The sequence below is a fragment of the Papaver somniferum genome, chromosome 8 (genome assembly GCF_003573695.1).
Source record: "Papaver somniferum cultivar HN1 chromosome 8, ASM357369v1, whole genome shotgun sequence".
Lineage (NCBI taxonomy): Eukaryota > Viridiplantae > Streptophyta > Magnoliopsida > Ranunculales > Papaveraceae > Papaver > Papaver somniferum.
Window position 1 is genome coordinate 127,847,824 of NC_039365.1, and position 72,089 is coordinate 127,919,912.

Below are 72,089 nucleotides of genomic sequence, written 5' to 3' on the forward strand. Positions count from 1 at the left end.
GCTCTCTCCTTATCTCCAAATAGAATCCGTCCCCAAGTTGTAGAAGATTATTCTTTTTTATCAATCCTTGTTTCCAAAATTAGGTCTAGTCTTCAAAGTCCATTAGATGAAAATCCACCAAACCCATATGTGAGAAAAAACCATGTAGACAAACTATCCAGAAAATAGTCGCCGGAAGACTGGTGGAGATGCCTGAAGTTGGCTGGCAAACGCATCGGAAATCATCTCAGGTGACCAGTAAAGTCAAACTGATCACCGGTCAAGCGGGTCAAAACAGATTCAACTCAGTCAGTATCGAGTCAGATGGAGTCAGGTTCTAACTAGCCTGACTGGGCTTGGCATGAGATATTGCAGGCCTAAGCTTCTGTTGCGCCAGCATTGCTTCACTGCTTCACGACCAACACATAATTGCATTACGCTGCAGCTTACTCCTCCATTGCCACACACTAAAAATCAATTCATTCTTCCATTTATCTGTAACATCACAGCTATCTCATGCTCACCTTCAATCTCAGCATCTCAGCACCAAGAGTACATTTATTTGATTGGTGAACCTGCTCAAAAATATTAGCAACATCACTGCACCAACAATAGCAGCTACAAGACTTCAGTTGTACCTGCCATATCATTTTCTCACACCTGCTCATTTATAACCATTCCTGAGACATCTTCTCAATGCAAGCACACACACACAGACTTCAGTAACAACTCCAACTGCCTGCACCTGCAACATCATAACCACCAACATCACACTCTGGACATACCAAGACCATCACAACAATCCAGTCCACCAGTTCCATTGTCTCGGATCCCCTATCTCTCGACTTCATCTGAGAAACAGCTGCAACTCAGCTTCTTTACTGTCAAGATTGCCTCCTTAATCTGCTAGTTCATACTTTCTTCTCTACAAGCACACAATCCCTTTCCTGCAATTCAGTTAAGACGCAACCCAACTGCTCAGACATGCATTGCTCATTCACATGTAATGCCATAACCAAAGACTGTTATTTCCATTTCTCCATTACAAACTGCAATGCACCCTTGTAAACAACCAATTCCGGTTTCAATCTCACTTCACAAGCAAACCATCAACACAACACCTAACATACATCTAACAAATTAAGCATTCACTGTCGATCCCTTCTATCCATCACCAGCAAATCCATTTGTTGCCTGCAACAGAAACTTGTGTTAGAGCATTGCTTGGTCGACCTCGCATGTGTTGCTATCTCAAGCATGTTTGTCAATGTTAGTAATCAAAACTATAAGTCTTGATTTCTAGTCTATTATAGCTAAGTCTCGGACTAGGATAGAAAGTGTAGTTGAGCTCAAGGACTTCATGGCGATTCATAATACAAAAAGAATAACTACTCAAAGGAACTTGTGGAGATTCTCAACAAAAAGGTATGTGAAGACTTGAACTTATCTATCACTCAAAAGTATATCTACTTTATCTCCTAATCTTTGATACAAGAAGTCGTATGCTATATATATAGAATTGAATTATACACATTTGGTATTTTGAGCCGAGTATACCTCGCCTATCTATATCTCGAAATATATGTTGGTAAGCTTTACGCTTCGATTAAGTTTATCTTTACCTAGTGACGAAAGTCATGATATGTTTCAATCTTCTTGAAAATTGCTTTGACGAGAAATAATGTAACAACTATATAACGTCCTCTAAGAATGTTTCAATGATTGAAATGACAGTTTAGATTACATAAATAATGATGGACATAAACATTGTTGTGGAAATACATTTACGTATAAGTCCTATTTCTTGAACCAAAGTTTGCGAACTTTGTTGATCAAGAGAAATCGGAAGTATGGCAAGTGCCAAGTTCGCGAACTCAGTCCGCGAACTTCTGAAGTTCTCAAACCCGAGAATTTCTGCTGGAGTTAACAAATTACTTGCATGCGCCAAGTCCGCGAACCGGCGAAGTTCTCATACCCGAGAATTTCTGATGGAGTTTATGAACTCTATCCGATTGCTTAAGTCCGCGAACCTAGTCTGCGAACTTGAGAAGGTTATATATCTGAAGATGATTTCTGAACTTAAACTTATAAATACTAAGGAATACAGTTTGCAAATCGTTGCTATAAAGTTCATGAACCGATTCAAGTGAATCAAATCATCTTTGCTTCAATTGTGTCTTGTGTAGTACATAAGATTTCCTTGCAATTGAACAAATCTCTAACTAGTTCATTTGAAGCCATTTGAACTAGTTATGGTGAAGAAGAACATGGTTGATATGAAATGCTCATATGGTTAACCATTTGGTTGACTATTGTTAAACCAACAATGCACACGTTTGGGTACGGTTAACAAACCTAGAAGCGTGCAGTTCAAGTGTGTGTAACAAGCTAAGTTTTCGATATAACGGGTGAGAAATATTAACTTGAATCTAAATCAGGTTTTCATCTAATGGTGGATATTGTTTTCTTTGTGACCAAGGCAAAACCCTGATTTGAAAGACTATATAAAGGAGACATATAATATTGTGCAAAACTAATCCCCACACCTTACTTGTGATATTAGTTTGCATACTAGAGTCGATTCTCCTTTAACCCTCTGGTTTTCTTTTCTCAAACCGGGTTAAACGACTTAAAGACTTCATTGGGATTGTGAATCCAGACCAATACTACTTTTATCGTAGTTGTGTGATCTGATCTTGCATCTTCTTACGTACGAGTACAATCAGATTGATTGGCTTGAGATTTGATATCTCTGATAGGCAAGATATAAAAAGTAATCACAAACATCTTTGTCTCATTGTTTGTGATTCCACAACATCTTGTTTCGCTACCATACGATTAAGATTGTTGTGAGGTGATTGATTAATCTAGGTTGTTCTTCGGGAATATAAGACCGGATTATCAATTGGTTCCTGTTCACCTTGATTATTATCAAAAGACGGAACAAAACCTTTAGGGTTTATCTGTGGGAGACAGATTGATCCTTTGATAGACTTCTATTTGTGAGACAGATTTGTTTATTGTCAAAGCCTGCGATTTTGGGTCGTAGCAACTCTTAGTTGTGGGTGAGATCAGCTAAGGGAATCAAGTGCGCAGTATCCTGATGGGATCAGAGGCGTACGAGCATAACTGTACCTTGGATCAGTGGGAGATTGATCGGTGTTCAACTACAGTCAAGTCTGAAGTTATCTTGGAGTAGGATAGAGTTTGTAGCGGATTAATACAGTGTGTGTTCAATCTGGACTAGGTCCCGGGGTTTTTCTGCATTTGCGGTTTCCTCTTTAACAAAATTTCTGGTGTCTGTGTTATTTCAATTTCCGCATTATATTGTTTTATCTTTATAATTAAAATAATACAGGTTGTGCGTTAAGATCATCAATAAGAATAATCCAACCTTTGGTTGTTGATTGTCTTTGATTGATCCTTGGATATTGGTCTTTAGTACCATCCAAGTTATTCCTTGTATTTGATTAGAACTCGCAGTTCCTGCTTGAGTAAATCAAATCAAGAGAGATATAAACTCGTTGATATACTTTTAATTGATTGAGTCTTGTTGATTCTCTTAAAAGTGTATTCGAGTTAGTCCATACAGATTGCTAAGCGAAATATTGGGTGGTGTTGTTAGACCCCCGCTTTTTCAATTGTTATCAAAGCAGGCAAACACGTTCAAGACCTTACAAGTCTGTGTTTGTAGAGATCTGACTCTATGGACAGAGGTGCTATCTCTATTAACGTACCACCAGTCTTCGATGGCTCGAATTACTTATAGTGGAAAATTTCTATGCGAGCTTTTCTTCAAGCACGTGATTTTCAATTATGGGTATATGTTGTTAATGGCTATGATCCTCCCGTTGTGGCAGTTGGAGATGTAAACATTCCCAAGAACATTGGTGAATACACCCCTGTCGAGATACTTACTGCAAAGAAAAACTCCGACGGCTTGATTGATATCATACATGCCATTACCCCAAATCTTCGGCACCATGTGTGTAATTGCACTAAGTCGCAAGAAGCTTGGGAAATCTTAGAAATCGTTTTTGAAGGTAATACCACTGAGAAGGAATCTAGGCTTCAAACCCTTAATTCCGATTGAGAAAACCTTCGTATGGCAGATGAAGAAACATTTGATGAGTTTAATCACAAAGTGTCTGAAATTGTTAATGTATCTTTTGCATTGGGTAAGACTATTCCTGAAAAGGACATTGTGATGAAAATTCTCAGATCGCTGCCATCTAGATACGATTCTAAGAAGCATGCCATCGTTGAGGGAAATAACCTAGATAATCTCTCCAGAAATACGCTGGTTGGAAATCTTAAGATCTTTGATCACGAATATTCATCCAAATCTAAGGATGTTGCGTTCAAAGCACTAAAGGACAGTAAATTACTTGATAAAAGTTAAAAAGTGTATGTCTCTGAGGATGATTTTTCAGATGAAGATCTTGACAAATCAGTCTCCTTGATCACAAGACAGTTTAGGGATCTTCTATTGAAGAGAAGTAAACGGTTTTCGAGAGACAAACCTAGGTCATCAGATAAACCTCACCATCGCGTCCCTCCTAAAAACAGGGATGTTGACGAGGATATGCCACAGTGCTTTAAGTGTAAAGGTTTTGGTCATTTTGCAAACGAATTCCCAAATCGTAGAAAATACACTGGGAACAAAGGTCTTGCTGTAACACTTGATGAGATGTCTGAGATCTATGATTCTGATGAAGATAGGAAATCAAGTGTCGGTCTTCTATGTGAAAACATTGATTTTGATAATTGTAGCAATACATATATCAACCTTGATGGTTTCGGTGAAGAGGAGAATCCAATCAAGTTGGAAGAATCAATTTACCCATCCTTTGGAAACTCTGATTGTAATGTTTCAGGATTTACTATGTGTCTAGCTGCGTTCACACCATAGATTCCTGAATATTATCCAAGTTTGACGTGCTCATTTTGTTCTCAGAAAGGTCATGAACTTTCAAGATGTTACAAGTACAAACATGAAGTAAGGCACGCCAACAAACTTCAACAAAGAGCAAATCGATTGGCAAGGAAGATAAAACTTGCTCAGAAGACTGCTGAGGTATGTAGGATTTTATCTTCATCTAAGAAGCTGGTTTCTAAAGACAAAATAAGACCATTAGAGAAGAAAGCATGGTCAAATCGCTTTGATAGACAGAAGTCTGAGAATTCCTCTCAAGAGAAAAATGATGGACAAATTTTTGTTCACCACAACACAAATTGATTGTGTTGTTCCGTAAATCTTGTCTCATGTGCCTGATCAAAAGAGATAATATTATGTACCTCTCAGGCTTTAGGAAAAGTTTTGTTTTGGGTTGTTTTTACTGTCTATTAAATAAAATAAAGGGTTATTATCGACAATTCTACTCTTTATAGGGTTTCGAGTTGGGCCTCCATGAACCTGTTTAAAGGTTTCGAACCCTACATTCCTTTTTCCTCTCTGATATCCTTTATATCTTAAGACTGCTTAATGAGATTGTGAATTTCACTCACAAAAATCAATTGTTTATAATTGTTCTCTAAGCATCATGTCTTTGGATGGAAAAGATGTCAATATGATTGTTAAGACATCAATCAAGGAAAAAGAAAAATCTCTAGTAACTCCTTCATTGAAAAGAAATAGGAGGAATATAAGAAAGCCAAGGGTTGTCCCTTCTAACTCTCAGAAGTTTTCTGATGTTCTTGATGAGTTGAAGGATGTAAGAAAGGAGATTAGTGAAATAAAGGCTTGCGTTTTAAAATCTTTGGAAATTCAGAAAGCCCTTGGTTCGACATTATCAGCCAAGACGGTTCGTTGATATCAACTCCTTCCTTCACGAACCTTATGTTCCAATGGCAGTTGACGACAAAGAGTTCGGGAATGATAAAGAATTTCTCAAAGACATTGTTGCCTAGTATGTATTCTTTTTGGCTTAGTTGGAACTAGTGCTTGAATAGCGATGATTGTGACTACACATAGCTATTATTTTCATCTTCTTGTTCCTTTTTTAGGTTTTTGGGTTTAAAATTCTAAAAATATTTGGAGGATGATTTTTGCAGTTTTAATCTTTATGATTTTGTATATTGCAATATTTTATGGGATATGTATGTTTGCGTTCGTGAACTTGAAGGTCCCATATCTTGTCAAAAGTAAAGTCGTTCATGGATTGGTGTTCACTATTGATTAAAGTATGAATAGACTTTTGACGAATACAAAAGTTAAGCCTATATTGTCAATTCTTTGATGGAAGATAGGTTAAAATCTTTTGTTTTCAAGGATCATGTCTATTAATGTTGTTATGAATATAATGATGGAAGATAGAACGAATCCTTGTGTATTCCACAGTAAAGATCTTTATTGATCCATATCCTATGTATTACCATGAGGCTCCGTAATGTATCTTATGTTGAGCACGATACAACGAAGTTGATTATTTTATGATTGGCTTTGTTGGTTGTTCCGTGAGGTATGTTATGTCGAGCATTTTGAACTAAATTAATCATGTCATTTGGTTATTTAGTTATTGCTCCGTAATTTCTCTTATGTCGAGCAAAACAATTGACAATTAAATTGATTACTTTTGTGATTAGTTTGATTGTGTATTCCAATTAGATTAATTATGGGTACTCTTGTAATTAGTCTAGTTGAGTATTCATATATTCCATAAGCCTTTGTGTTGAGTATATGAACGACTATCCTAATCATTTTCTAATGGTTATGTTAGTCATATGTTCCGTAATTTTTCTTATGTTGAGCATAATCAATTAAGTTGATCACCTTGTGTGTTTAATTTGATTGAGTTTTTTGGATATAGAAAATCATTCTCGTGGTTTTTGGTGTCCAATAAAATCCTTCTTTTATTTTGAAATTAAGGTTGTTCTTGTTGTTCTTTCGGGAATGACATCAAATGAGGGAGAGTTCTTTTGAACTTGTGCTTAATGGTCATATCTTGAGGGGAGTGCGGCTTTGGAATATAAGAGGGGTTATCTTGTATCTTTAAACTCCTTTATGAATGCATTTAGCTTCGGCTTTATGATTGCATCTAAATTAGATGGTATGTATTTTTCTTTCTTTTGTCATGAAATGTCTCTTTCGGAAATTTCATTATGATCCCGTTCTTGTACCTTTGCCAATTTTATTGACAAAAGGGGGAGAATTAATTTGTAGGTCATACTACAAATACATATGGTCTTCAGATCATTATGTAAGGGGGAGTGGTTTCCATGTGACATGGAGTATTGACTAAGGGAGAGTGATACATATCACCATAGTATTATTGTTGAAGTTATGATACAATTGAACTTTGACGTTGTGTAATAATACTATGACACTGTATAACAATGATCGAGACTGATGATTTCTCATTGTTATAGCTACGGATCTTCAATAACGGTGATGCTAATCTTACAACCTTTGGGATCATTGGAGTACTTGGAAATGAATAAGATTTCGAGGAATGTTGAAGATTAGACTATGGAATAGGAGCCACTAAAGTTTCTTTATCTTTTTTGTATTCCATATGTATTGATAGTTTTGTCACTAAAATTGACAAAGGGTGAGATTGTTAGAGCATTGCTCGGTCGACCTCGCATGCGTTGCTTTCTCAAGCGTGTTTGTCAATGTTAGTGATCAAAAATATAAGTCTTGATTTCTAATCTATTATAGCTAAGTCTCGGACTAGGATAGAAAGTGTAGTTGAGATCAAGAACTTCATGGCGATTCATCATACAAGAAGAATAACTACTCAAAGGAACCGGTGGAGCTTCTCAACAAAAAGGTATGTGAAGACTTGAACTTATCTATCACTCAAAAGTATATCTACTCTATCTCCTACTCTTTGAGACAAGAAGTCGTATGCTATATATATAGACTTGAATTATACACATTTGGTATTTCCAGCCGAGTATACCTCGCCTATCTATGTCTCGAAATATATGTTGGTAAGCTTTACGCTTCTATCAAGTTTATCTTTACCTAGTGACGAAAGTCATGATATGTTTCATTCTTCTTGAAAATTGCTTTGACGAGAAATAGTGTAACAACTATATAACGTCCTCTAAGAATGTTTCAATGATTGAAATGAGAGTTTAGATTACATAACCAATGATGGACATAAACATTGTTGTGGAAACACATTTATGTATAAGTCCTATTTCTTGAACCAAAGTTTGCGAACTTTGTTGATCAAGAGAAATCGGAAGTATGGCAAGTGCCAAGTCCGCGAACTCAGTCCGCGAACTGCCGAAGTTCTCAAACCTGAGAAATTCTGCTGGAGTTAACAAATTACTTGCGTGAGCCAAGTCCGCGAACCCAATCCGCGAACCGGCGAAGTTCTCATACCCGAGAATTTCTGCTGGAGTTTGTGAACTCTATCCGATTGCTTAAGTCCGCGAACCTAGTCTGCGAACTTGAGAAGGTTATATATTTGAAGATGATTTCTGAACTTAAACTTATAAAGACTAAGGAATGCAGTTTGCAAACCGTGGCTATAAAGTTCATGAATCGATTCAAGTGAATCAAATCATCTTTGCTTCAATTGTGTCTTGTGTAGTACATAAGATTTCCTTGCAATTGAACAACTCTCTAACTGGTTCATTTGAAGCCATTTGAACTAGGTATGGTGAAGAAAAACATGGTTGATATGAGATGCTCATATGGCTGACCATTTGGTTGACTATTGTTAAACCAACAATGCACATGTTTGGGTACGGTTAACAAACCTACAAGCGTGCAGTTCAAGTGTGTATAACAAGCTAAGTTTTCGATCTATCGATTGAGAAATATTAGCTTGAATCTAAATCAGGTTTTCATCTAACGGTGGATATTGTTTTCTTTGTGACCAAGGAAAAATCCTGATTTGAAAGACTATATAAAGGAGACATCTAGTATTGTGCAAAACTAATCCACACACCTTACGTGTGATACTAGTTTGCATACTAGAGTCGATTCTCCTTTAACCCTCTGGTTTTCTTTTCTCAAACCGGGTTAAACGACTTAAAGACTTCATTGGGATTGTGAATCCAGACCGATACTACTTTTATCTTAGTTGTGTGATCTGATCTTGCATCTTCTATCGTACGAGTACAATCAGATTGATTGGCTTGAGATTTGATATCTCCGATAGGCAAGATATAAAAAGTAATCACAAACATCTTCGTCTCATCGTTTGTGATTCCACAACATCTTGTTTCGCTACCATAAGATTAAGATTGTTGCGAGGTGATTGATTAATCTAGGCTGTTCTTCGGGAATATAAGACATGCTTATCAATTGGTTCCTTCTCACCTTGATTATTATTAAAAGACGGAACAAAACCTTTAGGGTTTATCTGTGGAAGACAGATTGATCCTTTGATATACTTGCCCGTGTGAGACCGATTTGTTTATTGTCAAAGCCTGCGATTTTGGATCGTAGCAACTCTTAGTTGTGGATGAGATCAGCTAAGGGAATCAAGTGCGCAGTATCCTGATGGGATCAGAGGCGTAGGAGCATAACTGTACCTTGGATCAGTGGGAGATTGATCGGTGTTCAACTACAGTCAAGTCCGAAGTTATCTTGGAGTAGGATAGAGTTTGTAGCGGCTTAATACAGTGTGTGTTCAATCTGGACTAGGTCCCGGGGTTTTTCTGCATTTGCGGTTTCCTCGTTAACAAAATTTCTGGTGTCTGTGTTATTTCAATTTCCGCATTATATTGTTTTATCTTTATAATTAAAATAATACAGGTTGTGCTTTAAGATCATCAATAAGAATAATCCAACCTTTGGTTGTTGATTGTCTTTGATTGATCCTTGGATATTGGTCTTTGGTACCATCCAAGTTATTCCTTGTATTTGATTAGAACTCGCAGTTCCTGCTTGAGTAAATCAAATCAAGAGAGAGATATAAACTCGTTGATATACTTTTAATTGATTGAGTCTTGTTGATTCTCTTAAAAGTATATTCGAGTTAGTCCACACATATTTCTAAGCGAAATATTCGGTGGTGTTGTTAGACCCCCGCTTTTTCAACTTCATCTCTGCATCACTTCCACTTCCTTCTTATAGCAGATAGAACACCACCAGACTCTTATCTTGAGCTTCAGTTCAGCTGAGTCTAATATTCAATAGCCCCCGACACTTAGATATCAACCTCTGGCTCAGTTAAATCTACCATCTGAAGCAAACCAATCCACCATCGCAAACCCATGTCACCAGTTCACTGCTTAGCATCAATACCACCAGTAACAACTCTAGTTGCATCTGCACATACACCCATTGGCACCTGCAACACCAACCTCAGAATTCCACCAGTTCTGTTCATCTCAGGTGCAAAATCAGCATCATATCTTGCTTTTCTGAATCATACACAGAAACCCCTTTTGGGACTCCCCCCATAACCTCTTCATTCATCTCCATAGACCCATTAACAGCAGCATCAATTTGTCTTCTCACCCATCAACACAGCAATCATCTCCATTACCAAATCATCCAGTACCTTCTGTAATCGAATCAAAACCATGGCCAATTCTCAATCAACAGCAAACCCTTCATTTTTAGCTTCAGTCCACAGCAGCAACACTTTTTCCTTGAAGTAATCTTGAACCTGAGACATACCCATGTTTCTAATTCATTTCAAAACCCATGAATTTCTATTTTCTTCATCTTCATCTCAGAAAACCCTAACTCGATTTCAAATCTCAGATCCAGAAATAAACCCATCTTCCATTTGGTGTATATCTCCTCTCATCTATAATCTTCATCATATGTTCCTCACTCCATCAATTTCATTTCCTCAACTTCGTCTTCTTCATCAGTAGAATCACTCAACAATAGCTATTGGAGCCGTCATCTCTCTTATTTCTCAAATTCACTTCTTCACTTCAATTTCAATTCATCACTAAAGCTTTCGTGCTTTTCAGACAGATAATTTGCATCACTAAAGCCGACATGCTTTTCAGACAGAGATGAAGAAATAAAATCAAATAATGAGAAATAGTTCGCCTCCAACAGCATTTGCACCTTTTTGCCTTTTAAGCGACGTCTCCCCTTCTTTTGTTCCAAATGACTCCAAAGTACTTAAATACTCAAAAAAAAACATAAGATACATAATTTACAAGAAAACTTAGCAAAGAAAGCGTAAACAATAGATAAATGTTAAGGTGTTTTAGACACCTATCACATGATGAACCGTGGAGTCTAGAGATCAACTACACTTACTATCCTAGTCCGTGATTTAGCTATAAGTAGATTAGAAATCAAGACTCATAGTTTTGGCAACTAAACTTGACAAACAAGCTTGAGATAGCAACGCTTGCGAGTTCGACCGAGCAGTGCTTTAACACCCTTCTCCTTCATTTTGTGACCGAAGCAAGACTGGAACAATCATTTCTTGATTTAGGCCAGAATTTTACAGGTTGATCTCTCGAATCTAAAGTACTCCTGTGCAGTACATTTTTTAGGGTTTAGATTTGTTTTTCGACGGCACATCCAATTTACCATTTCCAGCAGAATCGGTTTTTACCCAAAAACAGTTTGGTCTCAACTATACGAAGTTGGTATTAGATTTTGTATAACAGCTTAAATCTGAGAGTATTCAAAATTGAACTAGGTTCCGAGGGTTTTCTGCATTTTTGGTTTCCTCGTTAAAAAAATCTTGTTGTGTCTTTTACTTTGATTTCCGCTTTATAATTGTTTACTATAATAAAATAGAATACACATATATGTTAACTCTGCATTACTTGATAGTGATCATATAGAGTTTGGTTAATACCGAACCTATTATCAAGTAACACACTTTGTTGTTGTATTGTCTTGATCTTGTATACATAGTCAATCATACAGGTTATCTTGTTATCGTATTGTCTCGATCTCGTATCCATAGACCCCTATTGTCGTATTTTCTCGACTCTGTCCATAGACGATCACATTCGGTAGGTTAAAACAAAAAGATTGTGGTTCATCTCCAATGATGTTTTTTGTGATCTTTTATGATTTAATGCAAATTTTATTTTCAGTAATTTTTGGATTTTATTAGAGCTAAAAATGGTTATTTAATATATTGAAATTAATTTAGGTAAGCAAAAGCTTATTAGGATAGTTTGACGTTGTGAATGTCTAAAACTAGACATTCACCTTGACAATGTCTAACAAAAGTTGATCCGTGTCATCTTCATATATTGATTTAAGAAGTTGGGGTTGGAAAAGAATATTAGGGAAAATGAATGTCTATCCTATGTGGACCTAGATATTTATCTTCACATACATTCCATTGGAGACGCTCTTATCGTCAACAAACATTGGTGAAAAAGAGGGGGTCTAACAACCACACCTAATATTTTCGTTCGGCAATCTGAGAGGACAAACTCCAATATACTTTCTAGAGAAACAACTAGACAGTCAGACTCAATCTACAGAAAAGTATATCAAAGAGCGATATCGCTATTTCCCGATTCAATCTGCAATCAAACAAATAAGAATTTGCTTCATATTACGGGTAACGCATGGGTCGGGCCTTAGCCTAATTTTCCCTTGAAATATACAAGTTAGTCCTGACCCATTCAAGAAGATGGGATAGGCCCAATTTTCCCTTGAAATATACAAGTTAGTCCTTACCCATTCAACTAGATGGGATTTTGGACTAAACCGTATTTTTCCCACACCCAATCCCGCCACTATAATAAATTCTTATTAGTTATTCAGTTGTTGAAAGGATTAGCACTGTAAGTAGGGCTGCATAGAAACCGAACCGAACCGTCAAAACGAGCCGAAACCGAAGAAGATGAGCCAAACCGTTCATCCAACGGTCGGTGACAGTTTGAGAATTCATAACCGTGGGATATTCAGTTCAGTTCACGGTTTGAATCATAAAACCGACTAAATCGGACCGATGAAACCGATTAAATATTGGTCGTTGATTAAAATTTTAATTTAATCTTGTCCTTCTATTAAATGAAACCCTATGGAAACCCTAAGTATAAGAAGAACTCACCTCTTTTTCTTCTGGTGTTATTCAACTCCCTATTCTCCACTTTCCTATTCTCCTCCCTACAATCTAAACCCCACATTAGGGTGAACCCCACCTGAACCTGAATGCTAATCTCGACATAGATGTGAGGCTTAGATTATAGGGAGGTGAATAGGAAGGTGGAGAATAGGGAGCCAAATAGCATTTCCGTATCTTCTTCCTCCTCCTCTCTTCTTCTGTTCCTCGTTTCTTCTTTTTCCTTTCTTCTGTTTTTGTCTCACACACCACCATCACGGCACAACCACTCATCATCATGCACCAGCTCCATCACCATTAATACCCTTATCACTTCTTTTTCTTCTACTCCATGATTCATCTTGAAACTCTGATTCTTCTTGATACAGATATATGGTTATCATTTTTGATTGACTGCATGGTTCATAGGGACAAGGTATAGTGAAGGAAGAGAAACATAAGTTTTTTTTTTGAAAAATTGAAAATTTATTTGATGATGGGTTTCCTTAGGTGTTTGCTATTATGATGCTAAGAAGGTTTAATTTGTGTGTGTTATCATGAATTTTGATTAGAGTAAGGATCTTCTCGAAAGTATTTTAGACTTTGATGAATCTCTGATTAAAGTTGAAATTGATGAAATAGTGAAGATTACTGGTAAAGAAGAAATTGATGTAATTCAAGTGGTGGTTAATGAAATTGATTTCATGATGATTAATGATGAATTGTTGTTTCTCTTATGGCTGATTTTAGGTATTTTAAAGATTTACCCTAGATTTTGTTTAGATTGCAGGAAGGAGTTCAAATTTTTTTAGTGTAAGTGGAATCGGTGAAAACCGTGTAACCATTTAAAATAATCGAACTGACTCGGATCGGTTTGAAACCTAACCGAACTATAAACAGTTCAGTTTCAGTTTAGAAACTGAAAACCTAGGTTGCGTAGACGCGGACGCGTAGACGCGGACGCGGACACTACAAAATTCTCAAAAAAATAGGACGCAGACACGTATATACATATTTTATTTATATATATAATCATGTATTTATACAGCAAAGTCAAGTATTTCGATCCTAAAAATTAGAATATGATGCTACATGTGTATAAATCTTAAAAGAAAAGAAGATATCGTTTGTTTATACACGCAGAAGGTCAAACAATCAGTCACTATTAAACACATGGCACAATCAAAATGCATTTTTAGAATAACACATACCCAACTAAGGGTACACGTGATGTCATTTCCAATTACAAAACCTTAATAAACACCTAAATTATTGATGTAAATGTTTGTTTTTCTACATTTGGTTAATAATAGTAAAAAAAAATGAAAAAATTTAAATGAAAATGAAAAAAAAAATGAAAAAAAAAATGCGTCGGACACGCGTCATCGGTGCGTCCAAACCAGACGCGCAAATTGGTGCGTCGGGCACGCGTCGTGTCAGCGTCCCACGCACGTCCCGTGTCCGATGCGAGTCGGACGCGGACACGGCTCAAAAAATCCCAGTTGAAAACTGATGCATCAACAGTTTTGCCTGAAAACCACACTGACCGACCGGTGTGCAGCCCTAGAAACACAACAAACCAAAATTTTCTAAAGTCTGGCCTAATTAAAAACAGAGCTTGAAATATAGAAATCTATGAGACCTACAGCGAATGACCGAATGTTCAAAGAGTAACAGAGTTCAATGGGAAGAATACAAATGGTAAAAAAGGCATCTATTTAAAAGCTTGGGAGTTAATGTGTAAATCTTTAGAAGATGGGGTGGAGACTGAAAGAAAACTTTAACCTAGCAATGATATCAAAGATGGGGTGGAGACTGAAAGAAAAACCAGAGTCATTAGGGGCTAAAATATTAAAAGCAAAATATTACCCAAAGTGTGATATTTTACATGTTAAACCAAAACCGAAAGATGGAGACATCTGGGTATGGAAAGGGATTCTTACGGGAGTTGAGCAGATTAAGAAACATTGTACATGGGAAATAGGAAATGAGAAATGAGAAACTTATTGATATTTGGGAGAACCAATGGATCCCAAATACCATTGCGCCTTTGCATAAACCAATTGTAGGTACCGCAAACTTCAAAAAGGTATGTCATCTTTTCACATTAAACAAAAATTGGGATGAAAACAAACTGAAAACTTGTTTTGACAATACCACAGTTAGTATAATTCTAGATATGCCTATCCCTGTTAATGATGTAGAAGACATTGCTCATTGGAACTTGGAAAGAAAAGAAAATTTCACAGTAAAATCTTTGTATAATTCAATAAATACTAATAGCAACAACATTGGAAATGGAAGCGACTGGGGCAAGATATGGAGATTAAAGGTAACTCCATCCATAAAGCTTTTCATGTGGAAAGCAGCTAATTCAGTATTACCAACAGGTATGAGAGTAGCTGCGATTCTCCCTAACATTAATACTAAATGCAGTCTTTGTAACGAGAATGAAGAATCCCTATCTCATCTCTTTCTTAAATGCAATTTTGCAATTCAGGTATGGATGCATCTAAATTTTGATATAAATTATGTAACAGATGGAAAAACTTGTTTCCATGAATGGTTAAATCATTGGTTTCATGAAAAAAACAAAGGGGAAAGCATATTGGAATGGCCAGAATTCTGTAGCCTTGTTATATGACACATATGAAAAGCGAGATGCAACATCACGTTCCAAAAAAAGAAACAAAATAGTGCCTACACGGGAAAAAAAAAATAGTTCAATTTATCAATAATGTTTTGAATGTTAATAGACCAGGTTTCAGTATAATGCAAACACTATTTTATGACCCTATGCATGATGAAACTCTGCAAATTATGGATAAAGAACCTGAAAAACATATTACATACCTAAGTATGAGAATGTCCATAGCCATAATTATGCATATGCCAATAAATACATCTGGAATTGATTTAACTTTGATGGATTTTACAGGGAAAACAATTGAGGCAAGAGGGTCTTTTGCGGATTGTACTACTAGAGAACAACTAGAAGAAAAGGGTATTGAAGCTGCCTTCTGGTGGGCAACTGAATGGAGTGGCTACAATATCACCTTCCAAAGTGATTCCAAACCAACTATAAAGGTGTTGATGGGAACATACGCAAAGGCTAGAGAACAACGTCATAACATCGGTGAAAACTTTGAAAATAGCATAAACACTTGTATTAATTTCAAAGCTACTGCTTTTATTTTAATTTCCAGATTTAGCATTTGAAAAGCAGCAAATATAGCAACTTTTTGTAATCTTAATGCCAGAACTATTGGACAGGTGAAGGTCTTATTGCTATATTGCATAACCTTTACATTGAAAACTGTCGTAATCTTGTAATAGCAAATGATTCTCATGTTCCTGAGAATCATATTTATCAATATATTCCATGAGGAGTCTATCCTCTTTTCTGAAAAAAGAATTAAAAAAATAACAGAGTTTTACTAAAAAAAATAAAGAAAAAGAAAAAAACTGTAGATTTAACTTCTGTTGACGGAGATCTCCATTCCGCACTAAGCCGATATTGCAAGTCTTTTTCAGAAGCCACGATGCACCTTAAACCACCGGAAATCGAATGAAGTCTTTTCATCATTTAACTCGAGGTTAACCGGAACAGAAGAGTTTTCGTTCATCTCTAGGAGCATTGTACCCTGAAATAAAGAACTCGGATAACAATTTTCCTACTTATTATTTGTTGTTACTAATCAACATACCGAATAAAATTAACATTTTAGATCAGCTTTAGAGTTCTTTAAAACTAAAGAACAATATCTGAAAACTGAGCAACTTGGTACTCAATGCTTGATGAGACATGACGGCGCCCTGCTTCGGAGAATAATGCTTTTCTACAATCTGAATAGTATGTAAAACTCATTGCATGAGATTATCCACTAACTATAGGGGTACCCAGATAAGAGAGTATTAGTTTTAGAAGGTTCAAGTTAACCTCACCTCGAGGGGGATGAGGACCATGGACTCGCGGCTCCCATCAGTAACATTGACGAGACATTCATACGTTTCCCATTTCTTAAACCACATTTCTGCTATGTCATACACGACACACTAGAATTCCAAAGATTGAAATCATGTTGCAGGTCAATAAATTATTATTAAAGAACTAAATTCAAAATTTCACCGCAACTTGCTGGAAACAAATGGATGAGTGAGATACCTTGATTTTATATTGGATGGGTGTGTTGTCGTTCCTGTTTTCCCAAACTGAAAACATACTATCCAAGTATTCCAAAGGAATCATCTCTTTATCTTTAGTTGATCCGTGTGAGTTAACCCCACTGTCAGGAACAGCATTACTGCAACCAGCAAACTTTTCTTCTCTGATATCCATTTCAGACATAGCCCCAGTACAACCAACTACACTGATTTTATCGAGCTCAGCAGCAACTCTAGGTTCAACATTGGATGCCCCATTGGGAATTTCAGTCTCCTGTTGGCTACCAGGAACTGTATGTAGTGGTCCTAGAAGCGGCTTGACATCATTTATCTCAAGGGCAACAGGGATAGAAGAGTCTCTCATCTCTACCACCATTGTACACTGAAATAGAATTCAGATAACAAAATTCCTGCTTATTCTTGGTCATTTACTAATCAACATTCCGATATATGATTAACATTTTAGATCAGCTTTAGAGTTCTGACAGCCACTTAGAAGGATTAAAACTAAAGAACATTACCTGAAAACTGCAGAACTCGTGCTTCAATTTATCCAGAATTTTATCATATAATTCTGGGCCAGAATGGAAAGCATCACAGACCTCCTGTGCAGAACGACCTATTTTCTTCTCCACAATCTGAATAGTATGTGAAACTCATGGCATAAGATTATCTACTACATAGAGGTGCCCAGAAAAGAGAGTAATAGAAGGTTCGAGTTAAGTTCACCTCGTGGGGGATGCAAACCAAGGCCCAACTGCTCCCATCATAAACATCGACGAGACACCGGTACGTTGTCCTATTCTCAAAATAAAGTTCTCCTAATGCACTCACGACACACTAGAACTCCACAGATTGAAATCGTGTTGCAAGTCAAAAAAATTTTTATCAAAGAACTAATTCAAACTTTCACTGCAACTTGCTGAAAACAAGTGGATGAGTCAGATACCTTGAATTTATATATGGTGGGTGTGTTATTCCTGTTAAACCAATCTGAACACCAACCATTCAAGTATCCCAAAGGAATCACTTCATCTTTAGTTGATCCGTGTGAGTTATCCCCACTCCCAGGAACAGCATTGTAGATTATTCAACGGTTGAAACTATTTTGCAGCTACAGACAGCTTTGAACTTATGGAGGTTAGAAATTATCAATATCCCTATATATACCTTTTAACACTACGAGGCTGATTTGCTTCTCCTTCTTCTTCTACTACTGATGTCTTGTGTTTAGCTTTGCGCAGTACATCAATGCCTTCAGGCGCCAGCATTAGAATACCACTCTGAACAGTAACATTACTAATGCGAACCTATATGCCAAAAAATATTACAAATTCTGAGGCTTGCTAACCAAAAAAAAAAAGTACCTCCCCAAAAAAATCCCTACATGAGTATAAACAAATAACAAAATAGAACAAACTTACCTTCATACAAGGAGCTAAATCTCCGATAGCTTGGATAGGTCTGATCTCCCAACCAACTACATGTTGAACACCATCCGTCATATACAGCATAAAACTCCGCTGTGGATGAGGACTTCTATTAACTATATTATCAACCTGCCAGAAAAAATTGTTACTCACGACACAATCTCGTACATCATTAAAAAAATAATAACTAAATTAAGAGTAAGTAAGGATACCCGAAGAATAAATGGACCGGGAAGATCATTTTCACACAAAGATGAAATGTTATTAGGAAGCACACCGTCAGAAGACGATTTAATATCAGAATCTAAAAACTTCTGGTAGATGTGATCCCCTCGATCAGCAACACTGAGGTTAACAAAACCAGGAATTGATATATTCAAGTCGAACATACATCTATTCAACCAATCTATTTTCAGTTTATTCAATCCATAATGACTCCGAAGAAAACTATCAATCTCAGTACTTTCCGTTGAGGAGGAGGAGGAGGAGGAGGAAAGAGAGAGGGGAATCATATCTGCAACCGAATCTGGAAAACATTGATCTTGATTTTCGGTTGAGACCTGGAGGATAGATTATATCTAACATACTGGCAATATGGGTTAGGGTTTGCGTTTGAAGAATTTAGGTTTCGTCGAACAGGGAGGGTTAGGGTTTGCGTTTGAAGAACTTTAGGTTTCGTCGAACTGGGAATTTGATGCGAGAGGGGCTTGGCATATATATATATATATATATTGATAGGTATCACCCGTGCCTGTGGACGGACGAAGCCTCCGGGGCTTTAGGCCAAGCGCTACGATCTCGCTTCCGTGTAGCTTAACTAGTTTCACTTCTGTTATAGGAGGAGGCTTTGAGTTTGGGATAAGGGAGTCGCCTAACACAACTGTTCAATACTTTTCAATGAGTTGGACAAAATTATCCTCCCATAGAGCATCCACGGTGGGCGAGTATAACCAAAAATTTGGGATGAGATCGTAATACAGTGGGACGGAGTAAAGATCAAATCCCAACCAAAGATCAACTCCAGACCAAATATGGTCGCGACCAAATCCCAAATTCTAATATAGTCGGGCGTAAATTTAAAGTACGCTTGTTGCTGGGCGTAAATTTAAAGTACGCTTGTTAACGGGCGGAGATTTAAATTACGCCCGATGAAAATTCAAATTAAATAAAAAAGAAAAAGAATGAGGCGGACTTTTAAAGTCCGCCTGATGAAAGTTACCAAAAATGGGGCGGACTTTTAAAGTCCGCCTGATGAAAGTCACAAAAAATGGGGCGGACTTTTAAAGTCCGCCTGATGAAATTTTACGAAAAAAAAATGGGGCGGACTTTTAAAGTCCGTCTGACGAAATTTTAATCATGTACCGTTGCGTCACAACACGGACTAAACCCAAAATTTGGTCTTTTTTTTGATCTTTGATCTTTGGTTTTGATCGCACCACTGCAGTTGCTCATAGGACCCGTTTCAAAACAAAGATTACTTCCTTCTTTACTTCTTCTTCCTTTCAATTGTGAAGGCTACTCATAAACCCTAAAATCCCAACTTCATGTATGATTCGTATATATCTCAAAAAGGGTTTGACAATAGGGATGGATGGTTATCTAGATCATATGAAGTTAGGAAACAATTTCCAAAGCCAAGCAAATCAAATGAAATGTTTCGTGAATCTCTGTCTTTAAATGTGTCGTAGTTTGCTGCAAGCAAAATATTTTAGGTACCTATGTAATAAAATCATGATTATCTCTGCTTCTGTGTATCTTTTCAAAAAAAAAAAAAATCAGTTTACAAAACCTTGGTTCGGTCATACCAGAAGAAGAGAAATGAAATATTCACTTTCACAAAACGGAATGCGAATACCAAATTTCTCTACCATGTAGGTTATCGTGGAATGGAACATTTCACTACCACTTGAGTGCAGGTGAAATAGAACATTTCACTTCCATTTTGGTGACAGTGAACATCTTAATACCGAACAACATAAATTAATTAGTCGAGAAATATAATGAGCTAGACTATAACTTAAACGAATTTTGTCAATTCGGTTTTTCAGGATCTTATTCAAGAGTGAAAGCACACTTGCTACATCTTCCATTGGGTAGTATTTATGGATGTAAATCAGTAGATGAAAGTACTCTACAACTACAAAGTCTGATTAAGGAAAATGATGATGCTAAAAGAAGAAAGACTAGTGCATTGGCTAGAGCAAGATCAGTTTCTTTACCACCACCTGAACCAAGTAAAAAGAGACGATTTGAAGACTTAAGCATTGGGAATTTACTAAACCAAAATGCAAGAGATGATATGGATCTGGCTTTGAAGAATATCCTACTGTTTTTTGGACTCCATGTGTGGTACATACACTTAATTTGGCTTTTAACGATATTTGTTCGCCGGAAAAAAACCAATCATTATGTATACGAGCAGTGTAGCTGGATTTTAGATATTGAAACTGATGCGAGGATAATAAGGAATTTCATTGTTAATCATTCGATGTCTCTAGCTATCTTCACCAAGTTTTCCTCATTAAACCTGCTGGGAATGGCGGACACCAGGTTTGCATCTACGATTCAAATGGTAGAACGTTTTCTAGAGGTTAAACTAGCTTTAGAATCGTGGGTTATGTCTAAGCATTGAAAAACTTATAAAGAATCTAAAGATATTGCGGTTTTGCGAAAAACATTAAGGATCAAAGAGTGCATATAATTAGTGATGCATGGTGGGATATTTTGAACATCCATTAGTGTGATGGGCTACAAATAGATCAAGCACTCCAATGTTACAAGCATTGGCAGCTAAACTTCTTTCACAACCATCTTCGTCCTCTTGTTGTGAAAGAAATTGGAGCACTTATTCTAATGTTTCCACAACTCTACGTAATAAGTTGACATCGGGAAGAGCTGAATGTTTAGTATATGTGCATTAAAATTTAAGACTTCTGTCAAGAGGAGAAAACGATTATAAGAATGAACCATCGAGGCATTGGGATGCACTGAGTGAAAATATCAACTTGGAAGGAGCTTCCTCTTTAGAAGATGCTCAGTTTTACTTGATGAACCTAGTTTACAGCCTTGTCTTTTTGACGAATAGATTGCAAATGGTCAATCCTAGGCCAATTTCAACTTCAACGTTATTAGTCTAATTTTTTTTATTAACAACACAACAATCTAACTACGTATAACAGATTGTTTCTTTTGAAATTTCGTTCATAACAACCTCAATAGTACAATATATGATGAATGAAATTATATTTTGGAAGTAACGTTGGATTTATGTACTCTAATATATTATTGAATCCCATATAATTGAATTTTTACAAAAAGTTATATATGTGATATCAGTACGTATCTGTATCGGCCATTTTCGGAGATGCGAATCCGATTCTTCGATACGTACTGGAATCGGATACTCGTACCAGTATCTGTGCAACCCAACTTCTGACTCATGAATGTTGGTGGTACTATCATTAAAATGCAATTGGCTGCATGGTCATTGGATAAGATTATGATTCCAAATGATTCTCTTAAGTTTGAGTGTCATCTTCCCAATCTTCAACCAAGTGGCTTTGATGAACGTTGGATTTCAATGAAAAAGTTTGCAAAACCTTATGATTCCACAAGTGTAGATGGGGAAAAACGAGCCGCTGGTTTTTTAGGGAAGTGAAAAGTCGAGCGTGTTGTCGAGACTTCTCAACCGAGCAAACTGCTTAACCTCACACAGATACACTGCAAAGGGAGTGCTTAGATTCGAGAGATCAATCTGTAGGACTCCGACCTAAACCAAGTCAATGGCCGTTCCAGAGTCAATTCGGTCGCAAAGAGATATGTAGGAGGGAAGCTGAGAATTGTGTGGGATCAGTGATGATCAAGGATTGTGGATGTGTTGAGGGTTTTTGCAATATTTGGTGAACTGGTGAGTTCAGATAAGTTCTGAGTGATTGATGAATTCTTGAGAGTAGTAACTCGACAAATTCGGTGTAGACAATTGCTGATAGCTAGTGATCATTCGTTGTCTGTTGTTTTCAATCATGGATTCAGAGACTTATTTATACTGTCAGAGTTGTGAACACCTTGATCCCTGTAAGTGTTACGGTCTTGAGTGAAAGAGTGGGAAAGTGCGAGATCGTGGTGAAACCAGTTCCAGATTGTGCGGAGACTTGGTTGATCATTCACCCATTACTTTGCTAACTCCCTCAACCGTTGGCATGACTTACTCACATTTCTCGTCGTGGATGAACCACATGTTGTAGGCCTCCAGACCAAAACCCTAGTTGTTATCCCCCAATTTGACGTGATTGATGTCTCACGAATCGTGGAGTCTGCATGACAAACGTGTATTGATTAGTCAGTTGTTGACTGATTAGACAGTGAGTCTAGGTTTTGTTGAATCGAGCATAAGTGGTGAATGCTCAGAGATTCATGCATAGGACATGTAGTTCTCTGAGATGGTCTCAATATTGTAGATTCGGTGATGAATTACTGACCAGTATTCGAGTGACTAAGCGAGTATTGCTCAATTCGACGAATTGCTGAATATTGGGAATTTGACGGGCAACTGAGCAAGTATTGCTCAATTCGACAAACTGATAATTTTGACGTGCAACTGAGCAAGTATTGCTCAATTTGACACAATACTTAATGTTGATAATTTGACGTGCAATTGAGCAAGTGTTTCCCAATTCGACAAATTGCTGATAAATTATTAAATATTGATAGTTGGATCAATATTTAAGCAACTGAGCAAGTACTGCTCGATTCGACGAAATATTTATTGGCGGTGTGACCCAATAAAATATTAAAATATTAGTAGGTTACCAAATATGATTAATTCAGATGTTGGTTGCTGAATTAATATACATCCATTAGTTCTTGAATCTTACTCAGAATGATGATTCGTAGAACATTTCAGATCATGGTTGATGAATCGCTGAAAATAGGTTGATAGAGGGACCAACCACATGGGATGTTGGGCGGCCATATGGTGCCCAGTGCTCGAGTGAGCATGCACCAGGGTTCTCAGTTTGAGAGTTGGTGAAAGAATGATGATTAAATGCTGATTTCATCATTTACTGAAATATTGTTGGGTTCAACATTAGGTGATAAAACCTAGGTATGAAAGATGGGGAACCGACCAAGAGGGCATGGGAACGGCTCTTGGTGGTCACGTGACCAGTTGTTGGCCGTTTGAGCAATCCCAGGTTGGTTGGAAAGAGTCTGGGCCCAATACGAGCAATTGAGAAAATTAGGTCAGAATTATGAAAACATGTGGGACCGGCTTTGTGCAAGTTTGGTTTTTCATGATTTGAGCAATATTTGAGAAAACATGAAGGAATCATGATTTTTTCTCAAACCAGGGAGTTTCATGAATTAAGGAAAATAATAATTATAAAAGACTAGGATTGCAGGCGTGGTCGGCCGGCTATGTTGCCCGGTCCCACACACCTTTCCCTATTTTATAATTATTTTTCATGAATCTTTGAAGTTATGGAGAATCCATGAGTTTTTGTTGAAACGGAGGAGTTTCATGAGATTGGGGAACAATAATTATAAAAATCTAGTGATCGTAAGGCGTGGGACCGGCCACGGCCTGGGCATGGTCGGTCGGCTAGGTTGCTCGGTCCCGCACACCTTTCCCTATTTTATAATATTATTTCATGAATCCTTGAAATTGTGGAGAATCCATGAGTTTTGCACAAATAAGGAGTTTTGCTAAATTGAAGGAGTTTTTCATGAGTTAATGAAAATAATAAAATAAGGAAAATTATAGAAGAGGCATGGGCCCGGCCCCTGGGCGCCTCCCTATTATTTTATTATTATTTCATGTTTTCTCCTGGTTTGTGTAGGATTCCTCATCTTTCCATGTTTTTTGGATGCTCGTTTGTGCATCCGGGTGCTCAGTCGTGCATCATTGTCGAGTACACTTGCACCATTTTTGTGGGGCGTACTCAGTGATGGTCCAGATGCCTGGTTATTGAGTATTTATTACTAATTCATGAAATTCAGTGGAGAGTAATTCATGAAATGGAGTAATAAAAATGAGTAGTTATTTATTATCAATTCATAGGATCAGCTGTGGATTCGACCATGAATTCAGAATAATAAAACAGACATTAGCATTCCATGGGATCGTGGATTTGACCATAAAATCGGAGTAATAAAATTATTTATCACCATTCCATGAGATCAGCCGTGGATTCAATCATGAAATCGGAGTAATGAGATAATACAGTTGTTTATTGCCATTCTATGAGATCAAGATGTGGATTCGATCATAGAATCAGAGCAACTGTTTATTTCCATTCCATGGGATCATGTCGTGGATTCGACCATGGAATAGGAGCAATGGTTATTGTCATTCCATGGGATCAGGCCGTGGATTCGACCATGGAATGGGAGCAATGGTTATTGTCATTCCATGGGAACTGTGTAATAATACTATGACACTGTATAACAATGATCGAGACCGATGCTTTCTCATTGTTATAACTACGGATCTTCAACAACGGTTATACTAAACTTACAACCTTTGGGATCATTGGAGTACTTGGAAGTGACGAAGATTTCGAGGAATGTTTAAGGTTAGACTATGGAATAGGAGCGTCCATGTGGGATGATGGGCGTCCATGTGGTGCACAGTGCTCGAGTGAGCATGCACCAGGGTTCTCAGTTTGAGAGTTGGTGAAAGAATGATGATTAAATGCCGATTTCATCATTTACTGAAATATTGCTGGGTTCAGCATTAGGTGATAAAACCTAGGTATGAAAGATGGGGAACCGACCAAGAGGGCATGGACCGGCTCTTGGTGGTCACGTGACCAGTTTTTGGCCGATTGAGCAATCCCAGGTTGGTTGGAAAGAGTCTGGTCCCAATACGAGCAATTGAGCAAATTAGGTCAGAATTATGAAAACATGTCGGACCGGCTTTGTGCAAGCCCTAAGAATGACTCTGGTCAGTCATGAAGGCATGTCCGTGTTGTTGTGGTGTCCGTGTCTCCATACTGAGAGTTTCACTATTTTTTGATGTGAGTTCGAGCAATATTGTGAATTTTCAGAAGAGTTTCATCTTGACTGAAATTCTTGATTTTTGTTGAAATGAGCATGTATGCTCGATTGATCAACATTTTGTAAATATTAAAATACGGGCATTTTAACATTTAATATTGACATGAGAGGCTAGCCGGTCGTGTGACCCTGTTGGCTTTTGGTTTTTCATGATTTGAGCAATATTTGAGAAAACATGAAGGAATCATGATTTTTGCTCAAACCAAGGAGTTTCATGAATTGAGGAAAATAATAATTATAAAAGACTAGGGATTGCAAGGTGTGGGACCCGCCACGGCTAGGGCGTGGCCGTCCGAATATGTTGCCCGGTCCCACGCACCTTTCTCTGTTTTATAATTATTTTTCATGAATCCTTGAAATTATGGAGAATCCATGAATTTTTGTTGAAACGGAGGAGTTTCATGAGATTGGGGAACAATAATTATAAAAAGCTAGTGATTGTGAGGTTTGGGACCGGCCACGGCCTGGGCATGGTCGGTCGGCTAGGTTGCTCAGTCCCGCACACCTTTCCCTATTTTATAATATTATTTCATGAATCCTTGAAATTATGGAGAATCCACGAGTTTTGCACAAATAAGGAATTTTGCTAAATTGAAGGAGTTTTTCATGAGTTCATGAAAATAATAAAATAAGGCAAATTATAGAAGAGGCATGGGCCCGGCCCCTGGGCGCCTCCCTATTATTTTATTATTATTTCATGTTTTCTCCTGGTTTGTGTAGGATTCCTCATCTTTCCATGTTTTTTGGATGCTCGTTTGTGCATCCGGGTGCTCAGTCGTGCATCATTGTCGAGTACACTTGCACCATTTTTGTGGGGCGTACTCAGTGATGGTCCAGATGCCTGGTTATTGAGTATTTATTACTAATTCATGAAATTCAGTGGAGAGTAATTCATGAAATGGAGTAATAAAAATGAGTAGTTATTTATTATCAATTCATAGGATCAGCTGTGGATTCGACCATGAATTCAGAATAATAAAACAGACATTAGCATTCCATGGGATCGTGGATTTGACCATAAAATCGGAGTAATAAAATTATCTATCACCATTCCATGAGATCAGCCGTGGATTCGATCATGAAATCAGAGTAATGAGATAATACAGTTGTTTATTGCCATTCTATGAGATCAAGATGTGGATTCGATCATAGAATCAGAGCAACTGTTTATTTCCATTCCATGGGATCATGTCGTGGATTCGACCATGGAATAGGAGCAATGGTTATTGTCATTCCATGGGATCAGGCCGTGGATTCGACCATGGAATGGGAGCAATGGTTATTGTCATTCCATGGGAACTGTGTAATAATACTATGACACTGTATAACAATGATCGAGACCGATGCTTTCTCATTGTTATAACTACGGATCTTCAACAACGGTTATACTAAACTTACAACCTTTGGGATCATTGGAGTACTTGGAAGTGACGAAGATTTCGAGGAATGTTTAAGGTTAGACTATGGAATAGGAGCGTCCATGTGGGATGATGGGCGTCCATGTGGTGCACAGTGCTCGAGTGAGCATGCACCAGGGTTCTCAGTTTGAGAGTTGGTGAAAGAATGATGATTAAATGCCGATTTCATGATTTACTGAAATATTGCTGGGTTCAGCATTAGGTGATAAAACCTAGGTATGAAAGATGGGGAACCGACCAAGAGGGCATGGACCGTCTCTTGGTGGTCACGTGACCAGTTTTTGGCCGATTGAGCAATCCCAGGTTGGTTGGAAAGAGTCTGGTCCCAATACGAGCAATTGAGCAAATTAGGTCAGAATTATGAAAACATGTCGGACCGGCTTTGTGCAAGCCCTAAGAATGACTCTGGTCAGTCATGAAGGCATGTCCGTGTTGTTGTGGTGTCCGTGTCTCCATACTGAGAGTTTCAGTATTTTTTGATGTGAGTTCGAGCAATATTGTGAATTTTCAGAAGAGTTTCATCTTGACTGAAATTCTTGATTTTTGTTGAAATGAGCATGTATGCTCGATTGATCAACATTTTGTAAATATTAAAATACGGGCATTTTAACATTTAATATTGACATGAGAGGCTAGCCGGTCGTGTGACCCTGTTGGCTTTTGGTTTTTCATGATTTGAGCAATATTTGAGAAAACATGAAGGAATCATGATTTTTGCTCAAACCAAGGAGTTTCATGAATTGAGGAAAATAATAATTATAAAAGACTAGGGATTGCAAGGTATGGGACCCGCCACGGCTAGGGCGTGGCCGTCCGAATATGTTGCCCGGTCCCACGCACCTTTCTCTGTTTTATAATTATTTTTCATGAATCCTTGAAATTATGGAGAATCCATGAATTTTTGTTGAAACGGAGGAGTTTCATGAGATTGGGGAACAATAATTATAAAAAGCTAGTGATTGTGAGGTTTGGGACCGGCCACGGCCTGGGCATGGTCGGTCGGCTAGGTTGCTCAGTCCCGCACACCTTTCCCTATTTTATAATATTATTTCATGAATCCTTGAAATTATGGAGAATCCACGAGTTTTGCACAAATAAGGAATTTTGCTAAATTGAAGGAGTTTTTCATGAGTTCATGAAAATAATAAAATGGGGCAAAATAATAGAAGAGGCATGGGACCGGCCGGCCGGTGGGCCCGGCCCCTGAGCGCCTCCCTATTATTTTATTATTAATTCATGTTTTCTCCTGTTTTGCGTATGATTCCTCATCTGTCCATGTTTTTGGATGCTCGTTTGTGCATCATGGTGCTCAGTCATGCATCATTGTCGAGTACACTTGCACCATTTTTGTGGGGCGTACTCAGTGATGGTCCAGATGTCTGGTTGTTTAGTATTTATTACTAATTCAAGAAATTCATTGGAGAATAATTCTTGAAACGGAGTAATAAAAATGAGTATTTATTTATTATCAATCATAGGATCGGCTGTGGATTCGACCATGAATTCAGAATAATAAAACAGACATTACCATCCCATGGGATCGTGGATTCGACCATAGAATCGGAGTAATAAAATTATCTATCACCATCCCATTATATCAGCCGTGGATTTGATCATAAAATCGGAGTAATGAGATAATACAGTTGTTTATTGCCATTCTATGAGATCAAGACGTGGATTCGATCATAGAATCAGAGCAATTGTTTATTGCTATTCCAAGGAATCAGGCCGTGGATTCGACCATGGAATATGAGCAATGATTATTGCCATTCCATGGGATCAGGCCGTGGATTCGACCATGGAATAGGATCAATGGTTATTGCAATTCCATGGGATCAGGCCGTGGATTCGACCATGGAATAGGAGCAATAATAGATCATTCTGGGAATTCATTGGTGAATGTCACGACAGAATTAATCTATTACAAAAAGAATGTTAGCCAGTTAAGGCGTCACATCCATTCTGAATGGTGCATAGTCAGGGAGTCACGGTTTTGTTTACGACCTGAAGGCGTTACTGCTCTCAATCTACGAAGAACCGCCTGAATCTATATACGGTCTCTCCACATAGTCAAGGAACAGTGAGTGTCAACGACGTCCTGAAGGCGTTCTTGCTCTCAATCTACGGAGAACCGTCCAAATCGTTTCTTCTATGTGGAGGGGAGTCTCTCTCCTGCAGTCATGGAACTGTTAATCTGTATAGAGGGCATGATGAAATGCCAGGGATCGAATCACTCAGCCAGTGGGGATTTTCGACAACATATTCATCAAGGCTTCGTAAAATATGAATCGTTGCATGCCTGAAAGTCGTGTCAAAAACATGCCTCATGATTTTACGGTTTTGCCCTTTGTTGAAAATCCACCATTAACATTAAGTCCCCTACTTAGTGGGGAACAGTCATGTTCCACAGTAATGCATTAAATGGTGAATTTCAGTCGATGAGATCGGTGGTTGAACTCAATCTACAAAGGTATGTTCAGAATCCTCGATTTGTTGCAATGGTGTCACATACGGGCAAGTATTTGAGTGAGGATCCTAATAGCGTGATATAGTAATGTTTTGTGATCACAGAGAGGTGAGACATTGCTGATTTGGTTAGTTAAAAGCCTAGTTTTGGTCGGTTTAGCGTTTGCGGGCCCGAGCCCAAAAAAGAAATCCTTGTTTTAGGAACATACGTTCGTTCGTTTGTTAGTTTAAGATAAACCTGAGACTAATGATAAATATTTTGTCTATGCGCTTTCACGGAAGCCAAAATTTTATTTTTTAAATATGTGAGATTTCCAAAAGGGAATAAACTCTTGTTTCAAAGACGGATGCTCGTGAGAGGGAGCAAAAATATATACATATATTTTCAAAGTTACGTGAGTTTCACATTAAAATGTATATTTTTATAAAATCAATGTTTTGATTTTGAACAACTGTTGAAAGTAGACAATTGTTCGTGGTGAAGTAATGTCTGTATGTGAGTTTTCACAATTGTAGAATGGACATTTGTCCAATTTTTGAAAAATCAGTGAATGTTCACACAGTGAAAATTTATGTGAAATTAAATTTTTTGATTTTCCGCAATTGCTAGAAGTAAGCAATTTTTGATAAAATATTATTTGTATGGATTTTGTAATCTGATAGTGTATGCACAAAACCAATGAGTGTTCACTAGGTGGGAGTCGCTCACACGGTGAAAATAATATGAATTGTTCACAGTTTTATGAAAATCAGGTTATGGTTTTGAATAATGAATTTTGTTCGTCTTTGCAGATTTGGAGGAGCGAACAAATTCTCGAGATTGTAATCACTACAGCTAGTGAAATTGTAAATAGGTAAGAGTTGGATGGTTACCATTTCTGTAGACGCTGTTGTGACACCTTTATTCCATGATTCATTGTTTTGTCGAATCCTGCGCTTTGTATGAACGATGTGCTGAAACATCCACTTTGCAAGAATGACTGACTCCCAGGATGATACTTCCAAAGATGGTGTTTCTATAGATGACATCTCTACGGATGAAACTTTAAGGAATGGTACTCCTAGGACCTCTGAGTGATGGTGAGAGATCCTTCATACTAAGTTGTACTTCTGGTTATTTCATTAGATTTATCACAGGATGATCGTATAGTGAAATCCCGGATCAATGTAGACTCCACGGAAATGGAAGAAAGTCTACGGGAGCGGAGTACCCAGAAGTAAGGACTACAGGAGGTTAGCAAATGACGTGCAGTCCCCAGCCGTTTCTTTGGTGAGTTGTTAGCGCTCCTTGTGTCATGACTTTGACCGTGAAATTAGGATGACGAGACCAAGGTTTGTTATTTCTTTTCAAACTTTTTCTCCATCGATTGACGGTCTTCAACTTGTTCCCAGGCGAACAATTCAGGAATCCAGCACTGATGAAGAAGTCGATATGAGTATCTCTTTCGTGCAGGTGATCGTGGCATCTCCTTGAATGAAATAATAATAATTGTTGTTGATGTATCCAGGAGGAAATAATTGTAGATAAGAAGCATGTTGATGAAGCGCACTCTTCTTTGGGACATGGGAATATGGAGAATTCCCGAAATCCCGAACCGAATGGAGATTCCGGCGTTGCCGAGCCTTCAAATAATTTAGAGACTCCCTTAATAAGTATATCTCCTGTAATTTCTTCATAGAAGTATGAAATTGCTGATTTCTGAATGAATAAATGATAATCCATGTGAGTATACGAGTAATCTTGCCGAAATACGTCACCAAAAATTTCAGACTTTAACCTTTTAGTAAAAATGCTGTAGAATCTTCGAACAAAGTAGGATTTTCGCGGTATGCATATGTATCTTCATGCCAATAAAATTTCCAAGCTTTGTGAAAGAAGATTTTTGAGTTTAGAGCATGTTTAGGGCCTGAAAAAGGCGAAACAGTGAACTTCCAGGAGACTTTCAAAACTTTTTCAGATTGTATATTGTACAATGTTTTGGTCACATTTCCTTGCTCGTTCATCCAATTGCTGTGAATTTTGGATATGTTGTAGATAACATCCATATGAAGAGAATGGTATATGACCCATCCCTAGATTCTTCACTAGTTTCTCCCAGCTCGTCACTTTTTACAGGACAGTGTAAAATTATCTCAGACGGGTTTGTCGTAAAACACTCCTTTTGCGTCTTTAGACCAATCGCTTGTGTCTTGAACGGTTGGTGAAGGATCTTGATGTCATTTATTCGATTTAGATCAGGACTCCTTGATTGATACATGAGCATGGTGCTTGCAGTGCCATCTTGTTTCTGTCAGTCGTAGAAACATCACTTCCGAAATCCTAGTCACGGGACCACCACTGAGGTTGCTATCAAGAGGGGGTGATGTAATGACCATGATTGCATGTCTCGGTGGCAGCATTCCTTTTATGATGAATGATCAGCACATGAAAGTCTGGTGTTACGAGTCTTGGACTGTGAAGCTGATCGCCATGATTAGTGGACCGTCAGTCCCTAGTATTTTGTTAAATCTCTCTTTTCGCTTTTCCCTTCTTCTGGAAAGACATAGATACAGGACCCAGGTAGAAAAATTTATGTAAAGATCTAGGTGGTCGAAGTTGGAGGTACCTTGATGAAGGACTTAGCGGAACGACCTGGTGGACACCGATCGATTGTAGAAGTTATGAATCCCGTCTAAGAATTGCTGCTTGCATGTTGTATGATCTGGAAACTGTAGGAACCTCATACGACGTAGTAAATTCGATGCTTGACCCCAATTTTTGAAGCTAAGAGACTGGGTTATCACATGAGAAAAGAATCACTCAATTTGGAGTTGCAGAGGTCAGCCAACGAAGCGTGCACATTTGTAATTTGTAATCCCGTACAAATTTTTTAGATTTCGTAGACCTGACGGTAAATGCCATATCTTTCAGATCGTATGTCCGATTGATGTTCCCTTTTGGTATGTTGTAGAAGAGACATAGACGAACATCTTTCGTTGAGGAAGTATTGTCCCATTTCCCAACCATTGGTACGTTTTTATAAACCCATGGCCTGAAGTATGTTGTATCTCATTTGTAGAAGTGATGAAAACATCTTGTAGAAGACTTTGGTTTATGCCCGTTTGTCGTATAAGCTTTGGGAATACGTTCATGTTACTATGTTTTCAGGTATAAACATATTGATATGAATCATCGGAGCTTGAAGAAGTACGATCGATAGAGTAACGCTTCAGAGAATGGATAGTTGATGAAGTCGGATGTTGCGTCTAAGGATGATGAGACCACAATTGAATTTTCTCCAGAAATTCTTGTTGATGCTAAGACCATTAACAGAGTTCCTCCACTCGTCCTTTTTTGATGTCGATACTATGGTTGGAGTTGCTCCAGAGATCGAAGATGATATTCTTTGCTCTTCCATCCAGTGAGCATGCACGAACTAATTGGTGAGTTGAGCATTCCTAAGATGAAGGTGTATTATGATTTCAACCCAAATTCTCATGATATGACTTTACTGTGAAGTGTCTTCGTCATGGAATCGATGTTGTTGCGCCGTAGATAGCAGCAACAGTCTTCATTCTGGATATGATTGGTGAAGAGAGGAAGTTCCCCAGTCGTGCAGGGGCTTGTGATGTTGATAGGTTCCGTTTGATTACGTTTCATCAAGTTGCAATGACTTGTTGTGTGGATAACATTTATTGAAATATATTGAATTGAAATTTCCAATAAGATCAAGTCTCCAGTGCATCCCTCATTCACTTAGCATAATTTGAAGGAGTTTGTAGCATCCATTGATGAATGATATTGCATCTGCTTCAGAAATCTTGTCATGGGATAGCGAAGACTTATCGATTGTAATTCAGCTACACTTTGATCGTGTCGGTGTTGAACCAGTGTATCATCGTCGAGATGTAGTGCTGAAGCTAGAGGCGTTATTATCGAAGGTGTACTATTTGATTGGGAGTACAATTCGAAGGCTTATTATGTGCTTGAGCGCTGAAGCGTCGAATGTCTTAGCTTGATCGTCTCGGCCCGTGTATCTTCAGTTGATTCAGCATTCTGTTGCGATAGTGGGATTCAGCACTTGTGCAGACATCAAAGATTTCTGATACTCGAGGACATTCCTACAAGTGGAGAAATTCCTAAAGTGTTCTTTGCCATGCTTCTGTCATCTCTTAGTAGTGAATGTCTCGGTGAGATGTTCGATTCGAAGTGGTGTCAGATTCAACCACTTGGTAAAATACCAATGCGGTGAAGCTACCATTCATAACGTATTGCAGAGTTTCTAGCAGAATTGAGTCCCCATGCTAGGATAGCATGTGAGGAAATAAATGACATGGACATGGAAGGAATGAGACTTTCCTGAGTGCGGAACCTCTTGATGAATTTCTATGCATCTTTTGCAGGTTCTTGCTTCAACCTCGTCAAAGTTCGAAATTTCTCCAAGTGCTCCGATGATGGGATGACGAGTAGATTCTTGTCGAGTGATGCCTGCGGCTCTGAGGGTTTTCAGTGGGATGGTGTTGATAGAAGTGACAGCATCGATCAACGTTCTCTCAAATTCATTTTCTTAGAGATTGACTGTGGTGAGCAGTCCCCAGTCATACATCTCTTTGTCTATGGGTAGAGGCTTAAAAAGCATTTCCGAAATGGATTTGCTGACACGATGTGATTCAGAGCCGTGAGCATGTCTTTCCTTTGAGCTCTTGATAGATAAAGAAATTCGCAGATATGCTCGATCAATGACTGAACTGCTTCGTCGGAAGGTTGTTCGGGGAGATTGAAGTTCTGTGATTCTCCATTTCTTCTTCGGTCAGCTCTCCCCTGGTGAATGGAAATTTGGTTGCACCATCTCGAATCCAGACTTCCAGTAACTCGATCACTTCTTCGGTGAGAAGAGGGAAGTTTGAGTTTGTCTGATCATTTTCCCATTTGTTGATGCAGGGTTGAAGTTTGTGCATTTCAAGATTATTCATCCTCTCTTTGCGCTTCTGGGAGATTGGAGTCATGGCAATCCAAAGCCTGAATTCTGAACCTCTTCACATAGTCATTGGGATTTTCAGCGTTCTTCTGTGCCATCCTTCGTAAGTCAGAAAGAGTAATCTGCTCAGAGACGAAGAAGTATTTCCTGTAGAAAGCGTTAACCATTGCTCCCTAATTGGCGATGCTTCCTGGTGCGATGTTGTTGTACCAGGTATATGCCTGGTGATGGGGTTTCAAAGTTGTTGTAGTAAAAAGGTTCGTTGAGACTTGTAAAGGAAGATTTTTTTAGACTTAATTTTTATAAATAAAAAAAAATATAACAAACTCGAATAAAAAGTGTTGTGAGAATTATGGAGAGACTAGGTCTAGGATTCCGCTATTTACCAATTCCAAAGTGATACTAACTATAATCATGCAATTTCAGACATTCAAATTGATTCTCAACTATTGCAAAAGTAGATTTTTAGAAACAACAAATGTTAGTCCAAAGCATGAGACATCAAAACCCTAGGCTAAGCATGTTCCATCAAAAGAAAATACAATTGTTTAACAAAAACCATAAAATATATTTTCAATCTAGGCAAATAATCATAAATAAAAATTGCACAAATTAAATAATTAAGAATTACCAATTTTTCATTGGAAAGATAGCATCCTCCGTCGCCCCAAGGATTGGGTTTAGCTCATCATTGTGGAAACGCGCTCAAAAGTTGATTTCATTGCTCAAAGTGTTTACAAATTATGAATTGGAGAAAAACTATTAAAAATCGGGTGTTTGCAACGTTTTTAATTGTTGCAAAACACTGTTACATAAAACGATAAAAGCCAACTGTCGTTGTTCAGCTTCTACGACCCCCGCCTGTGTGTCGTTATCACTGTTGATAAACGACTGTCTTCGTGAGTCTGTTCTTCGTGTTCTTCAGTTCTGCAACAGCAGAAATGGTGTTCTCTGCAACTCGATTTTTCGGCTCTGTGATGCTCTGTAACTCTCCCAAACTATCTATATCCCTTCTACGCTACCCCAGATTTGTATTTATAATCAACAAGGCCAAGGATAACTCCTCATTACTCCACGAAATCTCCCATTACTCGACAATGAAGAAAAATATTCTCGGAATATTTTCTTCCCTGATTTTCCTTCTCACGCGTCTGCAGCTTCCTAACTCCATTCAACACGCTGAATATTGAAAATAAAATGATCCATACACACTCCAGGATCGTGCCAACCATAGAATAACTCGGGAAAGAGAATATCAACCCTCGTGAAAGTAAGAATACCAAAGTTTTCCCTCACTCGTGTTTTGCTTCCACACGATTCTTCGGCCAAACCTAATCGATTCCAAGGACCTTACCAGCCCTGTTTAGTCCCTAGCAACAAACCCATTTGATTTCAGCCATTGAATCTCCCTAAAACGCCTTCAAATCACGAACCCTAATTTTGGTGTTTTGATAATAGCTTTTCCCACCAAATTCCAAATTCAAATGGAGAAGATGACCTCCCCCTAATCCGGTACGGGTGTCCCTTTAGCACTTGCCTTATGGGGTGTGAATAGTAAGGAAGGTGCCCCTTATCCGTTGAGGTGCCCCTTAGTAATTGAGTGCCCCTTATCTAACAGTGCGAGTCCGAATAACATGTGTCCTCCGGGTGCTTTAGACAACTTTTCGAGCCGATTTTTCCAATAATGTTTATTTCCCAAAAATACCTACAAACACATAAAATACCATAATAAGTACAAAAATAGAGTACCAACAATACATGAAATTAAGGACAACGTAGACACAAAAATGTGTCTATCAAATACCCCCAAACTTATTATTTGCTAGTCCTCGAGCAAATCTAATCTAGAAAAATAAAATGACTACACTTAGCACGTGCAGCAAGCCGTTAAACCGCTAGGTGGCCCTAGCGGCGGAGTGTTGTCTCCGGAGGGTTTACCAGAGGTGTACCCACAAAACCTTTACGACAGACCCTAGGTATCTACGCAGAACCTTGGAAGGAACTAAAGAATCTCCTTGGTTGGCATACAATCATTGACTATAGGAGGAAGTACCCTGATGCAAAATTCCAATTGTTGTACACGAGTTTGCACTCAGCATACTAAAATTCATATATAAGTGACAAAGCTCTACTCAGATAGTTTCTGGAAATCATAACCGGAGTCAACCAATCACATGGAAAGATTAAGAAGATGGATAAAGAAAAAGATGGTTGAAAGTGAACGGTGTTTCCCATATCTGTCTGAAGGCCTCTGCCAGGATGAACCTATCCTAATGGACTGAGATACCGGTCAGACTAATATAAACATAACTGGCATATACAAGGGGACCAGCAGTCGATAATTCTAACTCTAAGTCAACACAACTGGCATATACAAGGGCATCAGTGGTCGACTTTATTGAATTTATTCCGGTTGGTCTGATGGTCTGGTCTCAATACTCAACTTTTTTTTTTTTTTTTTGAAATCTCAATCACTCTATTTCACCCTAGCAATGGTAACAACTTGAATCGTGTGCCCCACCAAATCACTTAAAAAATAAAAATAGAAGGATTAGGATTCAATGAGAAATGGCGAAACTATCATGTTTTTTTTAATTCTAACATCTGAGCTCTGTGCTTTTATGAATAGACTCTTTAGATGTTTCCATCTAATCAGATTGGTTCCTCAACTCCTACAACCAAGATGTTCCCATCCACTTAGATTGGTTAGTGCCAACCTTAATAAGCATAAATTTCTAGGCTCTGGAGTTTATTTATTGCAACTAAAAGCTAAAAAGTTTCTTCCCCACCCCCAAACTTAAATCTAACATTGTCCTCAATGTTTCTAACGAAAGAGCAATACCAAAAAGTAAAGTAACACGAGGAATCAGTAAAGAGAGAAGTCGGAAAGATAGTACCTGGTTGAAGAGAGAAATCAAAAACTAATATACAACATACAATCGCCTCGATGGTCAATCAAGGGTAAACAGGGTCCTCCAGAGGGACCTCCTCAATATCACCTGTAGGAAAGGGCTCTAAAAAGGGTTTCAATCTCTGGCCGTTAACCTTCGAAGAACTACTACCATCCGGTGTCTCGATTTCAACAGCTCCATGAGGAAAGACAGTGCGAAAAATAAAAGGACCCGTCCACCGAGAACGTAGCTTCCCAGGGAAAAGATGCAAGCGGGTATCATACAGAAGAACTTTTTGACCTGGAGAAAATGACTTTCTTAAGATATTTCTATCATGCGCAAGTTTCATTTTGTTCTTATACTCCTTAGCACTATCGTATGCATCTCTAAGAATCTCTTCCAACTCATTGAGCTGGAGTTTCCTATGGGCTCCTGCCTTGTCAAGTGAAAAATTTATCTGCTTAACATCCCAATAAGCTCTATTTTCTAACTCAACAGGTAAGTGACATGCCTTGCCATAAACAATCCTATAAGGCGACATTCCAATGGGAGTCTTAAACACAGTACGGTAAGCCCATAAGGAATCAGTAAGCCTAGACGACCAGTCTTTCCGATTAGGATTAACTGTTTTCTCTAATATACGTTTTATCTCCCTATTGGAAACTTCTACCTGACCACTAGTCTGTGGATGATATGGGGTAGCTACCTTATGTTTAATACCATATTTCTTCATCAAAAGCCTAAAAGGTCCATTACAAAAGTGCGACCCTCCATCACTAATTATAGCTCGCGGTGTACCAAAACGTGTAAGTATATTATCTTTCAAGAACTCAATCACAACCCTATGTTCATTGGTTTTACACACAACCGCCTCAATCCACTTAGAGACATAGTCTACAGCGACAAGGATGTATAAGTTACCAAAATAATTAGGAAATGGACCCATAAAGTCAATACCCCACACATCAAAGACCTCAACAACTAAAATAGGGTTCAAGGGAATCATGTTCCTACGGGATATGGTTCCTAATTTCTAGCAACGTTCACAAGTCACACAGTAATTGTGGGAGTCTTTAAACAACGAAGGCCAATAGAATCCACACTGCAATATCTTAGCAGCAGTTTTCTTAGCACTAAAGTGACCCCCACAAGCATGATCATGACAAAAGGAAATAATATTGGACTGGTCACTCTCAGGTATACATCTCCTAATAATCTGGTCTGGACAATACTTAAACAAATAAGGATCATCCCAAAAGAAGTGCTTAACCTCAGCTAAAAACCTAGAACGATCTTGTTTACCCCAATGTTGGGGCATTCGACCAGTAACAAGATAGTTCACTATATTCGCGTACCAAGGTAGTTGGGTAACAAAGAACAATTGTTCATCAGGAAAGCTATCCCTTATAGGAAGGAAATCATCAGGGGAACTAACAACTTTCCTAGACAAGTGGTCTGCTACAACATTTTCGGCACCCTTTTTGTCTCTAATGTCTGGAGAAAACTCTTGCCACAAAAGGATCCACCTAATCAATCTAGGTTTCTATCCTTCTTAGACAGAAGATATTTCAAAGCGGCATGATCAGTATATATGACGATTTTAGAACCTAAGAGATAGGGTCTAAACTTGTCTAAGGCAAACACAATGGCTAACAGTTCCTTCTCGATAGTGGTATAATTTAACTGGGCATCATTCAGAGTTTTGCTAGCATAGTAAATCACATGAAGTAATTTGTTTTCTCGCTGACCTAGCACAACACCAATAGCATAATCTGAAGCATCACACATGATCTCAAAGGGTAGGTTCCAGTTGGGTGCCTGGACTATGCAGGCGGTAGTGAATAAATTTTTAAGCTTCTCAAAAGCCTCTAAACAAGCATCATCAAAGACAAACTTAACCTTTTCTGCAAGCAAATTGCAAAGAGGTCTAGAAATTAGGCTAAAATCCTTAATGAATCGACGATAAAAACCTGCATGCCCTAAGAATGACCTAATATCTCTTACGGTTTTTGGGACCTGTAAAGTCTTAATAAGGTCAACTTTGGATTTATTTACCTCTATACCCTTAGAAGATACGATATGCCCTAAAACAATTCCTGAACGAACCATGAAGTGACATTTCTCCCAATTAAGCACTAAATCCTTTTCCTACACCTAATCAACACTAGTGACAAATGATGCAAGAACTCATCGAAAGACGAACCAAACACTGAAAAATCATCCATAAAGACCTCTAAGAACCGTTCTACCATGTCAGAAAATATTCTCATCATGCAACGCTGAAAAGTCGCAGGGGCATTACAAAGCCCGAAAGGCATGCGTCTATACGCAAAGGTACCAAAGGGACAGGTAAAAGTGGTTTTCTCCTAGTCTTCTGGGGCAATAACGATCTGATTATATCCAGAGTAGCCATCTAAAAAGCAGTAGTGACTATGTCCAGCTAATCTCTCTAGCATCTGGTCGATGAAGGGAAGGGGAAAGTGGTCCTTCCTAGTGACCTTGTTCAATTTCCTATAGTCAATACAAACACGCCAACCCGTGGTCACTCGGGTCGGGATTAACTCATTGTTATCATTCTAGACTACAATAATACCGGATTTCTTGGGAACAACCTGAACGGGGCTGACCCACTTACTGTCTGAAATGGGGTAGATAATGCCTGCATCTAACAACTTAAGAACCTCGTTTCGAACTACCTCTTTCATATTAGGGTTTAGTCGACGTTGCATCTCCCTATAAGGTTTGGTATCACTCTCTAAATAGATCTGATGCATACAAACAGTGGGACTTATACCCTTAATGTCAGCTATGGTCCACCCTAGAGCTTCCTTGTTGTTTTGAAGGACGGTTGCTAGCCTACTTTCCTGATCACTATCCAAGACGGAAGAAATAATCACAGGTAAAGTCTCAGACGGGCCTATAAACACATATTTCAGGGTATCTGGCAATGGTTTTAGGTCCAACTTAGGAGGCTCTTCTAACGAAGGAACTAGGGTAGACTTAGAAACTGGTAGTGGTTCAAACTTAGGTTTCCATACATTACTAGTGTCCAACAAAGGGGTTGAATCTAACAAAGCATTCACCTCATTAATCACATTATCATCATCAAAATCAATCCCAAAGTGAGCTAGGCATTTCTCTAATGGATCTTCTGACAAAGTGTTTGGTAATGACTCCTCGACTAATGTTCCTATCATGTTCACCTATTCTATGTTCGAGTCATCTAGTTCAGAGGGTAGCTTACTAATATTAAAAATGTTCAGCTCAATAGTCATATTACCAAAAGACAATTTCATAATACCATTTTGACAGTTAATGATCGCATTGGATGTAGCTAAAAACGGGCGACCTAAAATTACCGGTATCTGGTTCTCTGGGTCAGGGACAGGTTGGGTATGTAGGATAACAAAATCCACTGGATAAATAAAGTTGTCAACCTCTATGAGAACATCCTCGATCACACCACGAGGAATTTTAACGGACCTATCAGCCAACTGAAGTGTCATCTGGGTAGGTTTCATCTCACCAAGTCCTAGCTTAAGGTACACATGATATGGCAGTAAGTTCACACTAGCTCCTAAGTCAAGCAACGCTTTCTCAACACGGTATTTATCTATTGTGCAAGAAATGGTAGGGGACCCTGGGTCTTTATACTTAGGAGTAATGGTATTCATAATAATAGAACTCACGTGACTAGCTAGAAAGGCTTTCTTCTGGACATTAAGCTTTCGCTTTCGCGTACACATATCCTTGAGAAACTTGGCATAAGAGGGAATCTGCTTAATTGTATCTAGTAGTGGAAGGTTGATAGTTACCTACTTAAAAACCTCCAATATATCATTAAAATTGGACTCCCTCTTAGTTGGAACTAGCAGCTGTGGGAATGGGGCTTTAGGGACAAGGCCGGGGTCAATATGACCCTCATTGGTCTCTTTAGAGACTCTATCAGTCTCCTCAGTTTCTAGTTCAGAAGGGTGAACTACAGCATGTTCACTATCAGGCATGGAAACCTTGTTGTCTATCACTCTACCACTCCTAAGGGTTTTAATAGCATTCACATGATTAGATGGTCTTTCACCTATTTCATTAATTCCTCTAGGGTTGGGTTGAGTCTGACTAGGAAACTTACCTCTTTCTCTTAAAGACTCATTTATCTGACTAACCTGGTTTTTCAACTCGGAAATAGCCTGAGAGTTAGACTGACCTATTCTCTTATTTTCTTCTAAACCTTGAGCAACAGATTGTTGAAACTGCACAGTGTTACGAGTTAACAGATCAAGAGACTCTTCTAAACTCATAATCTTCTTATCCGAAGGGTTCTGAAATTGTGCCGGAGCTGAAGGATTCTTAGTATAGCCAAAACCTGGGGGGAACCTGAGCATTACTAGACTGACCTTGATTCTGGCCCTTGGACCAAGAAAGGTTTGGATGGTTTCTCCAGCCAGGGTTATAGGTTTCTGAATATGGGTCAAACTTCTATCGGTTATCAAACCTAGTATTTTTATAAAGAGCATTGGCTTGCTCTTCAACAGCAAGGCCTTCCCAAAAAGGCTCATTTCTTCCACTACTACCACTAGAATGACCTAATTCTAAGTCTTCTAACCTTTTGGCTATAGCTGCTATTTTGGCATTTGACTCATAAGTTCCTTCTACCCTATTAACATTTCCTCCACTTAGAAGAATTGTTTTCTGGGGTTCCCTACTATTTTCCCATTGTTGGGTCTTATCGGCGATTTCATTCAAAAATGTCATCGCTTCATCAACAGTTTTATTCTCAAACCCACTTGTGCATAAGGACTCAACCATGGTTGTTATTGAATAATCTAAACCCTCGTAGAGGATCTGAACTAACCTAACCTTCTCCAAACAATGATGAGGACATTGAGATATCAAGTCATTGAACCTTTCTAAGTACCTATATAAAGATTCTCCTTCTTGTTGGGCAAAAGTACAGATTTGTGTCCTAATAGACGATGTTTTATGCCTTGGGAAAAACTTATGTATAAAGGCAGAAGTAAGTTGGTCATAGGTTTCAATTGACTCAGAAGCCAAACTATACAACCAAGATTTGGCTTTATCTTTTAAGGAAAAGGGGAATAACCTAAGTTTCAGCGCATCATCACTTAGGTTTTTAATTTTCAGAGTGATACAAACTTCCTCAAATTCCCTAACATGAAAATAGGGTTTCTCATTCTCTTTTCCTAAAAACATTGGGAGCATCTGTAAAGTCTCAGGTTTCAGTTCATAATTTGCCTCGGATTCAGCTAACTTGATACAAGACGGATGAGAGGTCCTAGTTGGGTTTAACAAAGCTTTCAAAGTTGCCATTTCTGGCACTACCAAAGGACTAGGAGTACTTTCTTCACCAATTGTCAAATTTTCAAAGCTGAAATCTCCAAAGACAGGGCTCTCAAAAGAAGAGTCTTCGAGCTCCCCGCCTTCACTAGAAGAACTACTAGGCTTGTCACTAATCAAACGACCTAGAGTGTTTCTTTTCCAAGCCCGTTTTATAACCTCGGGCATACACTAGAAAAACAAAATTAAAAATAAAAGTCCTAAAAAGGAAGGGAAGTTCTATGCAAACATAAACAAGGCTGACTCCACCACAACAAACCTATTGATTTCTAGCAAACAAAAAGCATGATGGCTCCACTTAGATTGTTTCTAGACCAGCTTCTAATTCTTCGAAAGGGAATTCGTTACAATTTAAGCAAACCCCTCTGGAATCAATCCGAGTTAAAGTAAGTTGAATAGAGGCGAGGGAAGCTCGGTGGAGCTTTGATACCCAAGGCCTCACCGGTATTACAAGGCGTCGAGGTCATGCATTCAACTTACAGAAACCGTCAAGAACTTCGAAGTATGCTTAAAAGAGTAACCAATAATTTTCGAATGACTTTCCTGTTAAGCTCGTTACCCTATCGTTCTCGTTCTAGTCAAAATTTTAGGCTTAGGTTCGCGTTTGGTGTCGTTTTCCTAAGGAGGGCAAGAAGAGAACGGTGATAAAATCTGAACCCTTATCTTGTATGGCCAGTCTTTGCCCTTTACTAGGAAATTAAAGCATCCGTTTTCAAGTCCTCAACATATATGCATACGAAGGAATACAGTAACTCGCTGACAGGAGATTCGCGAGTGTTTCGACAAACTTACCTCCCGTACCAGAAGGGGGATGAAACTTTGTAGTCGACTCGGGCCACGACTCCTATGTCATGTACGAACCCGAGGGGCCAAGACGATATCGTAATAGTCGTCCTTCTCTGCACACAGTTTATATTTAAACTACCCTTCCGTAGGGTTTAAAAATAATGTCCCAAAATTTAAAGTCCAAAGTCCAAATACGGAAATGCAAAAAAAAAAAAAATAATATTACAAAATTAGAGAATATCCTAATACAATTTCTAAAAACTAAAAAAAAAATCAAAAAGATAAAAACAAAATCTAATAAAATTTTCTCTTTTTTTTATCGCTCTTTTCGCTTTTTCTTTAACTCCAAATCTTTAAGTATTCACCAAAAGCTTTGGCAAATTTTTTTCGCTCCGAATTCCAAAATCTGTAGTAAAAAGACAAAAACCCAAGAACGTAAAGTAGAACAAATAAATAAAAACCTAAAAATAAAAATCTAAAAACTCTAGCCTAAAGACAAGTCCGCATCGGCGACGCCAAAAATTGGGGTTTCAAAGTTGTTGTAGTAAAAAGGTTCGTTGAGACTTGTGAAGGAAGATTTTTTTAGACTTAATTTTTATAAATAAAAAAAATATAACAAACTCGAATAAAAAGTGTTGTGAGAATTATGGAGAGACTGGGGCTAGGATTCTGCTATTTACCAATTCCAAAGTGATACTAATTATAATCATGCAATTTCACACGTTGAAATTGATTCTCAACTATTGCAAAAGTAGATTTTTAGAAACAACAAATGTTAATCCAAAGCATGAGACATCAAAACCCTAGGCTAAGCATGTTCCATCAAAAGAAAATACAATTGTTTAACAAAAACCATAAAATCTATTTTCAATCTAGGAAAACAATCATAAATAAAAATTGCACAAATTAAATAATTAAGAATTACCACTTTTTCATTGGAAAGATAGCATCCTCCGTCGCCCCAAGGATTGGGTTTAGCTCATCATTGTGGGAACGCGCTCAAAAGTTGATTTCATTGCTCAAAGTTTTTACAAATGATGAATTTGAGAAAAACTATTAAAAATCGGGTGTTTGCAACGTTTTTAATTGTTGCAAAAAACTGTTACATAAAACGATAAAAGCCAACTGTCGCTGTTCAGCTTCTACGACCCCCGCCTGTGTGTCGTTATCACTGTTGATAAACGATTGTCTTCGTGAGTCTGTTCTTCGTGTTCTTCAGTTCTGCAGCAGCAGAAATGGTGTTCTCTGCAACTCGATTTTTCGGCTCTGTGATGCTCCCAAACTCTCCCAAACTCTCTATATCCCTTCTACGCTACCCCAGATTTGTATTTATAATCAACAAGGCCAAGGATAACTCCTCATTACTCCACGAAATCTCCCATTACTCGACAGTGAAGAAAAATATTCTCGGAATATTTTCTTCCCTGATTTTCCTTCTCACGCGTCTGCAGCTTCCTAACTCCATTCAACACGCTGAATATTGAAAATAAAATGATCCATACACACTCCAGGCTCGTGCCAACCATAGAATAACTCGGGAAAGAGAATATCAACCCTCGTGAAAGTAAGAATACCAAAGTTTTCCCTCACTCGTGTTTTGCTTCCACACGATTCTTCGGCCAAACCTAATCGATTCCAAGGACCTTACCAGCCCTGTTTAGTCCCTAGCAACAAACCCATTTGATTTCAGCCATTGAATCTCCCTAAAACGCCTTCAACTCACGAACCCTAATTTTGGTGTTTTAATAATAGCTTTTCCCGCCAAATTCCAAATCCAAATGGAGAAGATGACCTCCCTCTAATCCTGTACGGGTGTCCCTTTAGCACTTGCCTTATGGGGTGTGAATAGTAAGGAAGGTGCCCCTTATCCGTTGAGGTGGCCCTTAGAAATTGAGTGCCCCTTATCTAACAGTGCGAGTCCGAATAACATGTGTCCTCCGGGTGCTTTAGACAACTTTTCGAGCCGATTTTTCCAATAATGTTTATTTCCCAAAAATACCTACAAACACATAAAATACCATAATAAGTACAAAAATCGAGTACCAACAATACATGAAATTAAGGACAACGTAGACACAAAAATGTGTCTATCACCTGGCCTGTCAGAGATTTTGAGAATTCCTTCAGCCAGACAACATGATTATGTTCTTGTTCCCCTAGCGCTTCTAAGAATCGAGAGACGTGTTCTCGGGTATTTCCAGTTCCGCCGTACAAAGTGAACATTGGAGAAGTATATCCCTTTGGGAGAGTAATCCTTTGAGTAGTAGCCGGGTATGGAGGTTGATGATGGTAGACGGTGGGCGTAATTTTTTCCCATGATCCTCCATGAAGCGTTCCAGGTCCTCGTGAGTGATGAAACCCGCAGGTTCCTTTGTTGGTGGGTTATCTGCAGCCTTGTAGACTTCATCATCGTCTACTACATGGATTGGAGTGGCTTCAGGATCATCAACCGAAGATGTTTCTTTGGCCTTTCCTTTCTCTTGAGTTTTCTCTGAAATTTTGTCAGTGAGAGTCTTGAGAAACTTGAAGATCTCTTTCTGTGTTGCAGCCATGTCAGTCTGATTTTTGGCAAGGGTTTCTTGCATCTTCATGAGATCAGCTATGGTAGGCGGATTCTCCCTGACTTCCTCGGGACGTCGACCGAAAAGGGGATGATTTTCGTTGTTGGTGTGAGGAGGAGTAGTGTCACCACCATCATTGTTGGAAGAGGGAATGTTTTCCGGAATATCTTCATTGTTATCGTTGTTGCTAGTGTTAGCATCATTTGCATTTGTAATTAACCCAGACCTAAGACCAGCCATTTTGAGAGAATGTGAGATTGCAACCGAGAGATTAATCTCCCACTGTGGTCGCCAATCTCTAGATGGGGAAAAACGAGCCACTGGTTTTTTAGGGAAGTGAAGAGTCAAGCGTGCTGTCGAGACTCCTCAACCGAGCAAACTGCTTAACCTCATACAGATGCACTGCAAAGGGAGTGCTTAGATTCGAGAGATAAATATGTAGGACTCCGGCCTAAACCAAGTCAATGATCTTTCCAGAGTCAATTCGGTCGCAAAGAGGGAGATGGGTTGATTTGTAGGAGAGAAGCTGAGAATTGTGTGGGGTCAGTGATGATCAAGGATTGTGGATGTGTTGAGGGTTTATGCAATATTTGGTGAACTGGTGAGTTCAATAAGTTCTGAGTGATTGATGAATTCTTGAGAGTAGTAACTCTATAAATTCTGTGTAGACAATTGCTGATAGCTAGTGATCATTTGTTGTCTGTTGTTTTCAATCATGGATTCAGAGACTTATTTATACTGTCAGAGTTGTGAACACCTTGATCCCTGTAAGTGTGATAGTTTCTTGAGTGAAAGAGTGGGAAAGTGGGAGATCGTGGTGAAACCAGTTTCAAATTGTGCGGAGACTTGGTTGATCATTCACCCACTACTTTGCTAACTCCCTCAACCGTTGACACGACTTACTCACATTTCTCGTCGTGGATAAACCCACGTGTTGTAGGCCTCCAGACCAAAACCCTAGTTGTTATCCCCCAATTTGATATGATTGATGTCTCACGAATTGTGGAGTCTGCATGACAGACGTGTATTGATTAGTCAGTTGTTGACTGATTAGACAGTGAGTCTAGGTTTTGTTGAATCGAGCAGAGGTGGTGAATGCTCAGATATTCATGGATTGAACATGTAGTTCTCTGAGATGGTGTCAATATTGTAGATTCGGTGATTAATTACTGACCAGTATTCGAGTGACTAAGCGAGTATTGCTCAATTCAACGAATTGCTGAATATTGGGAATTTGACGGGCAACTGAGCAAGTATTGCTCAATTCGACAAACTGATAATTTTGACGTGCAACTGAGCAAGTATTGCTCAATTTGACACAATACTTAATGTTGATAATTTGACGTGCAATTGAGCAAGTGTTTCCCAATTCGACAAATTGCTAATAAATTATTAAATATTGATAGCTGGATCAATATTTAAGCAACTGAGCAAGTACTGCTCGATTCGACGAAATATTTATTGGCGGCGTGACCCAATAAAATATTAAAATATTAGTAGGTTACCAAATATGATTAATTCAGATGTTGGTTGTTGAATTAATATAAATCCATTAGTTCTTGAATCTTACTCAGAATGATGATTCGTAGAACATTTCAGATCATGGTTGATGAATCGCTGAAAATAGGTTGATAGAGGGACCAACCACATGGGATGTTGGGCGGCCATATGGTGCCCATTGCTCGAGTGAGCATGCACCAGGGTTCTCAGTTTGAGAGTTGGTGAAAGAATGATGATTAAATGCTGATTTCATCATTTACTGAAATATTGCTGGGTTCAGCATTAGGTGATAAAACCTAGGTATGAAAGATGGGGAACCGACCAAGAGGGCATGGGATCGGCTCTTGGTGGTCACGTGACCAGTTTTTGGCCGTTTGAGAAATCCCAGGTTGGTTGGAAAGAGTCTGGGCCCAATACGAGCAATTGAGCAAATTAGGTCATAATTATGAAAATATATGGGATCGGCTTTATGCAAGCCCTAGCAATGACTCTGGTCGGTCATGAAGGCATGCACGTGTTTCTGTGGTGTACTTGTCTCCATACTGAGAGTTTCAGTGTTTTCTGATGTGAGTTCGAGCAATATTGTGAATTTTCATAAGAGTTTCATCTTGACTGAAATTCTTGATTTTTGCTGAAATGAGCATGCATGCTCGATTGATCAAAATTTTGTAAATATTAAAATACGGGCATTTTAACATTTAATATTGACATGAGAGGCTAGCCGGTCGTGTGACCCTGTTGGCTTTTGGTTTTTCATGATTTTAGCAATATTTGAGAAAACATGAAGGAATCATGATTTTTGCTCAAACTAGGGAGTTTCATGAATTAAGGAAAATAATAATTATAAAAGACTAGGATTGCAAGGTGTGGGACCGGCCACGGCTATGGCATGGACGGCCGGCTATGTTGCTCGGTCCCACACACCTTTCCCTATTTTATAATTATTTTTCATGAATCTTTGAAATTATGGAGAATCCATGAGTTTTTGTTGAAACGGAGGAGTTTCATGAGATTGGGGAACAATAATTATAAAAAGCTAGTGATTGTAAGGTGTGGGACCGGACACTGCCTGGGCATTGCCGGTCGGCTAGGTTGCTCGATCCCGCACACCTTTCCCTATTTTATAATATTATTTCATGAATCCTTGAAATTATGGAGAATCCATGAGTTTTGCACAAATAAGGAGTTTTGCTAAATTGAAGGAGTTTTTCATGAGTTCATGAAAATAATAAAATGGGGCAAATTATAGAAGAGGCATGGGCCCGGCCACGGCTAGGGCATGGACGGACGGCCGGTGGGCCCGGCCCCTGGGCGCCTCCCTATTATTTTATTATTATTTCATGTTTTCTCCTGGTTTGTGTAGGATTCCTCATCTTTACATGTTTTTTGGATGCTCGTTTGTGCATCCGGGTGCTCAGTCGTGCATCATTGTCGAGTACACTTGCACCATTTTTGTGGGGCGTACTCAGTGATGGTCCAGATGCCTGGTTATTGAGTATTTATTACTAATTCATGAAATTCAATGGAGAGTAATTCATGAAATGCAGTAATAAAAATGAGTAGTTATTTATTATCAATTCATAAGATCAGCTGTGGATTCGACCATGAATTTAGAATAATAAAACAGACATTTGCATTCCATGGGATCGTGGATTTGACCATAAAATAGGAGTAATAAAATTATCTATCACCATTCCATGAGATCAGCCGTGGATTCGATCATGAAATCGGAGTAATGAGATAATACAGTTGTTTATTGCCATTCTATGAGATCAAGCCGTGGATTCGATCATAGAATCAGAGCAATTGTTTATTGTCATTCCATGGGATCAGGCCGTGGATTTGACCATGGAATAGGAGCAATGGTTATTGTCATTCCATGGGATCAGGCCGTGGATTCGACCATGGAATAAGAGCAATGGTTATTGCCATTCCATGGGATCAGGTCGTGGATTCGACCATGGAATGGGAGCAATGGTTATTGCCATTCCATGGGAACTGTGTAATAATACTATGACACTGTATAACAATGATCGACACCGATGCTTTCTCATTGTTATAACTACGAATCTTCAACAACGGTTATACTAAACTTACAACCTTTGGGATCATTGGAGTACTTGGAAGTGACGAAGATTTCGAGGAATGTTGAAGATTAGACTATGGAATAAGAGCCACTAAAGTTTCTTTATCTTTTTTGTATTCCATATGTACTGATAGTTTTGTCACTAAAATTGACAAAGAGGGAGATTGTTAGAGCATTGCTCGGTCGACCTCGCATGCGTTGCTATCTCAAGCATGTTTGTCAATGTTAGTGATCAAAACTATGACTAGTCTATTATATCTAAGTCTCGGACTAGGATAGAAAGTGTAGTTGAGCTCAAGGACTTCATGGTGATTCATCATACAAGAAGAAGAACTGCTCAAGGAACCGGTGGAACTTCTCGACAAAAAGGTATGTGAAGACTTGAACTTATCTGTCACTCAAAAGTATATCTACTCTATCACCTACTCTTTGAGACAAGAAGTCTTATGCTATATATATATAGACTTGGATTATACACATTTGGTATTTCGAGCCGAGTATACCTCGCCTATCTATATCTCGAAATATGTGTTGGTAAGATTTTCGTTTCGATCAAGTTTATCTTTACCTAGTGACGAAAGTCATGATATGTTTCAATCACTTTGAAAATTCCTTTGACGAGAAATGCTGTAACAACTACATAACGTCCTCTAAGAATGTTTCAATGATTAAAATGAGAGTTTAGATTAAATAACCAATGGTGGACATAAAAATTGTTGTGGAAACATATTTATGTATAAGTCATATTCCTTGAACCAAAGTTTGTGAGCTTTGTTGATCAAGAGAAACCGGAGAATAGCGTGAGCCAAGTCCGCGAACTGTCGAACTTCTCATCCAGAGAAATTCTGCTGGAGTTGACGAACTAGCTGCGTCCGCGAACCCAGTCCGCGAACCGGCGGAAAGTCTTTGTTGAGATTTTCTGCTGTAGTTTATAAACTCTACCGGTTGCTTAAGTCCGCGAACCTAGTCTGCGAACTTGAGAAAGGTTATATATATGAAGATGATTTCTGAACTTAAAATTATAAAGACTAAGGAATGCAGTTTGCAAACCGTGGATATAAAAGTTCATGAACCGATTCGAGTGAATCAAATCATCTTTGCTTCAATTATGTCTTATGTAGTACATAATATTTCCTTGCAATTGAACAACTCTCTTAACTAGTTCATCTGAGTCATTTGAACTAGTTATGGTGAAGAAGAACATGGTTGATATGAAATGCTCATATGGCTAACCTTTTGGTTGACTATTATTGAACCAACAATGCACAAGTTTGGGTACGGTTAACAAACCTAGAGGCGTGCAGTTCAAGTGTGTATAACAATCTAAGTTTTCGATCTAACGGTTGAGAAATATTAGCTTGAATATAAATCAGGTTTTCATATAACGGTGGATATTGTTTGCTTTGTAACCAAGGCAAAACCCTGATTTGAAAGACTATATATAGGAGATATCTAGTATTGTGAAAAACTAATCCCCACACCTTACGTGTGATACTAGTTTGCATACTAGAGTCGATTCTCCTTTCACCTTCTGGTTTTCTTTTCTCAAACCGGGTTAAACGACTTAAAGACTTCATTGGGATTGTGAAGCCAGACCGATACTACTTTTATCGTAGTTGTGTGATCTGATATTGCGTCTTCTATCGTACGAGTACAATCAGATTGATTGGCTTGAGATTTGATATCTCTGATAGGCAAGATATAAAAGTAATCACAAACACCTTCGTCTCATCGTTTGTGATTCCACGACATCTTGTTTCGCTACCATACGATTAAGATTGTTGTGAGGTGATTGATTAATCTAGGATGTTCTTCGGGAATATAAGACCAGATTATGAATTGGTTCATGTTCACCTTGATTATTATCAAAAGAAGGAACAAAACCTTTAGGGTTTATCTGTGGGAAACAGATTGATCCTTTGACAGACTTGTTTGTGTGAGACAGATTTGTTTATTGATAAAGCCTGCGATTTTGGATCGTAGCAAATCTTAGTTGTGGGTGAGATCAGCTAAGAGAATCAAGTGCACAGTATCCTGCCGGGATCAGAGGCGTAGGAGCATAACTGTACCTTGGATCGGTGGGAGATTGATTGGGGTTCAACTACAGTCCAGTCCGAAGTTAGGTTGGAGTAGGCTAGTGTCTGTAACGGCTTAATACAGTGTGTGTTCAATCTGGACTAGGTCCCGAGGATTTTCTGCATTTGCGGTTTCCTCGTTAACAAAATTTTTGGTGTATGTGTTATTTAAATTTCCGCATTATATTATTTTATCTTTATAATTGAAATAATACAGGTTGTGCGTTTAAATCAATCAATTAGAAATCCGACCTTTGGTTGTTGATTGATATTGATTGATCCTTGGATATTGGTCTTTGGTACTGATAGACACATTTTTGTGTCTAAATTGTCCTCATTTATCTGTATTATTGGTACTCGATTTTATACTTATTATGGTGTTTTGTGTGTTTATAGGTATTGTTGGAAAATAAAATTTGGTGGAAAAATCGGCTCAAAAAGTTGCCTAAAGCACCGAGAGGACACATGTTATTCGGACTCGCACTGTTGGTTAAGGGGCACCCCAATTACTAAGGGGCGTCTTATTGCTATTCGCACCCCAGCTTTTGGATAAGGGGTGACCCTTTCTTATTCGTTTGAATTTGCTTTTGGCGGGAAAATGTTGCAGCTCACGGCTAGATTTAGGGTTCGAGTTTTGATCATGTTCTAAAGAGATTCAAGGGCAGAAACTCTTTGGATTTGTTTATTTGAGCTAAACAGAGATGGTAGTAGTGTTGGATTCAATCCAGTTGGAGCAGATAATCGCTGAGAAGGAAACAAAGCTACATGTTCACGGGAAAATACTATGAAACTACGGGATTTCCTGGATTTGATTCGGGAGATTTCTGGAGAGATTCAAACGCTCCAATTGATTGATTTGGGCCTGTTACACTTAAACAGAATCGGTAAGTCCATTAGAATCGAGAAAATTGGGCTGCAACGTGGGTTTGGGAGAAAACAGAGTATCTTTTATTCCCGTGAGTTATTCTCGAGATTTTCTTCATTCTGGGAAAGATGCACGAGGTCAGAGCATGTATATCTTCTTCTGGGACGTGTATGAGTCTGTTTGAAGTATGTTAGATTTCTGCAGACGCGTGAAAGATCTAAGAATAGAAATTATTTCTCATGTCTGGCAGTGGAGAATAATGTGATAAAGAGAGGATTATCTCGAATTATGGCGGAGATTTGGTGGTGCTGCTATGTATTTAAAGGGTGCTGGACGTTTAGAGAGGGGTATGGAGAGATTGGGAGACATTTAGACACTACAGAGCCGGAGAAATTGGAGTTACAGAGAGTTGTCATTGCTACTCCTGTGAAGAACACGAAGAACATTAAACAGTAGGGGACAGTCGTAGTGCTACAGTACCAACAACGCTTCTCATGTATCGTTTTCTGTAACAGTTAGTTTTGTAACAGATATAAGTGTTACAAAGCCGGTTTTATTATTTTTCTCCCATTTCATTATTTTGAACACCTTTTTGAGCAATGAAAAATTCCTTTGAGTGTGTTTTCACCATGCGGAGTTAGACCCATTACTGGGACAACGGAGGAAGCAACTTTTCATGATTGTGGCAAATGAATTAATTCTTTATATGACTTTTTGCATAGATTTAATTGTGTTATGATTTCTACTAATTATTTTTTATTTTTTTTTTGATGTCGCATGCTTGGTTTTAATTACTTTTGATGCGTCATGCTCACAACTTACAACTAATGTTTTATGAAATCTATTTTTGGCAAAGAACTAGAGTCACAACTTCTTTTGTTTGAGCTATATTTTTTAGAATTAATGATTGAACCACAAGAATATGAAAAGTAGTGAAATCCTGCGTCCTAGTATCTCTTCATCCTGTGACCTTATTTTTTATATTTTCCTTTGTTTTTAGTATTTTGTATATTCAAGTCTAAATCAATCTCAACAAAGTCCGAGTGAACGACAACCTATTTACCACTATATAAAAATACGATCAGGTACCATCCAAGTTATTCCTTGTGTTTGATTAAAGACTCGCTGATTTCTATTAGCTCGAGTAAATCAAAACAAGAGAGAGATATTAACTCCTCGATATACTTTAATCTAGATTAAGTCTGACTGTCTAGTTTATTCTCTATTAAAGTATATTGGAGTTAGTCCATACAGATTGCTAAGCGAAATATTGGGTGGTGTTGTTAGACCCCCACTTTTTCATAGACATTATTTTCGCTTAAAACAAAATAGAAAACTATCTTACAAAGGAACACGATTTAAAGTTCGTAAAAAAGAAAAAAAAATTACAACAGTCAGATATCATATTTAAGCAGTGTCGTTATGGCACGAGCTATCTATAGATATTTATTAGAACTCTCTGTTAACCTCATGACGTGCCGTTACAGCATGAGTTATTTCTAGTTTATTATATACAACCCAAAATAATTGAAGAAACTATCAGAATCCTAAATCAACAAAAAAATAAAGAGGTTTTTAATAACCTGCCCTTGTGGGGAATTCCAATTGAGAAAATTCCCATGTTTTTTTCAATTTATATTAAAATGCCATACCTTGACATTTTCCGTCCCGCTTTATTGAAGAAGAAAAAACGGCTTACGTCCGCTAGGGAGAACGTGCAATAAATTATCCCCCTAAAATCGTTTGACAAGGCCCACTTAGCCATACTTAACGAGTTTGACTCGTGATTCAACGAAGAACTCGTTCATACCTTCTCCCAAAAAGGTTATATGTGTCTTCGAGCTGGTGATGGAGACATCTTTCATGCCGAATTCAAATGCCCATTTAATCTCCTTCCCTGCAAACCTATTCAATTTCAACAACGACCCTGGACTTTAAACATTCATCAAACACATAAATCCAACTTACAAACCTATCCTAACCTATGCACATAAACACCCAGATCCATGATTCACCGACTGTAAGAAGGTGGCGGATTCACGAGAAAGATATCGAATGACGCAATGATTAATTAGGATGGAAATCAAGTAAAATCATATTCTTAAAACCAACTGAATTGTACAAATCAAACCCAATTTTGATAAACACCCAAAAAATTCCCCCAATTCCATAAATCATGATAAGAATTACTTGATTAAAGAACTGACGAAGATGAAGACGTTTGGTGGACTTGGTGATGCAAGAGAAGAGGAAGAAGCAAATGCATGTATTGACTCAATTTAACAAAAAAAATCCCCAAATTCTGAAATTTGTCTTCTAAGTAATATCTTCAATCTCATACAAACCATTGAATCCCACTTAAGCGACAATATCAAATTCAAGACAAACCCATACTTTCCTTTAACGGAAGCATCATTTTCTCTTTACTGATTCTCGACCACAAAACCAGCTTCAAAACCCATCTCTATTTGAAACACATTCTTACCCTATTCTTCTACATCTCTGAATCTTAATCTTCTCCACTGATTCTCTCAAACTCGTCTTAATCTTATCCATTCTCTAAATCTGTACCACCAGCAAATTGGATTCTTACAACAACTGAGAGAAATAATAGTGAATTGAGAGAAAATGGGAAAGAATAGTTCTCCCTCACTCAACCTAATTAGGGATCAGCTGATTTAGGTGCCTGTTGGCATCGCTCGGATGGATAAGGGAAGAGATAATTATGTTTTATAGGAAACTTGGGTCCAAAGTCTAATAATGTAATTGCAACATCAAACGTTGACCAAGTCAATGAGAAAATACCAAGCAAGTTAGACATGACAGAATCATAAACGGTATGGGAATTTAATTAACTTTGAAAAAAATGGGGTTATTTTTTAAAATGCATTTCCCCACATGGTTAGTTTCTTAAAAATCCCAAAAATAAATAACTGAGTACATGATTTTCATAGTTAAGTAACTTAAGTTTATGTAAAATCTGTGAGATAATTGATGATTTCGAAGAATAGTTAATACCCTCAACCAATTTCAATACAACCATGATTGAGAAAATAAAAAACATCATCTTAAAGAATAATTATTTTATAGATTATGTTTATGAAGTTTTATGGAAAAATGATTTTAAGAAAAGAATCTGACGTATTTAATTCCACTTCGATTGGTGTTGTTAGGGAGATTTTTTAAAGGAATAAATAGAAGTTATTAAAATTAGAATTCAATATGAACCCTAAAACATATTTCCTACGTCCCTATTATAAATGCGGAATTTAGAAAAAATTTAGTCTCATTAGATAGACAAAGTTCCATTTTTGAGGCTTTTTGTTGCACATATGTCCTTATTTATGATGCATGTGTATCATACAATTTAGATAATTACGAGATAGAGATACATAGCTCTAAGAATATTTAACATTTATATTGGGATAAGATAATGATAAGGATAAATAAGGTAAGTAGGAGAAAAATTATGAAAACCAAAGTTTTTCTTATTCTCGCCATATATGGGACAAAGGGAGTATAATTTAGGGTTCATAATTTGTGAGAAGAGCAAGAGAGGAAGTACAGTTTGTTTAAGTTATACTACCTCCGTCCACTATTAGTTGACCTTCTTTTATAAAGTAGGTCAACTAATAGTGGGACGGAGGGAGTAATTAATTTTAGATGATTGCAAGTCAGTTTTTTAGATTTATTAGATTTGAATTTCTTAACAGAAGTCTCACAAAAATGGCTGATGTTGCAGCTAAACATTGTAGAACTTCTAGAGTCTACTGTGGATGATTCAGTTATACTCCAAACTTTCTCACTACTCAAATGTAATTCTCTTTGATTGAATGAAATTCTCTTTTCTAGTAAAACAAAAAGTTATAATTCATTTGGATTTTAATTAAGGAAAAATTAATTTTTCTTTCTTTCTTGAAGCATACATTTACTTACGTAAGTAGGTTACAATTACACATGGGTATGTGGTACCCATTAAATCATGAAGAGTAATTTGATTCGGGAAATTTGGGATTGCCTAGTCTCATATTTTTATGGGTAGATTTCTGGCTTGACTTCCATTTGCTGTGTGATTAACCATTGCATTTGGCGCATGATTTCCCACCCTATAGTTGTACTATATAGTTGATTATCCGACTCATTATCTTCTTTATTTCATCGATCATATCAGAGATATACTAAGGCGGATCACCCGGAGAGATAACAATCAAATAAGGTTTTCTGAATCCGTTCCAAATAGAATTTTTGGCCATTTCCTTTCCATGGAGGTTCTAGATGCCAAAAGTAAGGCCCAAGTTTCGCCAGTTAATGTAGTCGTTATTCCTAGAGGTTACGCCAAACCATTATTATTCTTGTCTCCGAGTCTCCGCAGATAAAACATGCACCCGCAAATCTCAGGTTTCCCCTAACATCTCCATCAATGTTGATCTTTATCCATTCCATGATAGAAGAAGACCATCCAATTGAGATTGTTGTCGTATTTTTCGTACCTCTTAATTGGTTGTAAGATGGCTGGTCCCCTGGTAACACATGGGGAAGTGCTTAATTCCATAGTCTAGGAGTATTCTTGTTGTTTTTTTAAGGCCCATGATAAAATTTCCTCTGATGTTGTTTGTTTTTAACGGTATATTAGCTCATTCCTGGCTAATTATAAGGTCCGAAAAAGAAAATGAAATGAGCTGATAACCGAAGGTGAAGCTGATTCATGTAGGAGCTGGGAAATGTGTGTTTTAGGAGTTACTATAGTTATAGAACTCTGTTTTGAATTTGGAATGGTTGAGAGTCGAGAGAGTAGGTTGTTCCAAGATGTGACCGCTATTAGGTCGTGGAGTAACAAGTGAGCCACTATTTCTTGTACGGAATTACACTTTTGGCAGAGGTTGGAGTTGGTCAGATGGATGCAGTTTAGAATAGGTAGACTTTTGTTGATTGCTTTCCACCAGAAAAGATGAATTTTTGGTGGACATGGTAAGGTTCACAGGAATTTGGTCATTAGGAAGAGGTTCTGATGAGATTGACCAACTTCTTGGGTTAGACATTTATACCTAGATGCAGTAGTGTGTTTTCGGATTTTGAATGTGGCTAGATAATTTTGTCCAGGAGGCTATCTTGGGAGAGATGGATGCTTATAATTCTTTGGGCTGCAATAGTTGGTAGGTTGCTTATTTTATCATGCGTTCAATTATGAGAACTAGGATCGATGATATCCGCTACCCGCTGGATGGGGTAGCATTGTGCTGGACGAAGACGGAACAACAACAATGCTCCTGAAGAAATGGTTGATGTTTAAGGTATTTCTCATTACAGAGACTTCCGTAGATGGAGCTAGGTTGATCATGTAGAATCCATATTTGGAAAAGAAATGCGATTTAAATTTAAGTTTGATTGATAATAATAAAAAAAAATTAAGACTTTTTAGATTTTCATTTTAACATAAAGTTATAGATAATGTCCGGGCTATAATTAAGATAAGCCTTCTAAAATCCAAACTAACTTCTGGGCTATATACAAAATCGGGCTACATATAATTCTGAAATTGGACGAGGATGATAAGGAAGGTTGAGATTTGGTCGAAGTCAAACATAAGTTGGTACGGAGAGATAACTAGGATACGAGATATAAACCTTCTAATCTCCTTATAATAATCTCCGTCAATAAAGATTCAATTAATCAGCAAATTGTCTCCGAGAAAAATCCACATCGAGGCAGCTATGCATATATCTATTCATTTATTTACTTCTTCTCTCTGATTGATTTCTTCTCGGAGGCTCGGAGCTAGCTGAAAGAAGACTATGACAGAGTAATGTTCCTGATTTGGAGTCAGTTGAACTCTGAGGATCTCAGTTAGAGTCTTCTGTGATATCTGTTTTTTTCCTGAAAAAGAATAGAAAGAAGAAGTCTCAGGTGTATGAGTATTACTAATATAGGTATGGATTTTGTAATGCAATCTGTTGGTGATCTTGATTGGGAGAAGGAATCTTACCCTTGTTATGAAGACTTTCTCCTTCTTCCTCTGTTTGTTTTGTTCTTCCCCACTGTCAGATTCTTCCTTGATAGATTCATCTTTGAGGTAATTCTCTCTTTCTTTCTTCGTGTTTGTAGTCATGATTTCTTGTTTATTTCATGATGTGTATCCTTTAAGTTATTACTTGTCTCGTGCTTAAGTTGTTCAATGCATGCTATTGAGCAAAAACATACATCAATTTTGAAGGAGTTAGTACCTAGCCTTTATTGTCGGTTGTTTATTTTGTATTGAGACCGTTTGGTTAAGAAAAACTTTGCAATTTTAGGTACTGTTCGGTGATTGATGAGAAGCTGTTTTTATTTATATCTGCATTTGCTCCATCTGGGTCTTCATGAAATAGTAGATTTTATTCTTGTGGATTTGGAATGTTTACAGCGTACAGTTCTTTTTTTGGGATATAGCTCTTCTCTTGATCCCACATTTAGGAAAGTAAGAATGGAGAAGCAATGTACATGGATTTGAAAATTGGTTATGGGGTTACAACGCCCTGATTAGTGTGCTCACTGAGCTGGGGCTTTGCAGGAATATTTGGCTAGGACTTGCTAATAGATTATCATCATCTACACTTCATCCAGAAACCCAAAAACCACAACTGTTGTTTTAATTGGAACTTTATTAGCTTATACTTACACAGGATATCATTTATATTTCCTTAGAGTACTATTCCTGCTGCCACGGTTTTTCCATGCCGTTTGAAGTAAGTCTATCGAACCTCAATCTCATTGATGTTTCATTTGAGCCGGTAATGATGAGCACCATAGAAGCTTCCTGTTCCCCTAACAAATGCATCCTTGATTGTGCTCCTGGTTGAAGATGTAGCTTGTGTGATGTCCAGTGAACCGGATCTTGTAATTGTGTAACAATGCTAGAGTCACCATGCATTAGTATACCTTTGATGCATGGTGTTTTTCATTGTTGGTTCTGTATGGCTTTGGCCATTCCTCAGGTTTTGCGTATGTGGTATTCGGATCTAATTGTAATTAGTATGAGAAGTGTAATTTTTTCGATAAACTGTGAGAGAATAGGCTCTTCAGTTAGATGTTACAGATATGTAAATGATACATGTAGTGTCTCGTTTTTCCCAAGTCAATGTAATGGCTGGTTGGAGAAAATACTTTAATCTTGGAAAAGAGAACATGCTCTAGTTGGTGCATTTAAACTAAGCTAGACAATTTAATGGCTGATTGGAGAAGTAAACTAACTCATCTTAATTAGGAGGGATAATTTGACAAACTCTCTTTATGCTGAAATCTGTTTGAACTACAAACCCTAATACCTGTTACTCCCTTATATTATCTGATATATCGGTGAATTTCACTTATATATTTCATATGTATGGTATAGTATTGTACATATCTTCCTTCGTTGGTTAAGTGTAACTGTTCTCTGTTTTCTCACTTACCCTTCTATACTAATTAACTTGATTTATGCTTGTTGCAGGAGGTCGCTAGAAGACTGATTCTTGGAAAAGGTTATCGAAAGATAAACGTTAAGACAGAAGAGACAAGGAAAAAGATCCGTAAATTCAAGGAGTCAGCATGGAAATGCATATATTATCTTTCAGCTGAGGTTCTTGCACTTTCAGTTACATATGACGAGCCCTGGTTTACTGATACCAGAAAATTCTGGGTGGGACCCGGAGATCAGGTCTGGCCTGATCAAAAGCTGAAGTAAGCTGTACCCTCTATAGTGTGTAATCATAATTGTTGTGATTATTTCACGCTTTCCAGTCTATTTCATAAAAGGCTTACGTTAGTCTATCTTGAGTTAGTGGCTTATGGTTCACCTGCTATGCAGATTGAAATTGAAAGGCGTGTACATGTATACTGCTGGTTTCTACACATACTCCATATTTGCTTTGATTTTCTGGGAAACAAGGCGTTCAGACTTCGGTGTATCAATGTCTCATCATGTGGCAACTGCCATTCTCATTATATTGTCTTACATATTCAGGTACTACCTCAAAAATGGTTTAGACTATTACTCTATTGCTTGATCTTTCATACAGCAACAATGAGGATAAGCCCCGATATACATCCAGAAGAATGGAGAAGTTAGTGGGATACAAATTCATTAGTAACGATATTAGTTACCTCGTTGTCTCTAATAGTACTATCTTATATGTTAAATATATAGTCCATGTTTTTTCATGCTATTTTTCTCATCTTCTGCTGCATTCTGAATGACATTTTTGTTTTCTTCTATTCTTAGGTTTGCCCGAGTTGGTTCTGTTGTTTTAGCTCTTCATGATACAAGTGATGTTTTCTTGGAAATTGGGAAGATGTCCAAATATAGTGGTTTTGAAAGTCTTGCAAGCTCGTCATTCATTCTGTTTGTTTTGACATGGCTCGTACTCCGTCTTATATACTACCCATTTTGGATTCTTTGGAGTACCAGGTCAGTATAACTAGCTTCATCATAAATAGAGATAATAAGTGTTTATGTCCGGGCCTGGTTAATTTCCGAGAAGGCAAATATGACTTATGGTTCAAATCAATCTTTACTATTTCCCAGCTCATGAAGTAGTTGATTTTGATACTTTCAGCTTCAGGCATCTGTTACTTATTGAGCCCGATTTCAAGTGCTAAACTGTTTTACGGGTTGTTTGATAGACTTTCAAGTACATATTAGTTTGAACTTTGAAACAATTCTGCATTATAAAATAAAAGTTCTATTCAATATTTCAATTCTATCCTGTTACAAGCATCCAACTTGTATTATACCTATGTCTCTTTGGAATTTAAGCAGAAATTGGAGATTTAATTTGCATTATTTTCCTAAGATCTTTATATAACTCAATGCTATTATGTTAGTATTATACTTGTTGTCATTGATCACTTCACAAAGTGGTGGTCATTCCTTCATCATGGGTGGTTATATCATTAAGTAATTTCAGAACCTTTTTATACATTCCTTGATTTTTTTTATTGTTGAATCAGCTATGAAGTTCTCGTGTCGCTGGATAAGGATAAACATCAGACGGAGGGTCCCATCTACTATTACGTATTCAATTCTCTTCTATACTGTTTGCTTGTTCTTCATATTTACTGGTGGGTGCTGATTCAACGGATGCTTATAAAACAAATTCAGGCCCGAGGTCAGCTTAGTGATGATGTTAGATCTGGTATGCACCTACTTTAATATGTTGAATTTTTTATGTTCTATTCCTGAAACTAACAATCTGGATTCATTTGAAAAGAAAAGAAACGAACAATATGGAAATCACCTCTTATTCTCACGAAAAGCAAAAGTAACTGTCACCTGTTAGTTACCCTAGGCCCGGCTTGTAGTAAATTAGAATCTTAAAACACAAGCCAATCTCCAGTATGCTGGTGAAGTTGCTGAAATCATCCTGCTTACATGTGTTTCATGTACATCATACACTAGATGCATTTCGTCATATGGCAGAAAACCCTTCTTTTTTTTTGTTGTTGTGGGAATTGAACACCCTCCACTTTTCAGAACCCTTTTTAAAAAAATAAGTTTTCGGGCTTAGTTTTTGGTTCACATATAACATTACATTAAGTCAATTTAACCTCTGAAAGAGGTTGGGTTGACATTTTCACGCGTCAAAAAAGTACTAGTTAAGTTTCACTAGAACTTATTTTTTACCCTTCATTCAGGGCTATTTTTACAGAAGTAGGAAAAATGAGTGGTGAAACAATATTGCTCCCTGTTGTGTATGTAAGTATTACTTTTCCTCTATGCAGATTCTGAAGGTGAAGATGAACACGAAGACTAACCTTTAATTCTATTGACAAAGTCACCACGGTATGCATTAAGAACGTGCTCACAAGATCCAGACAAAACTAATTTTATATTATTCTTTTCATTTTAGTTCTGCACCATTTATATATGTTCTTGGTTCAGAGCTAGAAATGAGTTACTCGGGGAGGAAAAAAAAAAGAACATATGATTTTTCTTGGAGGTTCTCTTGCTCGTAATTATTATCCACGAATTCATTTCAAAATGAAGGTAAGTTGCAGTAGAAAGTATGACAGTCATTTGTGTTGCAGATTTAAAGCGTAGTTTAGAGGGTAGCAACTATAGACGCCTGTAGGAAAGATCTTTTTTCTTATGCTGTAAGATCTTCACACTGATTATATTTTGTAGGCAGGTTCAAATCCTGCTTTAAAATTTATACAATATACTGGGTTTGTCACCTGGCATTTGTCTCAGCTAAATTACCAAAAAACGATCAATCTTCTTGATTGAAACTAGTCTTGTTTATCTCTAAATAAGTTAAGTCTTACTACTGCATTGAAAATCTTAACATTTTCTCCCCAAGTTTTGAAGTTCAAGCTGAGTAGATCTATGAGTGAATAACAAATGTTCTCGGATTCTTTTCTGTGAATATATGGTTAGCTGAAGTTGGTATTGAAGACAAAGTTGGTCACACTGTTTGAACTTCAGTCGCCTCATTGAAAGAGCATAAATGGTGTCTAGCATGCAAAAAGTGTCTGAATGGTCCATGTCATAAGATGCAAGATCAATCTGGTGTCTTTATGATATAACACCACCTAACCTGTCCTTCGCAAACAAATGAAGTATATGATATGGGTAATAAAGTATTTCCCATGTATTTCCGTGGTTCGGATAATCCATGCTGTTTCTTTTTTTTAAATTCTCTGGTAATCATTTTGGGTTGTTTGGTAACCATTATTTTAATGGATTATCAACCCATAATCTATTATAAAGATTAAAATGGATTTTATATGCGTTTGGTAACCATTATAATAATTGTTTATTTTAATCATAATTGAAAAAATCCATTATTTCCATAAACAGGAAAAAGTTGTTTTGAAAATTTATTATAATAGATTATTTTTTCCAAGAAACTCAAATTCAATTTTTTCTTCATATTTTCTCTAAACTATCAAGAGAGAGACAAAAAAACAACACAGGACTAAAAAAAATATCATAGATCATTGTTCTTTCCTCTCCTTTTTGAGATCATCATTTTAAGATAATCAATTATTTGAAAATAGTGTTCGGAAAAATTTATTTTGAAATGATTATATCAAAATCATTTATCAATTTATAATTATCTATAATCATAAATAAATAATCATAAATTTTACCAAACAAGGCCTTTATATATATATATGGGGAAGACATACCGAAAGGGCTGAAAGAGTGCGAGAGATTCGTATATAAGAGCAAAGGACATGCAATATGAGAAGAATATTAAAAGTGTTCTAACGCCAACAATCATTTCAGCGCAATTTTCCGATTAAGATCGATAAAGAATTCTTTTGCAAAGTAACCTGTTATAGGGACGGCATGATTTATTAGAGGGGCGGCAGTGTGATAGTAATGTCACTCTAGTTGGTTAGGGGATGTCCTATAAGAGATGTTAATTAACTAGATTATCCTTCCCATTTTTTAAACTAAATCAAAACTAAATTGAAAATTTGTTTTCTTTCTTCTTCTCTTCTCCTCCTCCCATCAACCGTAACCTCCATTAAAACTCAAAATTTCATCATCTTCGATTAATCGACGATTCAAAAATTAATCAAGTGTAGTGTAATGACTTATATGAGGTATGTTTTGAAAACCCAGTTACGATTTGGTTTATTTTGTTCGATTTAAGTTTAATTTCTATCAAAAATTAGGGTTTTAGATGAAAATTGAAATTGAAATTTCTGGGTTTATGTGAGTTACGGTTGATTTTAACTCAATTACGAACCGTAACTGGATATTTTGTTGTTACGGTTGGTAATAGTTCAATTACCAACCGTATGTTCTTATATCTGAGAATTTTCTTCAGTTGCGGTTGGTAACCATTTTAGTTTACGAACCGTAACTCAGTTACGGTTGGTATCGAGCATTTAGTTACCAACCGTAACTGGTTTTACGATTGGGTTTTCTTCAAATTTTACCAGCTACGGTTGGTAGTTCATCTTTTACGAACCGTAACTTCGATTTACGGTTGGTTATGAGCAAAATTCCAACCGTAATTAGCTCTAAAAATGTAAAAAAAAATGATTTTTTTACGTATTTTAGATAACTTTGAGCAACAAAAAGCTAGTTGGGACTAATTTAGAAGTATACCCGATCATTTTCAGGTCCCGGTTCTTCATTTTGTTGGTTAATTTCTTCAATTGATTGAGATTGATCTTCTCCTCTAAACTTTTTTTTTTTAACTCTAAAAATCTGATTTTGGTTTTGATGAGTTAATATAAGTGAAATTAATCATTAACACTAAGCTTGATTATCATCATTAAACTAGGTTATCAATTATGAGGATTAATTTATCATTTCCAGTATTTTTTTATAAGGGACACCTTGAATGATCATGTAATGACCCTTTTTATCCAATTAGAATGCCGCCCCTCTAATGACCCTTTGTAAAAGGACGTGTGATGCGAGAAGAGTCTTGAAAATGTTTTAGTGCCAATTATCATTTCAACTTTCTAGATCGATAAAGAATTCTTTTACAAAAGGACGTGTGTGAAGGTAAAATATCCGACCACCACGTGTAAGCATCGAAGGAGATGGGTATGAGATAAGAAGATGAATGAAATACACAGAATAAGGACCCAAAAGATAATTACACAAAGGTCTATAAATCTACTGCTTCGCCACATCAAGGACGCGTGTACACTATAGTACAATCAATTATCATTTCAACTTTCTAGATCGATAAAGAATTCTTTTACAAAAGGACGTGTGTGAAGGTAAAATATCCGACCACCACGTGTAAGCATCGAAGGAGATGGGTATGAGATAAAAAGATGAATGAAATACACCGAATAAGGACCCAAAAGATAATTACACAAAGGTCTATAAATCTACTGCTTCGCCACATCAAGGACGCGTGTACACTATAGTACAATCACATTACTAACAGTCAAGTCTAAAAGAGAAGATGGTGCATTTAATGAGGAATCAGAAAACAACTGTAAATGAATGTACATCGTGTCAGTAGCTCGGACAAAGGGCGATCAAAGATATTACCCGATGAAGAAGCAGTGCATCGAAGATGAGTAACATAGAGCTTTTCCGAGAAAAGAGCAGAGATACCATATCAACATGAGTCGAGAAACACCATAGCATACCTTAGGAAGTTTATTTTGCTTATAAATACCCTTCCATATAGAAGGAGATGGACATGTTCTTTAAGTTATATTTTCTTACAGAGAATTAGTGTGGGAGCTTAGAAGCTTGAGAGTCACTTGTAATCTTGAAAGAAGGGTAATACCTTTAATAAAAATATATGTTCTGATATGTTCTCACGGTGGATGTAAGTCTTCATAGATGAACCACGTTTAATGATTGTGTTCTTATTTACTTTTATGTTCTTTATCTTCTTCTATGTATGTTTTGATGTATACTTTGGTGTATGATTTGTAGTTTAGAACCAATAGATCATCTTGGATGTGGTAATAGATTTTATGCTATCACAGTGTGATATAGGAAGAATCTTGAAAATGTTCTAATGCCAATAATCATTTCATCGATAATGAATTTTTTCTATAATTTCGAACAACATCACTTAAAAGGCTTTACCACTATCCTACAGTAACATCGGCGGTTTAACTTTCATCGACAAAAAGAAAAAGATTTACTTAATGGACTTGATATCTACATTGCTTATGAGTGGATTAAGCTAAATCTCAGCGTCCGCCAGTAATAGGATAAAATGTGAAGTTTTTTTTTTTTTTTCAAAAAAAAAGAAAAGAAAAGAGATATGTTGATCATAAAATGAAATTACATTTAGTTCTTCTCTGATGAGAGTAGGTTAGTTCTAAGCCTAGCATCCTTAGCAAGAGAATGAGTCGTCTCTTTACTCTCTCTAGGGGTATAAGTATATGTCCAAGAACTGAAAAAATAAAGCTAGTGTTTACACTTTACAGTCACTCAACAAACTGTTATTTTTTCAGTTCACACTACCTAAACTACTATTAATTGCACTTATTACATTAATACAATCTCGTACATCTTGTCAACTCTCATATCCTTTGCCCATTTAATTACCTTGGGTGCAGCATACGCCTCAGCATGCTCTTCATCCTGAGCTACAATTGGGATGCATTTTGCTCCACAACATTAACCTGCATCAGAGAAAAATGATTAATCATGTTCCCATTGTATTATTCTCTTTTAGAAATGAGACATCATTGTTAAGTTTGAAATAATGCTTCTCTAACAGGAACCATGACTGTGTAACTCTTGAATGTACAATTAGCTGATCTTCAATTCCCATGCACTGTTCATTGTATACCAGTCATCTAGCCAATCAGCTCGTTCACCTGCAAATTATCGAAAATGTTGCACATCTGATCTTCTAAATATGCCATAGAGTAAACCCTACAAAGGTGATATATTTATCTTGATCCATTTTGTTAGGAAACCTAAGATTATACCAACTAGCAATCCGGACAGTAAAAGATAAACCATTAATACTACTTGCCAAATTAGATCCCAAAGCAAACCAAATACCTTTAGAAATACGACAGTCTGGAAATATATGTTCCGCAGTTTCAGTTGTTTGGTTACCAAAAAAAAAAAACGTTTTCGACATCTTGCACGTACCTAGATATTCCGTCTCTCATAGAAATACAGTCATGCACACATTTCCATAGGAAGTTCTGGATTTTAGGTAGTAGTTTAGACTTCCAAAAGGATCCCAAGTAGAAAATATAAATCTATTGGTATTATCCATGTAAAAACGTTAAAATTGTTAATCTCATACTTATCTTTGTAATGATTGCATTAAAACTATAAATAAAATATTTGACATACCTATTTCGGAGTCTGTAAGACGAAAAGTATGTTTAGTATACCACGAACACTCCACCAATGTAAGCACCAACTTGGGATGATGTTTCTTCGCATCAATATGGTAAATCCATAGAATTTATCGACAATTAGTTTAGAACCAGGAGGTAAATCTTCATAAACTTTGCTAACTTCATACCAACTACCTCTTGGTTTTTGAGCATCTCTAACTCACTCAACTTTTATATACAGGTAACCTTGAGATTTGGCTAATTCTCGATCAGAAAGTGGATTGAGATTGTTATCTTCATCAGAGTCTACTCGTGTTGCCGACGTAGATTGATTGAGTTTATTCGGACGTGGTTTTCAATTTCTTTGGCGCCTAATATCTTGAGACAGTTAGAAATTCAGAGAGGTTAAATACAAATTATAAAAGACTCTAGTAGAGAAAAATTCAAGAAAATAGTGAATTTTGGTGTGAGTTGAGAAGTTAAATGAGTTTGGTATTTATAGGTGTTGAAATTATGGTCGTTTTTTCGCTGTTGAAATGTTGTCGTTGTAGTAGGGAATAGGGACGACCGCATCAATCCCCAACGGTCGACTCAATCTGCAACGGTAAAAAATTTCCCCACTGCCCAAAACTTGGTATGCCCGTCTACCTGGCCTACCAAATTACCATACTTGATGATGTCTATTGGACTTGCTCTAAGATAAAATACGGTGCGGTGGGAAAATGAGCATATTTTCCCATTTCCACCCCATAGTGAGACTGGAAAACAAGTAAATTGGATGGGCAAACACTTTATGCTTCATTTTACCAGAATAATGAGTCGTTGTAGAACATGTCATGTAACGTCACATGGGGGATATTCACTAAGGTGTTAGTCTGGTGGCCTACAACTCGTACGGTATAACAATATACCCACGCTGAGAAAGTGATCATGAGAAATTCGTGCTCGTAGTTAAATGGAACAGTGGTCTTACAACCAACAAGTCTCTCTTACGAAGGAGAACTGGTTTCACCTTGATTTCCACTTTTCTGTAACTGACACCACTTACGAGAGATCAATGTGTCAACTACCACTGTTACGAAAGGTTCTTCAACCTATCATAATGATATGACAACCATATCTCAGAAATACCATACAAATACTTTCTCTCAGTTTTAACACAAAGAATCTCTTCAAAGTAGTAAAACACATCCCATCAAAGACATCCAATTTGTTGATCTCAACACCTTCTTAGCTTCCCTCCCTACAGATAAACTTTTTTCCTTCCATTGTAACCGAATCGATACTGGAACGATCGTTTCTTGGTCTAGGTCAGGATCATATAGATTGGTCTCTCGGACTCAAAGCACTTATGTATAGTGCATTTGTTTAGGGTTTAGGCGATTTGGTCTTACTAGCATCTGCCTACTTCACTATTTTACCTTTTACACAGTAAAATATTTTTACCCACGAATTCCTAGTATTCTGGGAAAGCCTTTTTTTGCATTTAATAGGTCGACATCATCTTGGGTTAGTGGTCGCAAAAAAACGTAGACCAAAATGGTCGACTACAATTTCACAAAACATATTGAGATTCTCTTATGATGTTATTTTTTCCATATGAGTGTACTCATCGCCGGCATCCGATGGTATACCATAACCAAGAATCCTTAGGGATGTCGTGACCTTTTGTTCAGGATTATGTCTTCATACATCTCGTGCATCCAATTGATGGTTGAATTAATGGTTACCCGACAAAGCTCTTCGATAAGTCTGATAACTAAGTGTTGCGTCATACAAAAATGATGTTAAAAATCTCCATCCATTGATAAAATAATCATACATCATTTGTTGATGTCCTTCCTCACGAAATCTCTATGTATATCTTCTTGCCAATATTGCTTATGTTTCTGGAGCTCGCGATACTTGCCCCGTGTATAATTGTATCACGAAGTTCGTCATTGTTCACTCTTCGTCCGAATCTTCTTCCATTTAATCCAACTGATGCATCCATTGTTGTCGTTGTTGGAGAAACGACATGCAACTGTATGCGTCATTTTCCAAATTAGGTTCCATAAATGATTGAAACGATTGAAAAGAAGGAATATGTCGATGGAATTAATTTGATGAATTTCTATGAAATACAAAATATGTCGATGGAATTAATTTGCTGAATTTCTATGAAATACAAAATAGATAGAAGTTGTGCAAGTTTATTGAAGGATGTAAAAAAACTTAAATAACTATAATAGGCATGTACTTAGAAAAATGATGTACGTCTATGCAACTCGGCGATTAAATCGGAGAAAAAAATTTCTTTTCGTTTTTGCTTCATGTTCATCAATTTCACTAATTCAGGTGAAGATTGATTACAATTTTCTGCATTAATTCTTCAGGGTGTTTATATTTTAGTAACAATTAATCGTAGTTATTGATTTTTATAGTAATAAAATGGATCCTACGGAAGTTCAACAAGATTCAGGAAAGATTTGATCAGTGGTTAATATTTCAGATCCATCTGAAAAACTTCCTTCTGTTATTTTAATTGATGAGAAAGATGAAGATAGGTATGCTTCATAGAAATTTTCTTTAATTGGTCGATTGGATCTTCTTCGTCTCAAATTTGTAGATGCTGCAAATATTCTAAAAAGTCAATAGAAACTAAAAGGGTCGTGTCAATTGATTCTACTAGGAAAGGGTTTCTTCACAATCAAATTAACAAATGAAGAGGATAAACAATACATCAAGAATAATAACTGGGATTTTTATGATCAGGTTTTGAGAACATGAAGCTGGATACCAAATTTTAGACCTGAAAAACGAAGGACCTCTTTCGCTTTGGTTTAGGTAAATCTTCCAGGATTAAGTTTGGAATACTGGAATGAGAAAACATTATTTACTATCAGTGATGTTATTGGAAATCATGTTAAGGTTGATGAAGCTACTCTAATATATGAAAGTGGGTATTCTGCAAAAGTTTTAGTTGAAATTGATTTGGCAAAAACCATTCCAAAGAAATTATGGATTATCACTAAATATGTGAGTTTCTCTCAAGGTATTGTTCTTAATAAACTTCCTAAGTTTTGTTCTAATTGCAAGATTGTTGGTCACTTGTTGTCAGAATGTAGATTTGCACAACACAAAGGTTGAAAAGGCGAGGGTGCCCAAAATACCTCAAGCTAAAGCTTTTCCTACCTATAAGTCCTTTCTCCGAAAGTTATTGTCTATGGACTGAGTCGAGACAATACAACTAATTGGTTCATTACTTCGTGTGATCGTCTATGGATACGAGATCGAGACAATACAACAACGAAGTATGTTTACTTGATATAAAGGTTCGGACTTAACCAAACAAAATAGGATTGCTTATCAAGTAAATAGGAATTAACATTTGTGTAATTTACTTTAATTATAATAAAACAATTATAATGCGGAAAATAAAAGTTAATGACACAACAAGATTTTGTTAACGAGGAAACCACAAATGCAGAAAAACCCCGGGACCTAGTCCAGAATTGAATACTCTCGGGATTAAGCCGCTACACAAAATTACACTTAACTTCCTATAGTTGATACCAAGTAACTAACCCTATAGTTCACCTAGTTCCGTCTGTATTCTCATGCCTCCGACTTATGAATAAGTCACGTACTTGGAACAATCCCTTTGGTTCGTATTACAAACAGTAAAGTAACAAGAAATCTGTTTGGTATCAACTCTATTCAACCAAGTGATATGAGTCGGACAAAGACTCTTCCGTTTATCTTAACATAAACTCCTCCATCGGGTCTAGATCTATATTATGTTCAATCACCCAAAGGTAATCGATTAAGATTAAGCCAACACCACCTTTAATCCGAAGAACCATGTTGATGCCAATCTACTCAATTAATCAATCCAATCTACCACAAGGATAAACCGATTATTAATTGGATCCTCTTTTACCCAAACAAGTATTGTGCACACCAAAGATTATAAAACCCAAGTCAGATCTTCAATATCTTCTTTGTCTTCAAATCTTCTTGAATCTTCAATAAAAACCTGCACACAATCACTTGAATCTCTTGTGATCAATCAAGCACAGAAAGGAGTCTGTTAACAATGGATTATCACAAGATCGTCTTTAGAGATAAAAATAGTCTAAAGATCCTTGTCGAAACTCTGAACTAGTTTGAGTGAATCTTATATCAGAAGAGAAGATTCTCAAGAATAAAAAAACTAGGTCCAATCAGATTTCAACTACCGTTAGTCAATCAAATCAATCGAAAACAAAGATAAACCGCAATTATCTAGTTTCCCACCAACGGGTCGCGCTAGAGCTTCTCAATCCCAAAGAAGACTTTAAAACGAGTGGCCGTAAGAGATTTCACCTAATTAGATTACTCTCCTCTCCGATAGGCGGCTACACCAGTAACAAAGACAAAAGAGGAAGTTTGTTGTTACGAAGGATTAGTTTGCTAGAAAGGCAAACTTCGTGTATTTATAGACAAGAAAGTTTGGACACCAAGGAATTTCCAAAACCGAAAATATTCTCAAGATATTCATTAAAGCACAAATTCGGTTTCCATAATTCTTGGAAATGCTCTGTCCAAAAATAACAATCGAAATCTCTCGAAAAATCTAATTAGTAAATGCACATTACTGATTCTGTAATTTCCATACAAAGTGAAATTAATAACCTTGATTAAAAGATTCTTAACTTCCTTATGTTTCGATCCTGGGATTCTCTTCCCTTAGCCGTTAAGGAATATCTTTGAACAATTATAGAAATATACATTCACAGCACGTGTTCAAAGTTTGTCGACATCT

General features: G+C 37.4%; 2 protein-coding genes across 2 annotated transcripts; one reads left to right on the top strand and one right to left on the bottom strand.

Moving 5' to 3' along the window:
- Positions 1-16,171: 16,171 nt before the first annotated feature.
- LOC113302986 lies at positions 16,172-18,182 on the bottom strand. The gene is made up of 6 exons (XM_026551961.1): positions 18,046-18,182; positions 17,826-17,936; positions 17,618-17,734; positions 17,098-17,478; positions 16,878-16,988; positions 16,172-16,576 (listed from the first exon to the last, which is right to left on the bottom strand). The coding sequence occupies exons 4-6, from the start codon at positions 17,470-17,472 to the stop codon at positions 16,463-16,465; spliced, it is 600 nt and encodes a 199-aa protein (XP_026407746.1). The 5' UTR covers positions 17,473-17,478; positions 17,618-17,734; positions 17,826-17,936; positions 18,046-18,182; the 3' UTR covers positions 16,172-16,462.
- A 39,966-nt stretch (positions 18,183-58,148) lies between these two features.
- On the top strand, positions 58,149-62,828 carry LOC113302988 (ASC1-like protein). Its single transcript, XM_026551962.1, has 6 exons — positions 58,149-58,613; positions 60,009-60,238; positions 60,366-60,521; positions 60,780-60,965; positions 61,508-61,692; positions 62,279-62,828. The coding sequence occupies exons 1-6, from the start codon at positions 58,452-58,454 to the stop codon at positions 62,308-62,310; spliced, it is 951 nt and encodes a 316-aa protein (XP_026407747.1). The 5' UTR covers positions 58,149-58,451; the 3' UTR covers positions 62,311-62,828.
- Positions 62,829-72,089: the final 9,261 nt, after the last annotated feature.

Bases quoted from the DNA above. Each gene is read 5' to 3' on its own strand.
- LOC113302988 (XM_026551962.1), top strand. From the start codon at position 58,452: ATGAGTATTACTAATATAGGTATGGATTTTGTAATGCAATCTGTTGGT. The intron at 60,966-61,507 runs GTCAGTATAACT...TTGTTGAATCAG, and splicing joins TGGATTCTTTGGAGTACCAG to CTATGAAGTTCTCGTGTCGC. The intron at 61,693-62,278 runs GTATGCACCTAC...TCCTCTATGCAG, and splicing joins TAGTGATGATGTTAGATCTG to ATTCTGAAGGTGAAGATGAA.
- LOC113302986 (XM_026551961.1), bottom strand. From the start codon at position 17,472: ATGGTGGTAGAGATGAGAGACTCTTCTATCCCTGTTGCCCTTGAGATA. The intron at 16,989-17,097 runs GTATCTCACTCA...TTGGAATTCTAG, and splicing joins CCATCCAATATAAAATCAAG to TGTGTCGTGTATGACATAGC. The intron at 16,577-16,877 runs GTGAGGTTAACT...TCTTTATTTCAG, and splicing joins TGGTCCTCATCCCCCTCGAG to GGTACAATGCTCCTAGAGAT.